Source organism: Ruditapes philippinarum, unplaced genomic scaffold (assembly GCF_026571515.1).
Source record: "Ruditapes philippinarum isolate M1 unplaced genomic scaffold, ASM2657151v2 ctg1584_1_1_1_1, whole genome shotgun sequence".
Taxonomy (NCBI): Eukaryota; Metazoa; Mollusca; class Bivalvia; order Venerida; family Veneridae; genus Ruditapes; species Ruditapes philippinarum.
This window is the reverse complement of record NW_026864517.1, coordinates 193,402-265,490: the sequence shown is the minus strand read 5'-3', so window position 1 is coordinate 265,490 and position 72,089 is coordinate 193,402. Positions and strand designations below refer to the sequence as shown.

At 32.1% G+C, this 72,089-nt stretch overlaps 3 protein-coding genes and 1 long non-coding RNA gene across 4 annotated transcripts in view; 2 read left to right on the top strand and 2 right to left on the bottom strand.

The window, feature by feature from the left end:
* Positions 1–1,615, bottom strand: part of LOC132725880 (uncharacterized) — a 13,273-nt gene extending 11,658 nt beyond the window's left edge. The window contains exons 1-2 of the mRNA XM_060711072.1: positions 924–1,615; positions 82–299 (exon numbers count right to left, since the gene is read on the bottom strand). Of these exons, the coding sequence (XP_060567055.1) occupies positions 82–299; positions 924–1,542 (837 nt within the window). The 5' untranslated portion in view covers positions 1,543–1,615. The remainder of the gene's footprint in view (positions 1–81; positions 300–923) is intronic.
* Positions 1,616–29,555: 27,940 nt separating this feature from the next.
* On the top strand, positions 29,556–33,026 carry LOC132725883 (calmodulin-like protein 4). Its single transcript, XM_060711074.1, has 3 exons — positions 29,556–29,648; positions 31,242–31,331; positions 32,904–33,026. Exons 1-3 carry the CDS (start codon positions 29,591–29,593, stop codon positions 32,996–32,998), a joined length of 243 nt encoding a protein of 80 aa, XP_060567057.1. The 5' UTR covers positions 29,556–29,590; the 3' UTR covers positions 32,999–33,026.
* Positions 33,027–36,188: 3,162 nt separating this feature from the next.
* Positions 36,189–37,491, top strand: LOC132725882 (uncharacterized). The gene is made up of 3 exons (XR_009625123.1): positions 36,189–36,246; positions 37,073–37,154; positions 37,407–37,491. It is a non-coding gene; the product is annotated as an uncharacterized LOC132725882 (long non-coding RNA).
* Positions 37,492–56,753: 19,262 nt separating this feature from the next.
* Positions 56,754–65,387, bottom strand: LOC132725869 (calmodulin-like protein 4). Its single transcript, XM_060711056.1, has 7 exons — positions 65,346–65,387; positions 65,216–65,246; positions 62,215–62,352; positions 61,204–61,296; positions 59,757–59,846; positions 58,926–59,048; positions 56,754–58,683 (listed from the first exon to the last, which is right to left on the bottom strand). Exons 1-6 carry the CDS (start codon positions 65,346–65,348, stop codon positions 58,954–58,956), a joined length of 450 nt encoding a protein of 149 aa, XP_060567039.1. The 5' UTR covers positions 65,349–65,387; the 3' UTR covers positions 56,754–58,683; positions 58,926–58,953.
* Between the last annotated feature and the right edge of the window lie 6,702 nt (positions 65,388–72,089).

Sequence of the window (72,089 nt, the reverse complement as noted above, 5' to 3'; positions counted from 1 at the left end):
CAGAATTCAATACACTGTATAAAAAACAACAGTGGACATTTCTTTATTATTTAAGATCTATTAAATTCATAAGGTATTTACATATGTTTCGAAGGTCGATTCCAAAGCAATGGTGTAAACATCTTTAAAAGTTGTTGCTTCAACTGTCCAAGTGTATTTAACAGCAATACGCGGCAGAAAGATTTCATGGTGTGATTTACTGGGGGAGATAAAAATAACAGCTCCGTAAGACGAATGATTTTCTGCCTCAACAAATATCGTGTACTGGTCTTCATAAACATTCTCAAATATTACAACACCTGAAAAATTATTTTGACAATCATTTAGATGCGCTGCTACGCCTTATTTACCTAAAAAGGTGAACATCTAGAAGGAAAAAAGCGTTCAAGACTCATTTACGCCAACCTTAATCTATTAAACGATCTAATGAAAAAACACTGTTAGACATGTTTAAGTATTTGTAAAAAATGAAGATGTCGTAAGGAAATCTTAATTAGTGGAATGTAAAAACGGAGGAGCTTACTTGTAGTTAATTGTTGTATGGAAATTTGCTCCTGACATACAATTACTGTATTTATAAGTTTTCTTTATCTTAAACGATTAAAAATATTGCAATTGTTTTAAAAATCTATCTTTGTCAGTTTTATGTTCCTCTGAAACACAAGTATGCTTGAAACTTATAATATACAAACCGATGGAACAGAAATACCAACGATAAGATAATAACTGTTTTCACAGTATTAGCGAACTGCTTGCTATTTGTTTTGAATGCGAAAATTTAATCAGACATACATTCAATGCATTACGTAAAATTGTTATCCTTTAATCTTTTTAACAAATTAGCATTGTCACAATCAAGTCAATAATTATCAGCTCGATTTATCACATTATCACACCAATGACTTCAAGATGAAAATATTTACCAGTTTCATTTTCTGTTGTTCTTGCTTCCAAAAATTCTCGTCTTGGATTTGAAAGTGTTATTGTTGCATTTGTTACAAGAGGAGATCCGATAGCGAAGTAAGTGTATTCATCTTTCACAGTAAATGTAACATTCGTTGTCTCCGTAGATGATATATAGACTGTGAAGGGCAGTCGACTTGAAGTTGATAAAGAATTAATATAAATATTTCCTGAAATTTCTCCTAATGAGTCACTTCCTCCAATAACAATGGCAATAGATAACAGCGCAGTGTCCTTTGATAAAATATCTGTATAATTTGAATCTGTTAACTTGTGTTTCTCTACCGTGAAAGACACAAGAGAAAATCTGGAGTCCGTTGGAAGACTTACAGATACATTTCTTGCAGAAACTTCTCCTACATTTGTAATGATAACATCTACTATCTTTATTGAACCTGGCATCACATCTACACGAATCAGATTTGGTTTTAATACGAGGATAGGTTTTTTGATATTGAGATTGATGTTTACTCTCATGCTAGTGTAAGTACCTTGACTTGATGTGAACAAAATATACATATATCCTTGGAAAGGTTTTGCATCCCGAATTACCAAATCAAAGGAGATACTGTCATTCATATTGAACTTTTGTATAGAAAATAATGTATTAATGGAATCTCCAGATTTCCTGACGAATGTTCCAGGAGGCCCATCAACCTAATATTACAGATATATTATTTAATGAGCATAATTAAATGATTACTACAAATATGTTCCAGCAAAAACGACATGAAATAAGGAAGAAACACATATGAATGATACTTTTACCTGAACAGTTTTGTTTTAAACATACACTGGAAAGGTTTGAAACTTTTCAACTCTATTCTAAATAAAAATGTCAGTTTATAAATGTCTTTACACTGTTGGTTATAAAACCACATCATTATGCTGAGATAATAATTTACATTTTTGGGTTTAATCTATAAATTTTAAAATTCTTACCCCCCCAAAAAGGCCAGTTATAAAAATGGTACCAATTTTTTAACCAATGTTTATTTTTTTTTAAATTGATAAAAAAAGTTTCATAGGGAAATATTTTTTTCCCTTTCAAAAAAGGGACTTAAAAAGGGGATTACAAAATCTTTTACCAAAGTTAGGGGGACCAAGTGATATTAAAATTGTCAACCCCTAAAAAACGGGTTCCCGGGTTTGGTCTGGGCCTCTGTCAAAAAAAAGGCCCATATATGTTGATGAAACGCGAAAATATATGATCACAATCAAAACTTACATCTCAAAATTTCTTATATACCAAAAGATTCACATATGAGCTGTAATTAAAGTATAGATGTTATTAGATACATATAAGTTCTGTTTAAATGATACAAATAAATTGCGACCATTTTTACATCCATTGACTGACTTACTGAACAATCCTTTAATAGTAGTTTTTATGTAATATTTCTTATAATGCGATTCAAAAATTGTGCGAGTTGAAACTATATGTATGATTCGTTATATTTAAAAAGTTTTACCACTGAAAATATTCCGGCATCGTCTGGTCTTGGGTTATAAATAGTAGTAAATGTACTCGGAAATAACTCATCTGATTTCACTTTTATAGATGTTTCATGTTTTGTTCTTTGACTAAATACGCTAAAAATCGAAGGAAAGTTAATGGTCAGATGTAAATACATATCTCGTCATAATAAACTCGATACTTGACAAAGAAAGCAATAAAAAAAAACAGCCGAACGATTAAAATTATGTAGGATCAATGAAAAACTGTAATACATGTATTTAAGGAATAGATAGATGTTTGATCGGATTTACAACAATTTATTACTGGTAAATATATCGTTTCTTTTCTCAAATTGTCACAAAAATTAACCAAAAAGACGTCAATACTATATCCAACATATTACATATCCATACATGTATTATATTTTTCTATTTAAATCATATTAATAATGCGAAAAATGGCAGACTTACATAACTTCAACTGGAACCTTTCGTGGTGTATTCTGCTGTCCAAACTGAACCATACCAAAAATCTTAACTGATCGAGGAAACGGCAAAATTCTTTCACTTGGTTCTATACGTTCTACACAGACACTGTGTACGAAAACACTACCATAATAGACGCATTTTGCAGACACTTCACTTATCATATTGGATGCTCTAACTTCTACAATATATGGTTGGGGATTTCGCAACGGTGATTGCCCATTGCCACTAGGCCTGTCTCCTCATCTACTGTCATTCCATGGGGACCACGGTAAAGATACCAACGTACTGGAAGGTCCCCCTTAACAAATTATAATAGTATACGTTTTTGACCACAACAAAGCAAGCAATGATGTATTTTTCATGCATAAATTTTCGGAAATGTATTCATGAAGTACATGTCGCATAGTTCCAGTATGATTTTATTATTCTATTTGTTTTCATTTGCTATCAGACTCTGACATTAGATAGAAAGTTTTGTAATGATTAGAATGAAACAAAATAATGTGCATAAAGGTTTAAAAAAGACACGTGAGGTTAATGAAAAATTTGGTTTATACAGAATTTATTTTAGAATCGATTGTGTAGGAAGCTTATAGACAAACTTTCAAATCTGTTCCTGGTACTAAGCAGTACTGAGCAATAAATGTAAAACTTCTTGCTCACAGAAACAATGACTTGCCCCTGAAGGGGTTTGAACCTACGCTGCTGCAATCCTTAAATCTCTAATCCAATGCGTTAAACCGCTCGGCTATGACGCCACTCCTAATGACAATTTATAATGAAATAGTATTTATATTATAACAAGGTCTTATTGTATCCACCTGTTTTAATTTAAGTTGCTGTGTGTAACTGTCTGATTCGTCTACAGTTTGTACATTCACAACGTCTACTAGAATCAGTGGTAGTATCTCCAAAGTACAGTTATCTCCCTTCCATGGCAAATAGCACGAACATGAATCGAACAAACAATAGCCACGTGAAGGAGTCATGTTACGACCACAGGACTCAGAGGGACAAGTTGAATAGTAATAAAATGTAAGCTGAAATTTCAAAAAAAATCTGATCTGTTACAAACAAAGGCTCATACTTATTTGTATAGTTTGATAATCGTTTTATTTGGAGTCCTTAAACAGTATCTTGCAATTATGTAATGATACCTTCCTAACATTATTAAATCTGTTGCCATGTTCTACATGTACTAGAATAAACAGTTAAACTTTTCTTAATAAGAAACGAACTATTTTCAATGTTCTTTAAAGGTTTATTTTCGTTTAATGGTGCACATTATATGTGTTTGTGTATTTCTGATGTTTAACTAAAAGGATAAACACATAATTAAAGATAGGACATATATTAAAACTCACTTTATCATTTGTAAATTCATTTCCCATCTTTTAAAATTATTTCAAAAAATCACCCCCCCTTCCCGGTTTTTGCGGGGGGGCGAGTCCCTACCACGGGGGATTTTTTGTTAACCAAATTTACCGTCTTTTTCTATATTTCCCCCAAACGAACATTTGAAAGACCTTTAAACCCATTTTTTTTGGAAGTTATGTCCCAATATTTTGCCTGCTATACCCCTTTTCTGGTCCATTTGCGGGGGAAAAATTTAAAAAATTTTTAAACTAAAGGTAAACAGTCTGGCCCCATAAAAGGGAAATCTTTAAACACTATCGCATAAGTACCCGGGCCCAAATTATTTCCCAGGGCATTCAACAAAAACCCCTTAAAATTAAAAAAAAAATAAAATTGAAGATAAAATATGTAGTAAATATTGCTTTCCCCCAATTTTAAACAAAACAAAGGTGCAAAAATTTTCTAAAAAGCTTTTAAAAATATAAATTTAAAAAATTTTTTGTTTTTTTCCTAAATTTTTTTTTATAGGTTTTTAATAAAAAACCCGATATATCAAGGACTTTTACACAACTTCCAAAAAAAAACAACATAAAATAAAAAAAAACGAAAAATAACTGGCATTTTATCAGTAGTTGTTTAGGCTTTTGACTTCAAAGCACTTGCCCCTGACCACTGTGGGTAATTTTCTTCCATGTGAGCTATCCAGCAACTAGTTGTTGCTTTGCTTAAAAAATTATGTCAGGGTGTTTTCTTATGTGTTTTTATTCTTATTTTGTGTTGTAAGTACAGTAATAATTCAGCAGTCTTATAAACACCTACATTGTGTCTCTCACGGACACTAACAATAACTTAAGCCAGAAAACAAGCACGGTACAAATGCAATATACAAATTTCTTTAATAAACTGGTACTTGATTATAGGTCAACTTTTGAAGGCAAGTATCAAATTAGTCACCACGTTCTAAGAAAAACCCGAAAAAAAATAATATCGATAAAACCCGCATCCTGCCATTTGTCATTTAGGGTAGCCAAGTCCAAGTATTTGTTTTCCATTTAAGATGTTACGTCGATTTCCTAAAATTGCCGAGCCCATATTATTCCCCAGGACGTTTTAAAAGTTTAATGAGAAATTAATCCTGCGTTAACACCGGATTGATAAAATAAAAATCATAGTAAGGAAACAATTTTTGCACAGTTGACTATTCCTCCCAAATAATGTTTTTTTCATAATTTTACTTTTAAAATTGACAAAACCTGGGGGAGAATGGAAAAAAGGGGGTTTTTTAAAAGGGGTGGCATTCAAGGGCCCCCAAACCCGGGTTTTAAAACCCTTTTTTTGGGAAAAGGGGGCCCCCCCCAAACCGGGGGGATGAGGGCCCCAACCCCAAGTGTTACCAGTCAACTTCACAGGGGAAACCCCTTAGTGCCAAAACGAAATATATTCGGGTTCGACACATAAGCCATGACCGCTACAATTATTTAACTGACTGAAATTGTTAAATGCGTCATTTCCATTAAATTGCAGAATAATGTCTACTAAAACGGATAGGGATCATCGTGTCTATCAACCTCGGGAAAACGGGAAAATGTGAACTGGTTAAATGGCCTTTTCAAATGATGCATGACATATAACCGTTCACAAAAACACCAGTATCTTACAATGTTACTGGTAAAGGAAACATCGGAAATATTTTTTTAAAAAAAAACCTTGTTTAAACTACTACCTTTATTTGCATAAACAAAGCTAGCAGATCCTTGATGTTTAAAAATGTAAACCGTTAATTGAAAATTGTGTATACAAACCCTTTGTAAAGCTATCAAAAAGAGTAAACATGGTTAAATATAGGATAAAATGATCACGAAAAGGTCAATGAAAAGTACCTTAAAATTAAGACAGCCAAGTAAATGGTGCAAATGAAGTTATTGCTATAGAATTAACTGGTTAAACAAAAAAAGTTTCACAAAGAAAAATTAGCATATGTAATAATCAATTTAAGGTTTCAAGAGTATGTTAACTTATACAAAAGTTTAACACTTTTTCTAGTTTTATGATATTTTGAAAATATAAAAAGATGACTTTAAAACTTCATACAAAATCTACCTGCATGACGCGGAAATGCATCGATTTCCATACCATCCATCATAACATGAACATGTGTTTGGTCCTGTACAGTCGCCGTTTCCATAACAATTGTTTACGTCACCACAACCAAAACTTTGGCACGAGTTTCCTTTCCAGCCTTAAAACAGGACACATAATATTGAATATTAGAAAGTCAATGGTTTTTAGGATCAAATTTTTTGCAAAAAAGATTTGTGGGGGAAATTTTAACACCCCCGTAAAACTTTTGTTAGGGCATGAAGGGATTTTTGTGTTTTCCTTTTAAAAAGGCCGGGGGCAATTTTCAAAATTTTTTGTTCGATTTGGTTTTTCAAAAAAGCCTCCTGTGAAAATTTTCTGGAATTTCTTCTTCCCATTGAACTCAAATTGGGTTGTTTCTGCATTTTAAGAACCTGTTTAGTAAAAGGTTCGGGTTTTAAAACTTATCAAATCGGGTAAAGCGCCCTTTGGGCCCAATATTTCCTTACTCAGCACGTGACTTAAAAATTTTGAATACCCCCCCAATTTTTGGGTTTCAATTTTCAGTACTTTTTTCCCGTAAAAGAAAAAACATAAATGAAACATTAAACCCTTTACAAAAGGTTTTAAAACTCGATAAATATATTTTTTATAAAACCCTTTTTTTTCTTGAGGGAAAATATTTGAAAAAGCATTTTCCTATTTAAAATTCCCCCAGGGGCTGAATTTAAAGTAAACACGTTTGAAAAAAATTTCCGGGAAAATGACTTTCCCAAATGGTGTGCGTTAAATTTTATATCTTTTCAAAGGGGGAAAAGTGAAAACCCAGAAACCCCTTTGGGTTTAAATTAAAATTCTAAATTTTTCTTTTGGTGGAAATCCCTTTTATCATTTTTAACATAAACGATTTTTGCCAAAATGCAAAATTCCTTTTTTGGGTCAAGAGCATTTGGATTATAATTATTGCAAACAATTTTTTAAAAGTTTTATCCCGCCCCAAATAAAAACACCTACCCCTTTCCAATGATTTTTATAAAATCAAAATTTTTGGTCAGCATTATCTATGGGATTTTGAGATATATTGAAATATCTTGTGTCACTTTGAAACCAAAACCATCACTACCCCTTGTTATTTTCTAAACTATGTTATGTATAAAACATGCCTTTGTAAAACAACAAACTGCACCCGTCTTGCATATGTATTATTACATTTTGCGCTTAAAGTTTTCAAAACGATTAGATGATATTATCAATCAATCATATTTGATCAATGTTGAAGTGCCATTTTTGCAAGCACGGTCATGAAAAACATTCGCTGCTAAACCTAAGCACATGGCCATTGTTCAAAAACATTGTCAGCGAAACGAGCGTCAAATTAACATGGTTCGCAATGTCTTTATATTTATAACCACATACGTCCTTGAAATGTATTTAGTTTCAAAATTAGGGAAATTTCCCGGGTTTAGTATTGTTCGCAGTGTTCTTTCTTCGAATTTCACATGAAGAGCTTTGGAAGAAATCCTATTAAAAATATTTCTTATTATACTTACACTACTGTTTGTGTCATAAATTTGAGAAGCCACATAAATACCAACTGTGCAGTTTAAAATTGAACAAGATCGTACTTCTAGTGAGTCTAACACAATATCGGTTTTTATACCAACTGATGTGTCACGGATATCCGCGTTCGCAATGACAACCGCACCAGCACCTTTCTTGTATATACCAACGTCACCACATGATTGAAGAGTAGTACCACCAAAGTCGAGAAAAGTACTTGTTCTTGTTTCAGTCAGAGTAATGCAGCTTGTCATACAGTTAGAAATTTGAGTTCTTTTTTATGTCAACAGTTGGGGTGTATATAACAATACCATAAAGCATGGTTTTGATTCTTGCATCACTAATCTGTACTCTTCCCGGGCCTATATTGAAATTCCCCAAAATTTAAAATTTTCTGATAACAACAACCATAAAGTACATAATTTAAAAAGCAAATTAACCCCTCAATGTTTATTTGTTAGCGGGGACTGAGTAAAATTCATAAAAATGAAAAAGTTAAAGGGGTTTATAAAAATGATTTTCTATTCATTTGCCCATTTTTAAAAAAAGTAACTTTGGGTATTTTTTTTCCCGCCAAATTACCGGGCAGAAGATTTTTGTTTTTTACAACGGGTTTTCCAAAGCCATGGGTAAGTCTCTTCAAGGGTATTTTAATACTGGGGTTTTAAAAATCTTGCCCATTTTTTTGTTTTAAAATGCCTGTTTAAATTAATTTTTTTCAATTTTATTGGTTTTAAAATTTATGTGTTATTTAGATGAAAAGTTTTATATTTTAAAAAATATAACATGTACATATTAAGTACCTTTTGGGGTGAGAATGACAAAGAATGACAGTCATATATAAACGGCATGATAAACATTTATCGTAAACATTCATATCATTCAATTCAAAGAAAAAATATAGAAATTAAAATGCAAATAAATGTTGTATTTTTTGGTAATTAACTCTCTTATATGAAACACATAAATACAAAAAAAAACGATAAATGTTATAAGTCATCGTTTGTACTTCGTTATGCCATCTGCTAAGTCAATTGGTCAATTAAAATTTACCTTTTTGAATACTTACATTTATAGATAATAAAAGGGAAGTGTTCATACCTTGAACGAAGATCCCTCTATTCGGCCAAAATAACAATTTCACACCCGGCCGAATATGAAGGTGTGCTTCTGCCCTGAGATGTAATAAGCTTCAGAATTATTAAGTTAAAATGAGATATCAAGTTATAAATTATTGCTTTTTACAACTTTAAAGGTTTTGTAGACTTTTTTAATCGCAAGATAAACTAGAACTATGTATCCATAGGACACAGGGCCCCAAACTTCACTGTCTACTGACATACAACAGGACATTACGACCAAGGAAGTTCTACATGACTCCAACTTCCCCTGAGTGGTTGGGGCATAAATACATCATCCAATTCTTCCAATACACAATTTTTTCCAACCGCAAATTTACAACTACACATGCAAACATACAGTTATGTAAATTTTCATGATTCCAGGTCAAATACTTTTAGAGCTACGCATCACACAATTTGAAAAAAAATGAAAATTTATACAAAGTCAATTAAACCACATGCAAAACCCAAGGTACACAGCTTCACATGTTTATCAACATTGGTGTAAAGTTTGTTGATTCAAGCTCAAGCCCTTTAAGAGGTACACATGACACAACATTTTGAAACTGTTTTGTCAAGGACATTAACAAATTCCGATAACAAGCAAATCCCAGGCTGCACAACTACAGATGCTGATCTTGAAAGCCTAATGACTCTAAGTTAAATATATTTTGAGCTATGCACAACAGGAAAGTCAAACAAAAGTTGCAAATTTTAACTAGTTAAGTCAGGGGCAATAACAAATAATGAAAAATCCACACATGAAACCCGAAGTGCACAACTTAATATCCTGATTAACATTTCTATAGTTTCATGACTCTAGGTCAAATATTTTTTGGGCTTCGCACGACAGAAGTCAAAGGTAACAACTCTGACAAAACGAGATAAATCCACACGCAACCCCCAGGTCCAGAACTTCAAATGCTGGTCAGCATTCTTGAAAAAGTTTGTTGACCCTAGCTGAAGCTTATTTAGAGGTGCATCCGACACAACATGAGAACGGACGGAAGAAATTACATATCTAAATGTCCCCAAAGTGCGCACAAAATGGTGATTATGAACTTGATATCATTTAAAGTAAAAGCAAAAAAATATCATTCAAATAAATGTGCTGGATTGACTTTTAACACTTTTACCTCCGTTGATATTATCATTAAGTGATTATTCAAAAGAAATAAAAACATACTCATTTACATACTTACCGAACAATTATAGATCTGAAAATTTCAAGTGTTGTGTTGAACTCGTCTCGTGAAATGTGTAGATCTTCTTTTATTTCCCCGCCAAAGGAATCGCCAAGGAAAAGTCCAGAAGAAGATATCAAGGATAACATTTTGTTCTCGTAATAAGGAAACACCAATACTAAACTCTTGCTCATATTTTTTTTCAAACCCACATACCTTTTCAACAACTTCTTTAGCTAAATGTGTTCCCCAATAATTGTGTGTGGCGTTGACATAATAACTAATATGGAAGCCAGGAACACCTAGGGCACAGTTATAAATGTTTGATGACCCAATGATGTTTTCGTGGAGTTCAAATGGAACGTAATCTTGAATATCAATCATGGAGGACGAAAACACATTTTCATCGAATTTATTACCAGTTATAGAGATGTTACCATTTGTATGTCTGTTATAGACAGCTAGAAAAGACCGTGCCTTATTACCGTTCACTAAATTATGCTTCACTTCGAGATTATAAATCCTTTTGCCGTTAAAAGTTATTTGGCTTATATCGTTATTCTCTCGTAATGTATTATTTTCGAATGTATTGTTGTTGAATAACATTTCTATCCGGGACAAATCATGAGAAGAAGCTTTGAACAAAAATGAACGCCTGCTTCCAGAAAAAATATTGTTATCAAAATGAATTTCCAAAAGTCCTAACGAAGACAAATAAAAATCACTTTCAATACAGATCCCTTCTGCAATGTTGTTTTGAAAAAGATTATTTCGAAATAAAACATATCTGTGAGGCACTTTGTACCGCCATGAAAACTTCAACTCAATAAAACAATGAGTGCGTAGGATATCGAAAATGTCATAATGCTCGAAGATATGATTCACAACTTTACACGAGTCCAATATTATTCCAGTTGCAATGCCTCCATTAATTGCATAGTTTTGATTAGAAGAAATAACTGAATTATTTACGTATATCATTTCATTTCGCGTAGATTGGGAAATGTATATGCCACTTTCACCATTTTTGGATATATCACACTTATAGAAAGTAACTCCGGCACCTGAAAACATTTTTATCCCATTCTTCTTGTTCTGTGATATCACACTGTTCTGAATTATCAAAGAGCTAAATATTTGCGATATTTGACTATACCTACCGGAAATAGCTACACCTTTTTTCCCTTTTATTATTTTTTTATTGTTTAAATTTGGGAAAAAATTTATAAGTTTCCGGTTTTTGTCACTTTTGACGTTTTGAGAAAATAATCGCAAATCCAGAAATTCGTTTAAAACGTTTTAGGTTTTAAATTTAAAAGTCAAAAAAAGGTTTTGTAATATTAATTTCCCACTTCAGTTTCATTTAAAAAAGGGGGTTGAAAAATTTCACAACCTGTTAAATGAAAAAAATTTTTTTGTTTTTACTTTCTCAACCCCCCTTTTCTTAACTCCCATATAAAAAGTTTTACAAAAAACAATAGAATAATAAATAAAAAAACAGTTAAGAAAAAGCAAACAGGTCAGGTATGCGCACTTAATAAAAAAACCCCGTACGATAAATGCCCCTTAAAAAACTTGCAGGGTTTTTTAAATTTAAAAAACAAAAGGTCTGGAACACCCGCTTCCCCTTTTTTTTCATTTTCAGTAAGATTTCCCTAATTTTCAAGAAAAATTTCTGTAATTTAAGCAATTCATTCAAAGATGTCAGTATAATAGTCTTTTATTGAGTTTAAAGTGGAAAAAAATATAAGGTAGTTATATAGGATTAATGACACCGTTAAAGTTTTGTTTTGTCTGTCCTTTAGATCTTCCTAGACCTTAAACAATGCGAAGTTAATAGTTTTGAAAAATTAACAAACATATTTATCAAACAACTGGGTTTTCTAATATAAAACAAGTGCTCTGAATTATAAGAATTTTGATAACCCATGCCTGAAATTTACCTTGATTTAACATGAACTCTTTCCCCCTCCATGGAAAGCTCTGGTGTCCTCAGGAATAAACTTGAATTTGAAGTTTCCGGCTGCTCCAAGAACTAGTAACCTTCCCCTATGTAAAATTTTTTTTATAAAACAGGCTTAATACAACTATGATAGATTTTCAGTATTCTAGAAGTTACATTTTAGATTTATTAGCAACACAATGTAATCTTTTTCAAATTTAATAAAAGAAAAGTTCGTGTGAATCGAAGAATATTCTTTAACAAGAATCTTTTAATTTTCTGCAGCGTTATCTAACACTTTTTACATGCTGTAAATCACAAAAAGCGTTCACTTTTATGTCTACATTAACGTACATAAAGACCCTAACAAGCACAAGTAATTATGTTATCAAAAATAATGATACGGGTATAAATGAGTTATTGTTGAAGTTTGTTCAAATGATCTATTTGGTGGTCTTACCTTTAACATAAACACCCGCTCCTTGCCTGATTATAAGAATTACTCCAGCTTCTATTCTAAGTGTGTCTCCTTCTTCGACATTGATATTTGATATCACTAAAAAAAGGACTATCACTTAATTTGAGCGTTACGTTTCCGTCAACCTTTCCGCCAATTTCACCACTTTCGGAAATAAAGCCAATGTCAATATTTTGTACATTGGATGTATTTTTTGATCCCAAATAAGGTCTAAATTTAACATCTAATAACGAACTGTCAAAGTCAAAATCATAAATTCCTTTTGATATAACTCTTGTATCTGTCGTACCCCAATAATTCAGTGTCGCGTCGATACTTCCTTCATTATTTGTTATGTCATCTGGCAGTACCTTCACGTTATAAAATGCGTATCTGTTATCGAAAGTATTATGCTTCAATCTCGTATTTTGCCATCTAAATGAAATCACAGTTCCGTTGTTGTCTTCAAAATAGTTCTCGGTAATGTTACATGTCAAGAGTCCTAATTCATCTGAGCTTATGAGTATTATTCCGCTCTGGTGACTGTTTCTTTACAAATGTATTTCTTTCTATCCTTAGACCATCTTCTAATTTTTCAGTGACATATAAACATAGTTTGTTTGACAGAAAGGTGTTGTTTCTCATTACCATATCTTGTAATGTAGTGTGTATTCCGATGACAACAGTTTCATAATTTTTTAAATAAGTTTGAATCTATTTGTAAGTGTATGAGGACTTCTCCTAAGAATATCGTAATAGTTTACACCTTTTCTTGATTTTAAATGATGGCCATCGAAAGTGTTATTGACAATGTTGATGATGTGTCTCTGTCCGTAAGAAGTTGGATATATATCCAAATCAGTACCGCTGAAACGTGAGGTATTAAAATTGTTTCCTATAACATTAATTTCCCTAGTGTAATTCGCGGATTTGCCATTACATAATGAAAATTTTAATGACACATCAGAATCACCAAACTGGTTATTAATTACAGATATATCCATCGATAAAAAATGGAAAAAAATTAGCCGATCATATTCACTTGTGGACGAAAGAGCTGAGTCTGTTATTACTGATTTAATGTGACTGGAGCAACCTTCAAGAAACATGCCATAAACATAAGATGACATAAAAGAACTTCTTGATATATGAAGATTCATAAGTGTTATATGATTATTTGATGTTGACTTGCTTACATAAATAATTCCTCTCCTGCTTCTGAAACTACACCTTTTTATGGATAATTCCACATTACTGTCCAATGTCGTAATCATTAATAAAGGAATGAAGCTAGAACTAATTACGTTAGTATCTTCAATCAACACGGAAATATTTCCATTTGATATGCGAGCATCTAGAAGACGGTTTATGCTACCATCTACCGAAGAGTAATTGCTTAAAATGATCATTGAATCGGCTCCATTTACTTTCAAAAATGTATCCATTCCATAAATAGTCACGCTGTATATACGTACGACTAAAATATAATCATAAGAAAATAACAGGAAAGCGCAAATATTAGTTAACGTGGTTTTGTAATACATCTCTTTCGATGTTTTTTTAAAGAAAAATGTTTTTATTTTTGATGAATTTTATTAATGATTGCTAAACATATATATTACTTTCAGATATGCATTACTGTAAACAACTTAATTATTTTCAACACTAAACGTGAAATTGTTGATTTCGGGCCTTGTTCAAACAGATACCAATAACTGTTAATACATTGATAAGTAGGTAAGCCTCACCTGCTGATGATAGGTTTATACCATTCCATTTATTGTTATAGCTCATTGTGCCTTCTAACTTCAACACACTGTTTACTTTGTACAGCATTCTGAGTTCCGATTGTTAGGGTAACCTTACCGAAAAAGGGAAAGTTCAAATATAACAATCTAATGTAGTTTGTATTTTTAAGTGTTTCCATGCCCAACTTTCAAAATTATTATATCATTAAACAGATACTTGTTTCCATTCAAGCATTAGTATTTTCGATTGTTTTAAAGAATTCAAACAACAATCACAAATGTCTAAAGAACTAAATAAGACAGAAATATAGTGTATAGTTATCTTTCTTTAAACAGTTCTTTTTTGAAAATCACTTATACCAGCAAGTATATCTTTACTCTTTTGTAAGTATTAAGATATTAAATGCATATTACCATATACTCGGATGCCTCTGTTCCTCTTTATGGTTATACTAACATTGGCTATTTCAACAGTAACCCCTTTGGAAACTAATAAACTTCTGTTCAATACCAATTCAAGACCATTCAAATCGGAGAAATCCATATTGCTGTCTATTACTCCTCCAATATATGTTATATTATTTTCCACATCCATACTAGAACGAAAGGAGTCTAAATAATTAGCTGTGCTGATGATGCCCATCTTTTCATTTATAAAATAGTAATTTAGTTTAGCAATGGCTTTTGAAGAGTCAATAAAGAAATCACAAACTTTAGCTTTGACATCAGCAATATCAGATAATCCCCAGAAATTATTATCAATGTTTAAAGCACTAACACTGTTATATGTTTGGCCTACTGAAATATAACAAGATGTCACAGTTGTATTGAAAGAAAGAATTTAAAACAAAAGGAAAAGTCCTAAGCCCCCTTTGGGGGTGAAAAACAAAATGTAGACAAAAGTAAAAATGGGTCGGGAAAACTATTTTTTAAAAAAATGGGGCAGATATGTTTGTTATAATTTAAAAAAAATATGTCCTGTATTTTCCCATAAAAAGGAAAGTAAAAATTTTTTTTTCCCGCAAAGGGAAAACGTGTCAAAATTTTAGTGTGGCCTTTTCTCGTAGTGGGGAAAAGTGAACGTTTGGAACGGGGGTTTTTTTTTTTCATTTAACCCTAACTTTCCCCTCCATTTAAAAGAAAGTTTTAACATTCCTGAAATTTTAACCAAAATTGGGGTTTTTTTTTCTCTGGGGATATTTAAAACTCCTTTCTGATATCAAGCTCCCGCCAATAAGATCAATTTTCCTGATTATTTTTTTAAAAGGTTTTTCTAAGTATTTAATTTTCCGGGGTTTCTCTGGGGATGCATTTTTTGACGTAAGGGCAGTAAAAAATGAATATTTTGGGTACCAAATTTTAGTTTTCCCAAAAAACTGTGAATCAGATACATTAAATAAATAAAAAATTTTATTTGGTTTTAAAAAGTTCTTGAAAAGACCAAAGCCCAAATTTTTTCTGTAAATTCCGATGTCCCTTTTGCTAATTTTTGGTATTCGTTGATCATAACATCGAAATTTTGAGTTTTTTTTCTGAATAACTGGGTTTTAAAAACAAATTTGGGGAGGAAAAGGTTCCTTCTTTCCCCGGTTTTCCCAGGGTTAAAAACCGTTTATTTTTTTTTAAAATTTTAGTTTCCTATGTAAATGTTTTTAACTGACCTTTGGGCCCAATTTTAAATTGGTCCATTGGGGAAACAAAATGCCCATTTACGTTTTTGTGTTTTAAAATCTGTGCTTTTTCAGAAATCCCCCGGGATAATCGAATACCCAAAAACAAAGAGTATATTTCATCAAATTTTCCTTCGGGCGCGGGAACCCCTTCCCTTGTAGCCTTTAAAAGCTTGGGCGAAATTTCTTTCTTAAGTTTTTTTTCCTTTAAGATTTTACATTGTTAAAAAACATTTTTTTATAAGTAAAATTAAAAATTAAAACTTTTATTTGGGGCCCCAAAAATTTTTTTATTTGGAAAGGGGCGTGGAAAAATTTTAAATATAAAAAATTTTTTTACCTTTATTTTACTTGTGAATCCTTTCCCTTAAAAGGTATACCCCAATATCCCCAAAAATTTTAAAAATATAACGTTTAAAAAAAACCCCTTTTTTTTATACCTTTTTTATTTCCCCAAAAACATTTACCAAAACCCAAAATTTTAATGTAATCCTTATATCCAACAACATTTAAATGTATACCGTATAATATTCACCAACAATTTGTATAACATTAAAATTTCATCAGGGTTATTTTTCAATAACATGCAATTATGACATTTCAAAAATAAAATTAATATGTTGTTTTTATCTTTTTTATTTAAAAGGAACAAGTGTAACCTGTAAAAGACCCTCTAGATATTTTGAAACATTTTCATAAGGAAAGAAAATCATTACCAAAGACGCCTACCTCCATTTTCCTGTATTATACCACTCCACTGTGAGTGAGCAAACAAGACTGGATATCTAGATGTAAATAATACATTAAGTCCAGATATTCCGTTTGAAACAAGTGTACCTAAAAAGAATAGACATTGCCTTCATTTAAGATATGTGATACATGTATTTATATGTAAATGAATAACATAGTTGACATACTGACACTTCCACCACCTCTATTATAATACAACTGTACTACTCTTTATTCCATACATAAGCTTAAGCACAATATTTTACTTTACTATATAGAAATATCAATTAAAAATAGATAAAATAATCTCCTGATGATCATCAAGAAGAAAATTACTATCCATTAATTCACACACATTTTTACATTTAGCAAATATTCGCTTACTTTATTGATAATCTTTGACTAAATTCTATGTAAGTATTGCATATCGACGGATACAAAGTTATCTCAGCGAGACGAAAAGGGGAATTGAAATCCTTTAAGATGGATCTTTATAGAGGCAAGTTGCGAATATCCTTGGCGTATCCCAGAACGTTGTTTCAAGAATGTGAATTTGGAGGCCGAGAACGCTTATTCACTGAAGCTAAAGACCAATTTCTTGTCATTCAAGCTCAGCCACTGATTCTGTAGCACAACAACGTTATGTAACGACTTTCAGGATGCTACCGGTATGCGTATAAGTACACACACCGTTAGAAATCGATAACATAAGACAAGAGTTGGGATCACGACGGCCGACCATCTAATTAACACGGCAGCATATTCAAAACCTTATAGAATGGGCACGAAACAGGTTAGTTGGGTCCAAAATGATTTGGCCCCAAGTTCTTTTCACAGATAAGTTATGGTTCTAAACGGACATGTAGGACTAGGGTTTGGAGAATGCCTAATGAGTGCTTTACATCAGATGGTGTTGCTGAACATGATCGTTTTTGCCGAGGTTTAGTCATGGTATAGTCGGGGATTAGCGCTAAAAGGAAAACGGATCTACCCAACATTGAAAATGGCGCACTAACTGCTGAGAAATACCTCAATGAAATTTTGAATATTTATGTACGAACATATGCAGGTTCTGTTGGTAATGATATCATTTTAATGCATGAATATACCCGTGCACACAGGGCCTGCATCACCAACCAATATCTTGAACACGTTTAAGATATGCTACAGAAAGACTATTCCCGTAAGTTCAGACATGCTCTCAAAGAGGAATAGTTTCCGATCCCGCACCATAAATTTAGAATGTTCATCAGCAGCATGCGGCGGAGATATTAGGCCGTAATAAATGCCCACGGTCACCATACACGCTATTTAAGTAGCTAAAAATCCATAATTTTAGTATGTCGTCTTAAAACGGAAATTTTCATCCCTCGTATTCATTTTAGACTTTAGTAAAGAGTAAAGGTTCAAGATATAAGTAATCATTTACATGTCATATGCGATTAATAACTGATTTTGCAGTATTTATCACAATATTTCTACACTGCGTGACTAACGCAGTAAGGACCTCCAATGCGTTGTTTACCTCTTTCAGTGTTTTACGTGTATCGTCAGTGTCGTTAACAATGTGTAAATTACTTCTTTATTCACTTTACAATAGTTTACTTTTGAATGTAATTTCAAATGTTTCATGAAAATAAGCATGAATCTGGACAGCATGTGGAGGAATGCATGAGAATATCCAAAACATATAAGTTATGGAATGTGACCCTGAGCAAGTTTTGAGTAGTATATAACGATGGTCACAGTTTAAGAGTCCAATGCACGCCTTTGTATAATTAACTAGTACTGGATAGCAATTTTGTTCTTGATGATCAACGGGAGATTATTTTACGATAATTTTATCATTATTGACAAGACAAATGTGCTTAGTACCTGTACTAGTGCTTTACTTTGTTGAGTATAACTTATCAGTGAATGGTCGACTATATGCTCGACATGATTAAGCAAACTAAACAAAGATAAATATAGAACTTTGCCATATAATGTCAGACATCAGACAGAAAATTGAGGTTTGACACCTGGCCAAATCTTTGACATTTTTTTCAGAACTTTCACAAAGTATGTATTGTTATAGATGTGAGCATGAAATAGTTGGTATTTGTGTTGTGGTTTGTAAAGAGTAAGTAGCATGCCTTACCCCAAATTTGGATTCCGGCACTCTTTGAGGTGAATATCACAGATACCCCTGCTTGTACCGTCAATGTTGCTGCCGGATGGACAACAATTGTACTATTTACAAGAATAGGGCTTTGGCTTAGAATCCAAGTTGTGTCAACCTAGCATGTACAGCAAATAAAATTACTTATTGAGATAAGAAAATACTCGGTGAGTCCATTTTCAGACTCGACATGTATTGTCATATTACTTTGAGTGAATTTTAAGATTTCAGAAACGCATTAAACAGGGTTAGATTAAATATAGATTATCAATTAAGCCAAATAATCATCGTGTTGAAATGACTTAATGTGTGTTTCTACCAGTCTATTCTATTCTATAGATGTGAATGGATGATCAGAGTGATATAGATAATTCTTACTTCAATATTCTGTTGTACAGTTGTTGCAAACACAGCTGATACCTTGGCGTGTTGACATCCGTATAATTCTATCAGCAATGAAGGACGTTTATAATACGACACTGGGGTAAACGTCAAATATCGAGCCTACAAATATGGGTCATTCATACTAGCTTAAAAAGTGTATTACAGATAAAATCGTATATAAAATCACAATGGAACATGACGGCTTTTTTATAAAGAAAATCAGAACCCAGAACCATTGATTACAAAAATGATTATTCCTGGGAAGAATGATAGATCTACTCGTCTTCCTAGATTGTTCATATTCAATTTGTGTCATATGACCTGAGCAAATATATCTGGATATAAACTGCAACTGTAGAGCGGCCATCTGTACAGCAATCACCTCTTTACACCAACAATGCCATTCCTTCTCAAAGTAAAGATTTCCACAACATTTTACCTTTCTAGAACAATACATGTACCTCTAAGCAACAACTAAATATTGATCTCGCTATGGGTGTTACTTTGCTGATGTTATTTATACTATAGTATATAAAGAATAATGAACTCAATTTGCCCTTTTCATAGGAATGATATAACCGTGCATAAACTACATAACTTAATTGTCATTCTTCTTCTAGCAGTGTTGCTGGAAAGTTACCCTGACAGCGACAACAAGCAAAACATTAGAACTCTGACTCGTTTCTTTTATTTTCTTTCATTTTTGTAAAATATACAAGTATTATAAATCTTTCATCACTTCATCACCATTTTTGGTAAAAATAGAATGTACATGTACAGAAACAGTCCCGCGCTTATTTATAACATTTTAATAAAATTTGACTATCAAAATATAACTGTCACAAAAACATCGCACAAGAACGTGGTAGGCATGGCTCACGCAATGACATCGTCAGATACCCACGGGCCGAACCATTTATCCGACTATGATTATATTAAAGACTTTTTAAAAATTAAATTGGAAGTTAAATTTGCGAAAATAAATAAAGAATTCACAGTTGATTTCTTACTTTGACATGGAGGTCGGTATGAATAAGTACCTTTAATGAAGGATTAAGCTCCGTTGTTGTTGATCTCTGCTGTCTTTCAAATATGTCTCCAAAAGCTTCGTCAGACAATCGGCTTTTATATGGCATCCACACATATCCATCCATACTGTACGATATCCTGTATTATGTAATAATATGACGTCATTATCAATCACTCTCCCATGAGTTTATGTTGACATATCATTGACGTCAATTTATAGACGTCCATGTTTAAAGCTTGAACAACATCTAATTGCCTGTAATAATATTGGTAACGGTTTAGATGCTAATTAAAAGGTACTCTCCTGGGCATCGGTCGAATGTTTCACTATCTTTCACTGTGTGGAATAACGGTAGCTGAGCTGCAAAGGGGGCGTAATGAAAGGGTTGGGGTGATCATTATTCTTTGCATATAAGTGTTACAAAGTAAGTTACTGGAAGAAAACTGTTATCTAAAGGGCCATGAATAAAGCTCTAGTACGAAGACTAAACTTCTTACCAAAGAAATCCTGAGTTGGCAAACTTTGACGATAGACATAAATTAAAATAACAGTATTTATGTTACAAACATTATGTGATATAGTCTCGACTGAAGCAGTTTTGATCACAGTAAAGATTTCAGTAGAATGACATCAAACTTTAAATTTAAAAATGGGGTGTAGTTTGAGTTACAAATACATTTCACCTTTCATTTAGGACATAATGTATTTTCATCCAATGAAATCACTGGAAAATAATAAATCATCATTGCAACTGTCATGTAGAATTTTTACTTTTTACAGTTTTGCGTATATATGGTCTTAAAAGTTCAACAAAAGTGCTAGAACAGCATATACATATTAGTCAGTATTAACAATAGTACGAATCAAAGCAAGTTATTTTCCTCATAGAAATATCACTTTTATTGAGAAAATCACTTTTATATATTTTTGTTAGCTTTGGTCATTTACATGACATATAAATCTTAGAAATGAAGTGCAAAACATTGTACAACATGTTTGTTTAAAGAGATATAAAATATCTAGATTAAGTAAAATATTTTATTTGCAGATGTATGAATAATCATATTCAATTTAACTAAATGATCTACGAAAAAGTTGTAAAGTTTTCAGAATATATTCATGTCAGAACAAGTACTTCTATACAGAAGAACCTTCCTACAATATACATGTATGCCAAAATAATTTGGGTTTTCACCAAAAGCGCGGAATAAACATTTCCTTTTACCCGAGTGAATATTCCACAATTAATTTTACCATTTATATGACAGTTCAGCCAGATACGGGACACGCTTGTTTCATACTTACTTTATTTTTGTGATTGCGATATAAGTTTAAATGTATTCGTTCATGAATGAAACGTCTACATATCTATTACAATATTGAATTTATAATATGAAGTTATAAGCAAAGTTTTCGTGGACGAATATAACTCAACTAATCCAAACCTCTTGTGGCTTGGTTAAATAATTTATCAAAACAAGCAAAAATAAAATCACACGAGGTGGTGAAAGAGGCAGAGTCCCGTAAATGGAAGGCTTGTAAATATCAAGTATAATTACATGATATTATTACAAACATATTGTCAAGCGCACGTTATATGTATGTTATATATGTTACCATGTATGATTAACATTATTTGGCAATTAAGACTCGTCAGTGATAACGACATTGAAGACAAGCAATTCAAATAAAGATTTTGAGAAAATTAATTTCATTATTTCAAAAACAGATTCTTTGCAAGAAGATACTTGCAATGAAACATACTTCGATTTAGCTGAAGACATGCTACTATTCTTACCCCTTCCATGCAAAAGCGATTGGAACCAAGAAACTATTACACATGCGCTCAAATTAAGTCATATATACAAAACAAATTGTTAAAACATTTTACAGGAATAGTTAAGCTTATATTGTTCCACCAATTGTCATAGAATATTGAATACATGGAATGTCATACTTAAGTGAGATGTTACCCTAGCGGAAAATGATCCAGCCAGGTGATAAATAACATGACATTTCAGAGGATCAATTGGCTGCTCTTTTCATACTGTTGGATAGCAAAACAACTGCACATTTTCAAAATTAAGGTATAATTTGAATTTAAGGGCACATTGACCATGACCTTTTAACACTTTTCCCAAAAACGTGCATAACAGGCTCAAGTCATTAAATAAATCCACATATCGGGTTTCAAAGCCATAGATGAAGTTACTGAGCTTAAAACTAGATAAAAGAAGTGACAAAAGTAATTGTGGCATTGACCTTTGACTTTTTAAATGAATATTGAAGATAGGACTCTTCCAGGTGCATCTACATACCATTTTTGAAGTTTCTCAGAAAAATAATTATCAATGGCAAATTTTCTATTTTGTTACTACCTTTAACCACCTGACCTTAGAACGAGTGTAATATCATAAAAAGAATCTGAAATTTCAAAATGAATGCATTGTGATTTACTGGCTAGTCTTTTCGATATTACAAATCCTAGTGACCATCTTTTAAAACACTTTGACTTGACGTGTAAAACTCCCAGGACAAATTGACTTAGCTTTTCGGCGAGTTCTTTTTATCTTGTTATAACAGTGACCGTGACCCTTTGCAGTTTAGTTTTACAGGACTTATTGACCTTGAAATTTGACCTGAAAATTAGCAGAACTCATAAAGATCAATTCACTTTGCTTTAATTGCCAGTATTTTGTTATTACAGGGTCCAAGTTACCCTGACCTTTTACCTATTGAATGATAGGTAAAATTTCTAAAGTTTCAATAGATTTAATTGATATGTAAGAAAAGAAGTTAATGACCATAAACGAAAAATAAACCGAAAAGGTAAACGAACACCTACGCTGACGAATGAGTATTAACAATACCTCCACGTTTTATCTAAGTTTATATGGAATCCAACTTACCTAAATGTTCGTGTATACCAACCGTCATCGCTATCTTGGAAAGATATTTTTGTTATTTCGAAGATGTCTTCAAAATCAACTTGAAGGTATTGGAATATTTCATCATCACCAATCCACCCACCTACGATATAATCAAAGATTTATGCTGATATTTAACCAGGCATACATGTAATTCTATTTCACTTTATAGTATCCTATTGCAATCGCTACTCTTAATTTACGTTTTCGGGAGTTTCCATATAGACATACAAAGAGTTAGACATACATGTATAGGCAAAATTAAAATTGTCCCTAACGTTCAGCGTTTATGTCTTAAAAGTAACTTTAAAAAAAGATATGTTATGATGTTAAATTAACAAAACTATTTGTAAAAAAGATGTTGTTTAGTGTTAACTCAGTTTTATTGCATGTTGGTCATTTAAGGACGAGCAATAACCCAGTTAACATTTTTAGAAGTTCACTTATCTTTCCGCAAGTCAGCATTCAACTATATAGTCGTCTATAAAATAGTCACAGAAATAAATACGCAGTGCCGAAGGCTTTTTCCTATGCGAATTTGAATACATTACTTCAATATTTTCGTCTCAGCATCTCTAAATTCTTTATACAACGTCGTTTCATATGTATATACAAACCAATATAACAAGACCATGTACATATCATAAAAATATAATATGCATTCATATATTTAAATATTAAAGTTGTATCCCTTTGTTTGTGTTTCTATTTATTACCAATGTATCTGGTCAGATATCGGCGTTTCAAATTACTATTGAAAGTATTTGACTACGGCAAGTTAGACATATATTCAACACAATTGTAATTAAAATAATTTTGAGTGAAATGAAAACGACTTTTATAGTAACTACCCGATTGATTTTTGTTTCGCATGGTTAAACTAACTGTGCTTAACACGTGTTGTATTACATTCAGAAAGTTATATATCTTTAAGGCCCATTATTATAATTCATGTACGACATAATATTTGTCAAAGACATTTAGAAATGATTTGTTTGATTGAAAAAAAAATAGTCAAGTTATGAAATAAGCAATTTGTGCAATATTTTAACTTTAAAACTGCCAAATATCCCCCCAACAAAAAGAAAAAACAAAAACAAAACAAACCCCAAGTCTATGATAATAAGGTGCTAAATCGTTTATTTACATTTGCACTGTCAAATGCATTCACCATGTGCTATGCCCCTCTCATAATTAACTGTTAGAAAAACAGAATATCCTTATACTAGTAACGGGTACTATAAACACTAATCACACTTTCCATGCATTTTTGCCAAATCTCAAATAAATTTATACCAGACAGACGACAATTTTAGATTTTACTGAAAACCGTTTTCTGCTATTTATAAACTGATTGCCACCTGCAAATTTTGAGAAACACACTAAATAACACTAATCATGATTAATGGGTAATATTTCAATTTTGTTTTTACAAAATGGGGCTTTAAAGGCCCATTATGCCTTGGAAATGTTTGTATGTTATAACATTGTAACCTTACCTCCTCCAAATCTCGCTGAACTTGCAATATGGGTAGCATCATATTCAGAAGATGCCGAAAACTGGTCGTCTCGAAGTCCATGTGTCAGAGGGGTATTACAGTCTCCGATTGTTGATTCTGTAAGTTATTAAAATTAATTCTTCAATAGGCATTATATTAATATCAGATACTTGTGATAAGTACGGTATAGTATAGTAAAGTACACAGTGCTGTGCAGTGCAGTACATGGCAGGACAGGATCTGTTATTGTTGTTTAAAAAAGACAGACATAGTAGCTAGCTACAGACAAATCAAGTTATATTACACATATATTTATACACTCAACCATATTTCTAATTGGTGACCTATATCTTTCCACTTTACATTAGCAGTTCATGACAACTTTTAAGTTGGTGTGTGGAGCTTAAAACGCCTTTAAAATCCAAATTAAATGTATATTTGTCAATCCCAGCACATGTACTGATCATATATATATATAAAAAAAAAAACTTAATATAAGTTCTATAATTGTAGACGTTGAAATATGGATTTTTTTCAAAACGGCTTATATTAACTTTTATATATATATATATGATCAGTACATGTGCTGGGATTAAAAAAAACAATTTTATTTGGATTTTAAAGGCGTTTTATGGTCCACACCCCAAGTGTCTGTGTTTTTTCTTTAATATTAACAAATTACGAATGTTAAGAAACTGCAAATGATGTATTTTGAGTTATACATTTTTCGGTGTCATATGACGTTTTTGAAAGCTTTAAATTAACAGTTTATTTACATATTAGATGTTTTCAGTTTTAAGTGTCATATAGGGTCGAAAGGCATAAACACTTAAGTACGACAAATTGGTCACACTGACGTATTTCAGTGTTTTTCTCCGCAAATATACGACATGGCACAAATCTGCCCCAATACAAGTTGGCCTTGGCAAACAGTTACTGTTTTCTATAGTAAATTATTTACTATTATTTAGCTGTATAAGCTTCTCCTCCGCCCATCTCCCAACCGACCCAAAAAGAGAAAATGGAAAATAAAACAACATTAACCCCGAGAGTATGCACCGGGGTATTTGGTGACAATTGTTCTCTGAATATTAATATATGAGAAATATAGGAGTGTCACTCAGAAGAATATATATACATCTTTATTGCCTCAGAATGTTCGAAGATATACATATAACATAAGACAGTCAATGAAAAGAAACAACATTAAGCAAAGAAAAGCATCATAATTATACAAAAAAGAACAATTTCAAAGATGTAAAATTATATATATTACATAAGACAATATTTGAAGAGAAGTGACGTTAATCATATCAGCACATCATATTAGTGCAAGAAGATACAAAACTACATGTAACATATCTTACGCAAAAATAGCACATTCAGCTGCAAACATACATGTATTTAACATTTATTTGCTTTTACCGCTTAACTGTTCAGTAATTGAACTATGAGATGAGCTTATCATTGTTATTTTATATAATAAAAACAAAACAAATAACCCTAGACTACTTGTAGACTATGACGTCATAGTAAATCTTAAAGTTCATTTTTTTTGCCTGTTTAATTTGATTTACAAAAATTGAATAACAAAAGAAGAACATTATTTTTTTGCTGTATCGCTTGAAAATAATAATAATAATTCCGACTAGGGTTTGAAATATTTCACACACTGAACAAATGAATTATTATTTGAAAGTAAATTATAGTAAAAATGTCAGCAACAAAAGGGATGAAAGGATTTAGTTTCGTTATAATATAACAAATAAAGCATGGCCTTTCGGGCAAAGTGCAAGTTTAAGGACTGCTTGGTCAGACCTCTGAAGGTATATGTCCCTCAGCTGCGCTTCGGGCCATATACCTTCCTCAGTCTGACCAACCAGTCCAAAAACTTGCATATTGCCCTCAAGGCCATGTATTATTTGTTAATTAATAAAAACGATATAACACTAGTGTAATAACACTTTGACGTGACGTCATTTGCGCTATATGGAAACATAGCGTTATTAAAGCGCGCTAATGTTAGCGTTACACTATGAGCGCGTCAATGAAAAATTACTCATTTTAACAGTTTACTGTTCTTTTTTACATATGTAATAAATAGAATATTATATTCGTGTAGATTCAATACTATATTTATTGAACTCGTTGAATAAAACAATATTATGCTCGCTAGAGGCTCGCATAATATGATTTTATTCAAATCGTTCAATAAATTTAGTATTAAACTTTAAATATTGTCATTCAATAATCTCTATATATTTATGTTGTATTTACTACATGTATATCTAAGGTATGTCTATGAGACACCGCATCTCTTACATACATTTTAAATTACAGACACTACATTGTCATTCAGTGTTAGTTTAGTAGACGACATTACAACAAAAGCCGCCAATTGTATGACTAGATTGAATTAATAATATCTGTCATATGTTTAAGCCTCGTTACCGCCCAATGGGCGGGTCCCCTCGGGACGAATATTCCGGTCCGAACCGCAAACATATGTCAGATATTTTTTCTTGCATATTCTGCCATATTATTTCATATTTAAAATGGTTTACCTCAATACGATATAATTATGTTCATGGAAATTAAAATCATTTCCTCCATAACTATTTTCTTACAATAGCGTATGAACTTACAACTTAAATTACAACAGTGAAATGACGTCATCATAAGTACATATTTCCCTTCTAAAAAGACGTCATTTTAACGCGGTTCATTCATAAAGTGCGCTAAAATGACGTTGTTGTTTGGCATGCGACTCGTCTGGCACCCCCATGCCAGATGAAATTTCCGGCATGGGTAAAACTCACGGAAACGCCAGTCTGCTATGCAAGAAAAACCGAATACATCAATAATAACCTAAATTGGCCATATCAGATAACAATCTGCACGCAACTGCATTTAAATAAAAGATTACTGAAGTACGGCGTACCATTTAACACACTCACGAAAAAGAGAAAAAATATCGCGGCATAAAAAAAAATGATATAGATTTGGAATAGAATATCATTTAATATACGTTCTTCTAATTTCTGTGACATTTTTTTTTTCAAAAATAAATATAAAAAACATATCTTGCAGATCAAATAAATATCTTCATAACTACATGTATGTCATTATGCCATTATGTTATAATACATAATTATTATGCATGTTAATTTGTTAATTTTGTGTATAAAGAAAGTTGCATAAATGCTATGTTAATATCTAAAAGGAGCGTTTGTCAAAACAATCAAATTATGTTTGTTATAGGACCAAATCTAAATTGACAAATGGAATAGTTGTTATTCTTTGAAGATGTTGTTTTGTTTGTGTATTTTTATACATGTATATTGTTTACAAGGCCACATTTAAAATTTAGATATGTTATTTGTGTTTTACGAGGGTGTATCTTCATGTTTTACCTTCTTTAAATGATAATAAGAATTGTTAGTATCTTCTTATCATTATTATTATTATTATTATTATTATTATTATTATTATAATTATTATTATTATTATTATACAATCCTTTTAATGCTAAAAGCTATAAGAATTGAATATGAATTTAAATCATTTTGTCTTCCCAAATTAACTTATCTAAATTCTTACCTGTCTGACAATGCACTGGTAAAACACGTAACAAGACGAAAATATAAAAGAATACTTGAAATAAACTCTTCCGATACATGATGAGTAAAACTTTTACACAACATATAAACAAACTATACTAATAAAATCACCGAAAACTATGAATCATCGTCTAGAAAACAACATCCTTATGAATATGTCACATTAGCCTTGTCTTTCGAATACTAACGAAACACCCTTAAAGTCACATTTCAAAAGGTATATAGGCTGAAATCAATACCCGGGACAATTATACCACTATCACGTGACTTTAATATACAATGGTAAAGAAATCAGAATTTGGAATTTTGGAACAAAGACATTTATTAAACACGCGTTGTACGAGTAAGATATAACTTGCGAAATAAAGTACATGTACAAATTCTCAAAGCATGTTGTTTCCATTTAATCTCATATAGTCATACATGTATAATGGTATCATTTATAAAGTGCAAACCAATTGTATGGAAACTTTTCATAACAAAATATAAACTATGGTTTGAATATGTTTTGGGTTAATGCATACATCAGCTGCATTAAATAATAACTTTCAATTTTCAAACGTTCTTTGGTATATAATTTATATCGATTATAATGGACATTCCTATTCTTATAACGATAAAATACCACAGACACTTGGGTAGTGGAGCTCAAAACGCCTTTAAAATCCAAATAAAATGCATTTTGTCAATCCCAGCACATGTACTGATCATATATATCAAAAAAAACTTTAAAAAAATCATATTATATAGGACATAACTAGGGTGTAGTTTTGATGTGAATATTGTGACCGTATATTTATTATGCCTTACTTTAGCACAATGTAACCAAGGTTTTGATAAGTTAAGACTATGATAACATAAGATTTCAGGATAAAATTCAGGATTTAACTCACTACAATGATTGAGCAGTACCTCTAGATGCTTGCAAAAAATCATCTTCAAAAAGTAGATAAGTATCTTTTTTTTGCTGATTCATACATTTTTTTATTCATTTTAGTATACATGTATATAAATTGATGTGAAGAGATGAAATAGACATCTTATGAACATTTCAGCATGTGGAAAGGGAAGATTTAAGCATTTAATCATTCAAGCGCTTTGTCTGCTATATACCAGTATTTAGTGTGGTGCTTCAACACTATTTATAGTCTCATTCTTTTTTTCATGTATATTTACAGATGGGAAGGTAGATTTTGCTTCGTTTTTGGAAGTCATGCATGAGCACAACGCAAAGGAGAATGCAATAAGGGAGATAACAAATGCTTTTAGAGGTAAAATTTAATAAGTTACTTTAATTGTGACATTTATCTTATGAAAGGGACTTTACTAAAGGCTTTTAACACAACGGAACTAGAAATATGTTTTAACCAGATTTGATGTAGGTCTTGTGCAGTAACTTGTGCACAAAATTTTCATTCCCTCATCAAGTTTTTCCAGAATTATCATGTTTTAGTCTGCAAAATGACCTAAAAATGAAAAGATTTTCACATGAATCAGGCTATGAATTGAACACAAAATTGAAAGTGAATTTATTTCTTAGTATATTTACTGATTATACTGTGTGGATTTTTCCATTTTTAGGGGTTTACTTGATCTATGTTAAAATTTAAAATTTGTGTATTCAGGCTTTTTGAGCTCGGTGGAGTTCCTTTAAAGCCACACTCCCATACATAACAGGTCTAAGAACATCAACATATTTTCTTACATTTATAAAACACAAATTAAAGTAAAATTTGCAGTTTTCATAAGTGCAACCAGTAACAGTTGTTATGCCTCACTTGAGGTAGATAATAGATAATACTGCTGTTTATCACAAACTGGTTTAACAAGATATATTTTTCTTTTATGTCACTTTTTTAGACATAAAGTTCTATTATATACTAGTAGTGTATAGCAATCAATTGCAGGATGAAAAACTCACTCTAGGCACCAACTGTTCTACTTGCAACCAGTGAATTGGTGTGTAAACTGTGTTTGAATTCTAAATTAAGTCAATGTTACAAAATATAAAATATAATTAGAGCAGGATGAAAGGGCAAATACTTGTACTTTACTAAAAATTTTATTCATCAGGCAAGACATGTATTAAATATTTATTCCATATAAATGGAATGTGGTGAAATTTTGTTGACATTTTATTTCAAAATTTCTGAAACCATTATGTGCAATAGTACCTCTAAAGGGTATTAACTGCTTCTGCTTTCTCAAAAAGAGAAGTTGATTCATAATTCTTTTTAAAGGAAATAGATTGCTTTCTTTATGTATGGAATTTTTCTTTGAAAGATAAGTTAATTACTTTCTTTCTGTGTTTAATTCTTCATTAAAAGATAGGTTAATTAATTTACTTTCTTTATGTATTAAACTTTTCTTTGAAAGATAAGTAACTTACTTCCTTATGTGTTACAGTTTTGTATTTTTCCAATGAAGGAAAAGGTAATCAGACATTAAGGAATTGTTAATATTTCTTTGTTCAAACTGGAGATGAGTAAATTAAAAAATGCATTGAAAAAGAGGATTTTTATGTCTGTGTATATTTTCTGCCATATCTATACTTTTATTGTAAATGTTAGCTGTCCTTTTAACTTTCAACACATGACACTAAGGATCACTGATTGTTACTATTTTTTACTTTCAGCACATGACACTGAGGATCACTATTTGTTACTATTTTTAACCCTCAGCACATGACACTGAGATCACTGATTGTTACTATTTTCAACTTTCAGCACGTAACACTGAGGATCACTAATTGTTACTATTTTTAACTTTCATCACATGACACTGAGGATCACTGATTGTTACTATTTTTAACTTTAAGCACATGACACCGAGGATCACTGATTGTTACTATTTTTAACTTTCAGCACATGACACAGAGGGCAAAGGTTATGTACAGGTTAATGAAGTGAAGAATATTTTGTTGAATCTTGGAGAGAGGGTGTCACGCAGAGAATGTAAGACATTATTGTCAGTTAAAGCTTCATACATTCAGATCAGTAAACAGATAAAAAATGATAATTGACTAGGGGAAAAGTTTAGAAATATATATATGAATGTTCACAGTCTTTATCAGGCATAGCATGTTTGATACAAAATGTGATTAAATTAAATTGTTATCATCAATTCATACTTCTACATTATATCATACAAAGTCAGCGTTATATTTAGCCTTTCTGTGCACAAAGTGCTCAAAAGTTTGCTTTTGTGATTGCAATGTGTACCTTCTTTGTCATTGCTAAACAACATATTTTTCTAAACAAGATCTCCTCTTAAATTTTAAGGTTGATTTTGACCAAACTTTACAGAAATGATCCTTAGGTGACTCTCTTCAAACTTTATAAGAATGGTTCCAATATGATTCTTAAGTAGGTCAAAAGAGCTAAAGATAGACTTCAAAAATGTAAAAATGTAAGTATCTGCTCCTCAGGATCCAATAGCTCAGATATTTGGCCTGTGACATAAATTTGTGGTCCTTTACAAAAATTACATAAATCATGCCCATGAGGCAAAGATTTGTCCCACACTAGGGGTCACTTGGTTCATAAACACATATAAATGAAAACATATTTAAAGTCCTTTTGTGTGGACCTGTGATGCCAGTGATGCCAAGTACTAAGATATTGGTCGTGAAGCATTGTGTAGTAAACCACTTTAAAGTTGTGTAAATCTTGCTCCTTGGGTACAAAAGTAACCCTGTCCTGGGGTCACTTATGCTACAAAGAATATAAAAATAGTAATCATGTCATAAATATTTTAGAATCTTAAGTGTAAAGAGCTTATACGTGTATATGTGACATGTAGCATCATTTTGTGTTTTTGTACAAAAGTTACATAAGTAAGGGTCCAAGGGTGTAAAAGGGAGTAAAAGTCCATCCCAAAAAGCCAGTTGCACTACAGAGCAGAGAATTAGCCTGTCTTAAGTTTTACATTCAAACACACAAAGAAAACAACAACATAAATTTAAATTAGCCAAGTTTTATAAACCTTCTAGCTGTTCCCACACTGCTGGGTCACTGTTGGGGTTCCAGTTTAGCACCAGCATAGTGCTTAATGTTAAAAGGAGATTTCACCATCTGACAGCGCGAACAAAGATCAACCTATACCAGAGATTTTATCATATGTTCAAACTGACCTGACTCATTATTGACTAATTATTTCTCATGTTGAACTCAATCAAAGTAACAGCAGTGTCTGCATGATGTAAAACCCCTTATAACTATTATTGAGAGGTACAAGCTTAAATTAAGCAACTACTAGGGCAATAAGAGGGGAGCAGTGGCCGAGTGGTTAAAAACTTAAGGTGGCTGCATCTCAACCCAGGAATCATGAGCCCTACTATGGTCACGATCAATGATTCCTTATGCCACTAGTACTGGTTCGTTCCAGGTAGTGGACTTGAAAGTGATTAATATAAGTTGTAAAACCTTGTTTCGCAATTGAGCTATAATAAATATGTTTAAAACAAAAAAGACTAGTATGTCAATTGTTGTATAGAATATTTTATCAGACTTTTGTTATATTTTCAGTGGAAGCATTGTTTAGAGATGGTGGTGTTACTGGTGGTCAGATAAGATACAGTGAATTTATAGATAATATAGCCCAGCCAGTACCAGATTATTGATATGTTATCATTCCAAATATTCATCATACACAATGTATAATATATTCACCTAGATGTGAAACTATACTTTATCATATGTTCCTATTTATAGCATATATACAGTGACAATAGTTTATTGGTTAAAGCAGCATGCCTCCAGATTTATGCTTATTTTCATGATTTTTTTAAAATGAATAAGAAAGTAAAATATTGTCATGTGAACAAAGAAAGTAATTTAAACATCACAAATAGCACATAAAAATCTACGAAATTTACCAAAAAAATAGGTCAAAACATGCAGAAATAGCCCTTACTGCATTAGTCTCCAAACTTTTTTGTACATGACCTTAAGAAGTTTTGTCCAGCTTTTACTTGGTCTTTCTGTGTATAATGAATAATACCACACATCGATGTTTATGTGTCAGAACATAAAAGGTTAAAACACGAAATACATAGGAGCAGTAGTCCAGTGGTAGGACGCGCGCTTAGGGATCGAGTGGTCCCGGGTTCGAACCACACCAGGGGCACTGCTAATTTCCTTAAGCAAGAAATTTACCTGCGATTGCTTCACTTCACCTAGGTGTAAATGGGTACCTGCGAGGGTGGTATAATTTACAATTGTGTTATATTTATGATTCCTTTTACATACATGGTACTGAATCAAATATTACAGAAAGAAAATCAGCGTTGTAGGAGTATGATGAGTTTATTTTTCGGAAAAAGTTGCCAATTTTAAATTATTAAATATGGTATAAATTGCGAAAGGGGTTTTTAAATTTAAAAGGGAAAATTGGGCATTTACAGGAAACGATTATTTTTAAAATTTAGTCACATGTAAATTTTTCAAAAATAGGGCCGCATTCGGTGTTTCCGAGCTTGTAAATTGTAAACTGTACAATGCTGAGTGCCTCTGCATTAAATAGTTAAGTAGTGTCAAATTTTTATTTATCCTTTTATTGAGATATAATAGTGTACTGCATCAAAATAACGGCTTTATTGACTTTAAAGAGGAGCCAAATCAGTATTTCCACATTCTAAAAATCGAATACTTTTAAACTTTATAGAAAAAAATAAAGGTAAATAAAACCTTCTGGATAACTCGTTCCGGACATTAAAACTATTGTTTACTTTCGTTACCGGTAAATTTAACATATTATGGAAGTTACTAGAGCAAATTTGTTCAACACTTGTCATGCATTTTCTTACTTATGTCAATTTAAATAAATCCCAGCAACTGTTGATTACAGCCTAAATGCTGATAATCTTTAGTTTGTGAGTTTAATAAAACTGACTAGTTTAAGTAACGAAGAAAGTTTTAATTTAAATATATAATGTAAGCTAAGTTACAACAAATTTGATTCTAATGATGAAAAATACGAAATAATAAAGGCATTAATTTAACTTTTATATTGCGCTGGATTTTAGACTTTTATTTCGCTTTTTTCAGTATTCATATTCTTTCAAATCTTTATGTTATTTGGAAACTATGTGAATAATACAATATTTATTCATTGAATGTAATTATACTAATAAAAACATTTTATCTATATACATCATATTCTATACATGATAACTGATTTGACAATGCCTTCTGTTCAATACACACTACTTATGTGTGCATTGTTTTTTAATTCGCATGAAATTTGTTCATCAACCAGTATAAAATTGTATCAGGAAAACTCTCGCGTAACGGATGTTACATTTATAAAGACGGTACGCACGTTACTGGAATGTACAGTGCTATATAGGAATGACGTTGGCAGTTTGTCTTTTAATTATAAGCCGGGTAGCAAGCTTTGTGAACTTGGTAATAAATACCCAGAATATTCTACTATTCTGCCGGAAATAGGTTCGCTAGTTTACTCGGAAATAGGTAAGATTTGAAACAATTTTATGCTATTCCAGATATTCCAAAATATTCTTTATAATAATGACATACAATTAAATTACAATAGCTCTATGAGTGACTTTTATTAAACGTTGTTCTAACTTCTATATAATCCTTGAGAAACTAGGGCTGTCATCTTTTGAGAAAAACAATACGACGTACAGTGCACTCCGGATACAACGAGATCGTCGGGACTTCGGATGATTCCTCGTTATAACAGGGTCTCGTTATAACCGGGACAGAAGAAATTGAGAAATCCGACACCGTATATTAATTATTCAAATCGTGTAAAGTAGATCGGTTATGAAATTATATCAACTTGAAAAATGTCTGTTGATTTTTTTGTATCTTTAGTATACATTATGACTAAACGAAGCAAAAATAACATATGCAGAATTTCATCACTACTTGTATAATTATTATTCAGAGAAAAAAGGCCTTACAAATGTAAAAGAAAAATGGTGAGACAAAAAATATTATAACATGCCCTAAACAGTTCCATGTTAAAGTCTTTCAAAATGTAGCATCATCTGTAGAATAAAGGGTTTGTGCAATTACCATTATTATTAAAGCATTGAAAATGTTTTTGATCCCCCAGAGTTTATGACTTTACGATATACAGGCAAATAATGTTCATTAATAAACACAAAGTGTTTTGGAAAGTTTTGATTTCACTTTATATTCATTATGAAAATAATTTTTGATTCCTACTTTCTTAATCAAGTGGACGGTTCGTGGTCAGCTTGGTCACACTGGGGCTCATGTTCAGTCACTTGTGGTGATGGCATAAGAACAAGGACTAGATCCTGCACGAGTCCACCAGCAAGTAACGGGGGGAAGCCATGTCCTGGTCAAGATTATGAGCATATTGTATGTATTACACAGGCGTGTCTAGGTAAGGCAAATAATTCAATTTTTAACATTACGAACTTTTTGGTCAAGGTTTTGAACACTTTGTTTATTGTTCATTTTATTCAGTCTTGGTAATATAATAAATAAATTAAAAAATCGAATCCCCCCACGGAAAAAGAAACCACATCAATGAATACCAATGAAAATAAGCTATTTAACATCGCTAAATTAATTTTAATAAATGACCCATTTTATATTTAGAAATAATATATGTAAGTATTTTAATAATGGTCATATAAAGATTTGACAATTGTCTGTTAAATGTGTACTAATAAATTACCATACCTTTGTATTACTTGTAAAACAACCTCTCCACGAGGCGCCTTTAAAGCAAGATTCCAAGAATTATAGATCGACAATAGAATAAGAGAAAATTATTACACTATATTATAATCTAATTAACATTTTTTTTCCAGATGCCTCTGACTATTTCATCAGCACTACTAAGGTCACGTGGTTTGATGCAAAGGTAATTACTTATTTATATATTCTTTCGTAAACTTAACAATCATTCATGTTTTTAGTCTTCTTTAATAACCAGCAATACAAAATGTAACCGAGAGGAAATTATCACCTTGTTGTTCAACAATAAAATTCTGGAAAATTTCAGATACGCGTTTGGATAAAAGGTCTATAACTTTACAACACAGGGATAAATGCACACGGGAATTTCCGAATATCTAACGACATGTATTTCTTCTTCTTTAATTAATAAAATCGGGTCGACTTCTTGGCAGGATAAGGATAAAATTCATAGACGCCATTCACATGATTTAAACACATACATATTATAATTTATTAGCTGTTTCTAAACAAGAATTATCTTCAAAACTTCATTAAATGTCGTTTTATTGTTAAAATAACATTTCTACAACATTAAAATTTTGGCCGCCAGGCCGCTGGGCCGCCAACTTCACGCCGCCAGGCCGCTGGGTCGCCAACTTCACACTCCTGTATCAGATAACATAATGGTACACCAGTTAGAAAATGAAAATACCTATGCTGGAAAGCATTCTGAAATCATAATAATTGAGCCGTGTCATGACAAAACCAACATAATGAATTTGCGACCAGCATGGCTCCAGACCAGCCTGTGCATCCGCACAGTCTGATCAGGATCCATGCTGTTCGCTATCAGTTCCTCTACTTGTAATAGAGTTGGTAAGCGAACAGCATGGATCCTGATCAGACTGCGCGGGTGCGCAGGCTGGTCTGAATCCATGCTGGTCGCAAACCCATTATGTTGGTTTTGTCGTGACACGGCTCATATGTGTTTGTTTGTTTTTACTCACCAGTCAGCATGTGATGGGATGTCGGGACATCTGTTGATAGTTGACAATCAGGCTGAACATGACTTTATCCAAACAATTGCAGGAAGTATGTTATTAATAGAAAATGAAACAATACAAATGTCTGTCTTTGTGCGTTAGTTTATATCAAGGATGGTCATATTAGGTATTTTAGGATTATACGCATTAAAGATTTTGCATATATATTTCTTAACCCGAGATGAATGTTTTCATTTTCAAATTCTTGAATACCATCCTTTGTAACCCACCTCTTTTTGAGTATTGATAGTGAAGCAAAATTAAAAGAAATCAATATGAATATTATTTAAATTTGGTTTAGCTTTAGAACACTGGATAGGCATGCGGTGTTACAATGTAAAGAATTGTATATGGGTAGATGGTAGAAGTATAGACGGAGGTTACACTGTGAGTACTGTATATTAATATTTTAATATAAAGAAATATATGTGAATATTTTACATATACGTGGCTTCTTTATAGCCAAATTTCCAAATAGGTGACATGCTTAATTTTTTCTCTTGAAATTGTATGTAACTACGTTGTGATAAGTTCTGTGTAAGCTGGGACTTATACATTGTTTTAAGTCCAAGTTTTAAGCTAATATACCTAAATTGCCATAACTATTTTTTTTGCCAAGGACATATCTAAGACCGAAGTTTGATGATTAATCATTGGATTACCGTGATGCTTATATAGTTTCTCTTATTAGGGAGACTAAAAATGGATTGGAGCATCACACACAATACCATATTTCGGCATATACCGGACAAGGGGCTTGAATGATTAAATGCTAAAATCTCGCAATTTTTCACGCAAAGGAATGAACTTAAAAACGTCTTATTCATTTCTTCGCACCGATTTATATACAATAATGAATGAAAAATGTAAGAATTTGCGGAAACACACACACACACACATGCACGCACGCACATCTTTTAAGGTTTACATCTTACCTACAGTATGTTGTCAAATTTCAAGTTCCTTATTGTGCCCATTAGGGTGGTCGCATACAGCCAAAACGTATGCAATCAATAATTACTAAATGTTTGTGTTTGTGTGGCTTGTTTGTTGTTAATTTTACAGTATAGTATGAAATATTCAATCTAGAATTATCATTAGTTAGTAATTCATTAGTTTGATGTTTTAACCGGTCAGATATTTATAACTTTTAATTTACATTACAGAGATAAACTGTAATATAAGACTTTGATATTTTCAGAACTGGGCTCCTGGTGAGCCACATTACAGAGATTGTGTCTGGCTTGGCTACTACAACAAATGGGACGATCAGTACTGTTCTTATCTATATAAATATATATGTGAACTCTAACATCAAATGTTTTACTAAAATTACTTAACAATAACCCATCACAGAGACAGACATTAGATCCCTCTACGGATGTTTTGTTTTTGTTTTGTTTATTTTCTTCATTTTATCTGTTCTATAGTGGGATTAATATGGATTAATATATGGGATAACATTCTTTAACAATATCTGCACTTGATATATATATATATATATATATTCTCTTGTTTAATTTGTTTAACAGATAGATGGATTAAGTTACACTGTATACATTTTTCCTAATTTCCTGTAAAGGAATAAAACACGATTGTTCAATTTGCTGTAAAAAGTGAAATGCCACTGTACATACTATTAAAAACAGTAAAACAGTTTCTATCAATGAAAATTATTCACATTATATTATTTAGAATGTTCTATAGCATTTAAATATAATTATCAGTAAAGTGACTTGAGTAATATGAAAAAAAAATGTGTGTCATCGTACTAATAAATCTTTTATGAAACATTTATAAATAGAGTTCTTAAATTACTTCATTGTTTCAGAATATGTGATATTAAGCAGTATATAGTATATAGGAGATATAAGAGTAAACAGTAATTTTACTCGTCTATTGTATTCGAAATATTTCATTCCACTCGATATTTTCGTCCACATTTTGGGTTCAGTTCAATAGATATCTAAGTATCATTTTTCACAAAATTTCTATTTACACATTAAAAAGTAATTTTATTTGAGGCATGGGTAAAAATTATTCAAAGAGTACGTATTTACTTTAAAACAATCAAACAATGTTTGTGATGCTGTAACTATGCAACAATTCAATACAGCGTCTCTTGATTACAAGCTCATTTGTACATAAGCTTTCATATGAATTTCATTTGTCAGTGAAATATACCGAATAATAGAATTCATATATATGCCTAAGATTTATAATTTTAATTTTCTGTGAAAAGAAATACAATAAGGGCTAGTTTTCCGTCATTTTTAATCACATGATCAACTATGATTCCTGCGAAACACATAGCATTTTTCTGCATGTGTTTAATACGTTTGTATTTCTTTTGCTCATCAACCAGTATAAAATTGTATCAGGAAAACTCTCGCGTAACGGATGTTACATTTATAAAGACGGTGCGCACGTTACTGGAGTGTACAGTGTTATATAGAAATGACGTTGGCAGTTTGTCTTTTAATTATAAACCGGGGATGAAGCTTTGTGAACTCAGCAATAAATACCCAGAATATTCTACTATTCTGCCGGAAATAGGTTCGCTGGTTTACTCGGAAATAGGTAATATTTGAAACAATTCTGTATATATTTACTACAGTTATTTTCTTATTTATAATTATTTTTAGGTTGTTTTCAGTTAAATAAAACAAATACCATACCTCATTGTGACAATAGTTCATATTGTACATGTACATTAACATTACGGCATTTTTGTTAGTAAAACAGTGAAACAACAAGAAAAGCATTGATGCAAAGCATCAAAGGGCGACGCCAAAAGAATTTGATCCAGGTTTGCAGCTAAATACTTAACAAAAGATGTGTACTTCATAGCAGTACCATTATATGTTACCTGGAGGCTAGGCCCAGTTTAACTTGAAACTTAAACCAAAAAAGAATAAACTCTGTCTTGCCAAGATGCAAAGACAATTTATAGTCAATTAACCAATCTTATAAGACTCATGCTATAAGAAAGAATTTCTTCAGATTTATTTTACCAGATACAAGGATACCTGAGTCATCAGCAAATAATCACAGGCACGAGTATCGGACCTGGGAAGAAAAAATATGACCAGATTGATAAAAGAAAGTGTTTTCATCTTAAAAGTGTCAAAAACCAAAGAAAAAAATGTAAATAACGACCCCCTTTTAAAATATACTATTAACTTAAAGCATATTTTTAAAGGGGTCATTATATACATTTGTTTTTGGTTTTTGACACTTTTAAGATAAACACAGGTTTTTTATCAATCTGGTCATATGTTTTCTTTCCATGGATGATACTCGTGCCTGTGCATATAATAAAAGCTTATTGCTTAGGATTGCAGACATGTCATTGACATATATTAGACATAAAAGAGGACCTAAAATGAACATCGGGGGAACACCATAGGTACTCAGAGCAGTAGTAGAATATACCAGCCATATCCACTAGCTGCGGTCTATCAGAGATAAGACTTAAACAATGTAAGAATGTCATTACATATGGCAGATGCTGAAGTAGAAATGTGCAGTATGGTGTGATCAACTGTATCAAATGCCTTTTGTAGATCTAAAAGTATCATGCAATACTTGCTTTGTCCATTTCAAATTTAATGCAATCTGTTAAATGAATCAAACATGTGTCAGTTGAAAAACCACTTTTAAACCCTGACTGAAACTGCCTGACCATGACTCGAACCCATGACTTTCAGACCAACTGAGCTCTCCGGCCGGCTACACATTTTCTCTTTAATAATGAAACAGTTCTAAACCACAACATATTTCCCCACTATATTGATTTGTGTCCTGGAATTTCTGATGTTTACAGAGCATAGTGAATTAAACTCATGGTTATATGCAGTCAAAGGATGAGAAAAACTTTAAGCTTGACCAGAACTCGAACCTGTGACCCACAGAATAATGTATCGCGGCTGTAGCGATTGGGCTATCTGGCCGCTTACACATTTTCTACCCTAAATAGTGAACAGTTCTAAACCGTGACAGATACTTTTAGATTTTTAAATTAACAGATAATTAATTCTTAATTAATAAATAAGGAAAAAAAATGGATATAATGTGCATTTCTGTATTTAAAGACTTACAGTTATGATGGATGAGACTTGCATTTAAATTTATAAATGATAATACATGTATTGATCAGTCTACATGTTATAGTATTAACATTGGTGTTTGGATGGAATTCATAATCTTGTAGAAAGAAAACTATAATGTACATGCTATTGTATAGTATAAAAGTTAAAAAAAACTCAAAAAGTCTATATCATATAATAAAGATTGAGTTGTGTGAGTGTCTAAACATTAAATGCATATCTCTAACAGTAACAAATACTGTCCCTCGTTTAACCTTCCATTAGACTTTACTTAGTCTATATAACTAACTGACCGCCTCCGTGGTCGAGGGGTTAGAGTCGATGACTTCTAATCCAGTTACCTCTCTGGCGTGGGTTCGATCCCCGGGAGATGCTTTGGTAGTTTAGGGCGGAGGAAGGTAGTCTAGTACTGGTGTAACTCTCTAGGAACGATGGTTAGGAAACTACCCGCCTATATGACTGAAATACTGTTGAAAAAGGTGTAAAATGAAACAAACAAACAAACAAAATATAACTAACTGCATATATATATATCAAGTGTTTAAAATGAGCACCTATATGTATAGCTTTAATATTCTACCTTTCATTTTTACCAAAGGTTATTCTATTAACAATTTATATACAAACACATAGAAAATAATAATTAGTTTCACATATTGATTAGAATATTCCTCTAGCAGATTACCTGTAGGTATGTACTAACTGAACAAACTTCTAAGGTATAAAAAGCCAGTATAAAAATCTATCAATATTCACTCATCAGGGACTCTATGCTTTTGATGACCTTACAACTGTTTTACAAAATTTTATACAACAAAAATAGTAAGTAATACCTAAGATAGACAGAAAAGAACAAATAATTAAGTAAACATGAGTTACTTCCCCTTAAAATAGAGAAAACCTGAAACCCAAAAGAACACCATAAACAGCAAAATTATGAAATGTTGCAGGCTCAGTTTTATTAAGCCATGCAAATTAATGGTAAAGTATTCATAAAAAATAGATGGCCATGTGACAGCAGTAATTGCAGAAAATCGGATAGCTTTCAACATCCGGATATTGGTACACTTTGTAAAAACAACCATTCTGTGCAACAGATAAACGTAATATGGATAAAATTAATAGGATAATCGTTTACAACAGTTCATTACCTATCCTAATACTCATTTGCAGGTAAACTTTCTTCTTGTAAGAAAATTTTGAAAATATATAAATGAATGAATGAATGGATACGGCATCAAAGTAAACCACAACGATATTCGAAATCCGGGCTTTAGTATTGTCAATAAAACTAAGGGACAAGCTGTTAAACTGAGCCTGCAATTTCGTGAAAATAATATCACAATGCACATGCTTTTTACATAAAGTTATTAAATACAAATATTACAACATATTTGTTTACTTGATTTTTACAAATCAAAATAAATCTAATTAACACAACATGACATTAACTGCTAATAATAACAGCTCCTTCCATAGGCCAAAATAAAAAGCATTCCATAAGAGACGACGCCGCTCACCGGCGTCGCCAATAAAATTAAGATCCCTTCCAATCATTTTACTTCATAGACAAAAATAAATAAATACATAAAAACTGAACAGCATTGTTTTGTGTTTTATCAAGCGAAGCTTATTCTTATATTACAACAGTAATACATGTATTTCACATGTCATGTAAACATGACAAAAAGTCTTTTGGGCGAAACTGGTGAAAGAATTGAGCGGAGATGTTTTGGTAATAAAACTCTAAAATCACTGATTTGATTGAACTGAAAATTGGAATATAAGTGCACGAATACCATCACTTCAAGACTTTAAAATAATATGTTCTGAATTCGAGGGATAGTGGAGTTATATTTGAAAAACAAAAGACAATTATAGTGATGTATGCCTTCGGGCGTATTCAAGCCGACTAAAATAGTTTAGGCAAATGCAGTAATAGAGGAACTATATCGTTAAATGTTTTATTCACAATCATTAATTTAATAAAGGAATTAAAATGTAAACTTGGATTGTTAGATTGTGAAGCTGTGAGTAAATTTTACACTTTGAAATATACACACATATATATATTCATATAAAGGACCATGTTTTGAAATAAACGCTCAGTAAATGTGACCACGCCAATTAATATACTGGGACGCCTCAGGCAATATTATAAACTTGATAACAATTCAACATGTCTGATTACGATATCAACTCTGATTTGAACCATGATCTGTTTGAACTGACTCCAGTGATGTCTATTAACAATACAACGGTGAAAGTACCGTTTAGCTCCGCCAATTCTGCCCCTTTGAACTTTGACCATACCGAATCAAGCACGTGTGTCACGATAGACACATTTACACCGTGTTCTCCGCCCCTTGATAATGAGGGAAATATCAAGTGCGGACAGCCCGACAACTTGGTAAATAGCACCGACATTATCTGTACGGATGACATTGTATTCGATAGGCTTGACTTAGAAACGCACGAGCTTCCAAGAGACATGTACATTCACAACTTGTTGGACATTACTAATCAGTCCGAAGAAACTTTAGGAAGTTATCGTATTGAGCTGTCAAAAAGGGCGAAACGTGCCAATGTAGCAAATACCCCAACTGGAGTGTTAAAAGACCGGCGTAAATCTACGAAAACATCCCTTGCCGAAAAATATGCAATTGATTGTTATCATCTACAGCAATTTTTACAAGGGAATATTTCTGAAATTGATGATCTATACCGTGTACCTCCATCGACGCCATCACAATCATCAAAGATAATACAAGATCTAGACGCAAATGACCGCAAATGCTTTAAAGAAATGATTTCTTCACTAAAATCTGATCTTCTGTCAATGAAATTAGAACTGAAAGAAAAAAATAATGATACGGAATCTTTGCGTAACGAGTTAAAGGAACTTAAAGGCGAATTTAAAGAATGCTCCAAAATCATCTTTGAGAAGCTTAAAATCAGTCCTACTGGTGAAAATTTCAAACTGTCGGAAGGACTTAAAATACTAACTCAAAAAGTCGCACGACTAGAAAATTTTAAAACATCAATCGAAAATGAAATGCAAACATTTCGTACCTCGGTTAGAGATAACAGTATGAATATTGAAAACATTAAAGATAGTGAGTATGCTGACAAAAGTACATGTAAACGTAATATCAAAGACTTGAAAGACATAGTAGAAGAAGAAATCGCAAAAATCAAGTCTACCATGGTAACCAAAACTGACCTTGAAAATAGTGTGAAATCATTAAACTCAAAAGTAAGGTCTGAATGCAAAACTCCTGCAGATAGCACTAACACAACTGTTGAAAAATCGCTTCGATTGTTTTCTTGCGAATTGAGCGAGAAAATTCAGGCCTTGAGTAACTCTATACAAGCCTCAATCAATGGTATCTCTCTTGAAACGAAGATCCTGCTTTCAAAACTCGAATCATCTAATAGTAGAGCCGAGACTTCATGTGCAGTTGTAAACAAAGTTCCGGATATGTCGAACGCTTCAAAGATACACCACGACAACAGTCCTTTTCATAATGTGTCACCATGCATATATCTTGACGATCAGAGTGACAAAGACTGTGACCAATTTCGCGACGCAGTTAGTGTTAATACTCTCAATCAACCTCGAGACGCTCCTCGTGCAGCTTCTCGTGCATTTAAAATCTCGGATACTTCGAACTCAGCAGTGTTTACACGTGGAAAGAGATTTTCTAGCGATTTGCCTAGTGACACATATCGTGACTTACCGGTTTCACAACATAACAAATCTCATGGCGATCATGGAGACTCTTCTAGTGATAAATCGCACGACTCTCGCGGATCATCAAGAGAAAAAGACTGTATTACACCACGTGTTGTAGAACGAGGACAACCATGTGACGACTCGCGTGACATATCGCGTGACAATATACCAAAACCAAGCAACCAGAACGAACAGCGAAGAGACGATCCGATTGTCATAGACGCGACCACTCGTGAAAGCACACGTTCACCTAGTCGCTTCTTGGGTGTTTTAAGAAAGCGAGCGAAAACATACATCGTGACTGGGATCTCACTCGACAGCAATGAGGAGGGCTTGCACGACTTTCTAACAAGCCTTGATATTGTATTTTCTTCAGCAAAATTTATATACTCAAAGCGGAACGACTGTCAGGTTGCAAAGATCGTAGTTGACGAAAACCAGTCAGAGATCGTAGAAGATTCGTATACATGGCCTGAGGGTATATATTGTCGTCCATGGCTAAACTTCAATGACTATAAAGCGAGACAGGAATACTACAAGACCAAGTAATCTGAAGTATCTTTTGCATTTGTTTCTTGGACTTATCTATTTCTTGACTTCATGGATCTGAACTTTTTTTCATGGAACGCTACCGGAATTATGACTGGAATTCCTTACTTAGCTCGTGAATTAAATGATAAAAATGTATCCGTCTGCGGAATATCTGAACATTGGCTAATGCCACACAATTCATACGTAATTGAACGCATTGACCAGAATTATAATGCACACACGGTTACTTGCGACAACCCAAGCTCATTAAACGGTCATTTAATCGGGAAAGGAGGGGTTTCAATTCTTTGGAAAAAATCTCTTGATAGATTCGTCGAAACAGTTGATATTAACAGTGACAGACTTGTTGCTATTAAACTTGTCTTTCCACAAATATCTATAATGGTGCTTCAAGTATACTTACCTTCAGTTAATCACGGTATAAATGTCTTCAAAGAAACAGTAGATAAAATGGTAGACTTTTGTGCTGTGCACTCCAACACCTGTAATATGGTCATAATGGGTGACTTTAACGCCCGTTTTGATGGATATTTGAGATCACGGGACATATATGCACTGAATTTTGCTAGCAGACACAGTTTGATACCGATCACAATCAATGACATGTGTAGCGGACCAAACTATACCTTTATACCGTACAACGATTCCAACCCATCAAAAATCGACCATTTTCTTGTCGACGAGCAACTATTCAATGCAGTGAAAGACTGTCGCGTAATACACGATGCGCCTCTGAATATATCAAGACACTTACCGTTGTTTGTATGTCTAAGACTTGAATTTACACCGCATAATAATGTAACGTCGGAAGAATTTTTGAAATTAAAATACATTTGGACCAAACCAAAAGAATGCAATCAATACAGAACAGTTTTAAAAGCAAACATTGATGGCGCTGAAATTGACTTTGCAAACATTGATGAAGCATATGGCACCATTATCTCAGCAATGGCTTCGGCTGCTGAACAAACTCTTTCTACCCGGTTGTTTCGGCCAATGCTGAAACCTTATTGGTCGTGTACCCTGCGTGACCTACATAAAACGTTACGACTGCTACACTTTTCTTGGACCACTCATGGCAAACCGCGAGTAGGCGAAAGTTATAAACAGTATAAAAATGCAAAACGTGAGTTCCGTAAAAGCCTCCGAAAAGCAGCGAGGCAGTTTGAACGCGAAGAATTTGAGAGAATCGATAAGTTATATGAACTCGATCAACAAGGCTTTTGGAAAGTTTTAAACTCCAACAAGTCTCTTAAGGATAAAAAGAAAGGCTGTGAAATAGTGTTCAATGGTAAAAGCGAGACAACTCTTGATGGTATTCTAAACGGATGGAGTCAATATTTTTCAAGCCTGTATTCGTACTCAGACGACCCAAGTTTTGATAACGCATTTAAGCATTTAATAGAAAACTCAGTCGCGAACAGTATATCAAACTCAGCAGACAATACTGAAAATATAAATTACACAAACTTTCACGAGGTAACGTTCCGAGAGATTTCTGAAGTTATTAATGCTCTTCCTAACAACAAAAGTGCCTCCATTGATAATGTGACGTATGAACACTTGAAGTATGGCGGTGAAACATTAATCAACGCATTATTACAGCTTTTTAATAAGATCATAGAAAGAGAATACTTACCTGTGAAATTTAAAACTGGTCTCACTGTAACTTTGCATAAAGGAAAAGGGAAATCCTTTAAAGACCCTAAAAACTACAGAGCAATATCATTACTTCCGGTTGTGTCAAAAGTATTTGAAAAGATTATTTTGAATAGAATAGACTGTTTAGACATTAAATTAAATAACATGCAACACGGGTTTCAAAAAGGCAAAAGTTGTAAAATGGTCTCGTTTCTTCTACAAGAGTCACGTGATTATTGCATTGAACGTGGTAGCCCATTGCAAGTATGTTTCCTTGACGCGAAATCTGCTTTTGACATGGTTTGGATATCGGGTTTAATATATAAACTTAACGAAATGGGCGTTCATGGAAAACTACTACGTATAATCAATTGCTCCCTTCGCGGCTCAAACAGCAAGGTTTTCCTAAATGGACACTTATCTGATACATTCCATATCATGCAAGGAACCAGGCAGGGAAGTATATGTGCACCATTTTACTACACCGTTTTTATAAACGAACTATTAAACGAATTACAAAACTCACAAAGCGGTTTCCGTATGAGTGAACTACCTCTTTCCGCTCCAACTCAGGCCGACGATATTGTCTTGCTTTCAACAAGTAGAGTTGATCTTCAAATCCTGTTAGATATAAGTCGAACATACGCAAATAAATGGCGGTATTCTTATAATCCCGACAAGTGTGCTACTATGACAATGAATAGAAAGAAATCACGTGTTTTGGCGCCAATAAAACTTTTATATGGTAGCTCGATTATATCAGATGTACCCAATTATACACATCTCGGCATTGTGCAGTCATCGAATGGTAACTACCCCTTCGATATCGACGATGTTCGACATTCCATGAGAAGTACTTATTTCTCTTTGAAAAACTCAATCAGTGGCTGTGATGGTGTAAATCCACATATTATCGCAAGGTTGTTTCCAACCTGTATCCTTCCTAGATCATTATTTGCATGCGAACTTTGGAATCCTCTAAAGCAGTCAGACATACAAAAACTCGAATGCACGTTCCATTTATGTCTGAAAAATGCGCAGGGTTTTCCACATCTCACTAGATCTGATATGGTAACGGGTATGCTAGGTCTCACCTCACTCGAGGCCTACATCGACCTCCAGAAACTCCTATTCTTAGGTACTTTGTGTAGGTTAAAATCAAGCGAAATGATTAGTAAAGTGTTCATAACAAGACTTATGCATGCTAAAACAAAAGTGACGATATCCTCATTAGGCTTTATTCCAGATGTCTTGAAATTATTGGACAAGTATAAACTGACTAATTATATTGAAAAGTTTATAGAAAGTGGTTTATTCCCGACAAAAGTAAAATGGAAAAAGTGTGTTAAATCAACAATACTACCGTACGAGCAAAATCAATGGAAAGTACGCGTACAGAGAAACAATGACTTTCAACACTTTAGAGAGATTAATAGTGAATTGACTATGTCCAATGTATGGAGAGTAGCACAAGAAAGACCAGACTTACTGACTCTTATGCGATTTGTTGCGCAACTTAATTGTAAAGTTAAGCATGATCAAACTATAATTTGTCAAAAGTGTTTTAATGAATGTACACATGAACTCTACCATCTGATGTTTTACTGTGAGGTGAACAAAGAACTAAAGAAAATGGCAACATTCTTTGATTGCCTAGAAAATCAGTTCAATAGCACTCTTAGTAGTTTTTTGCAGGCAATTCCTACAGAGATATTTATTACAAACACATTAGGATATGTAAATATCAATCTTATTAACGTATTATCCGCTGATAAGTACCCAGATTTCATGGCCATATGTGCAAAGTTCTTGTTATCATTATTTAAATAAAGTAATTATTTGAATGAATTTATTACATAGACAAGAAAGAAATGTAAAAGGAATGTTAAGAAAGTCACTATTTCATTTATATTTGTTAAAATTTCGATTTCGCATTTAACAATGTTTAAAAAATGTTAAATAATGTCTTGCAAAAGCTGAAGGAACTACTGACATTTTATGCATTTTTAACCTTTCTATATGTAAGGTTTGCTTTCAATGTCTATTAGATTCCGTCTTCTTCATTGTATGGTCCAAACGTTATGTACATGATAACTTAAAAAACGAAAAAAGCAAATAAATGTTAAATACATGTATGTATGCAGCTGAATGTGCTATTTTTGCGTAAGATGTTACATGTAGTTTTGTATCTTTTTGCACTAATATGATGTGCTGATACATGATTAACGTCACTTATCTTCAAATATTGTCTTATGTAATACATATATATAATTTTACATCTTTGAAATTGTTCTTTTTTGTATAATTATGATGCTTTTCTTTGCTTAATGTTGTTTCTTTTCATTGACTGTGTTATGTAATATGTATATCTTCGAACATTCGGAGGCAATAAAGATGTATATATTGTTTTGTGTTTTATCAAGCGAAGCTTATTCTTATATTACAACAGTAATACATGTATTTCACATGTCATGTAAACATGACAAAAAGTCTTTTGGGCGAAACTGGTGAAAGAATTCTCATTTTGACTGTTTTTTAAACAATCTGGACACATAAATACACACAATAAATTGATAGATACAATTTAAGATTTTTCTCAAATCACATTTTAAAAAGCTTCTTCTGATACGTCATTTCTACAAAATAGTCCCTAATCCTTCTTAGGATTATCAACAAAACGTATAGGAACATGGCAGTTTAAAATGGAAAGTTAGGAACAGTGACAATATTTTAAGTTTATATATATATGATAAAATCTATTCTAAATCAATGAAAAAACCAATGCTAAATTAACTACACGATATGAGAAAGGATTGTAAGGTTTGACTTTAAAGAAACTCAACTGCCATTCAAAGAGTAAAAACATAAAGTTTTAGTTTCTTGGATAGATTAACAGGGGATTTAAAACAGAGAGATATACAACAGATAATTAAGAAATATACTCAAAAATAGATCGAAAATTGTATTTTTGTCCTATCCTTTGCAAGATTTTAACAATTAATAAATAATTTAATAAATATTAATTTCTAAAACATATCTCCAGTCCCGTTATGTCTAAAAGAATTTGAGTGGAGTTTCTTTAAATGCACGTACATGTATTTGTAAGTATGAAATATTATAATATGGAATCAAATGTTATAAACATTACTTTGGTCATATTTGACAAAGTGTCTGAAACATTTAACGTGTACGCCATCAAATACAAGAACTTGATATTTAAACAACTTTAAATTGTTTCCATTTATAAATTAAAATTCATTATACCATGCAATTTTGCTTTCTTACTAAAGTGAACGGTTCATGGTCAGCTTGGTCATATTGGAGTTCATGTTCGGTCACTTGTGGTGGTGGAACAAGAACAAGGAGTAGATCATGCACGAGCCCGCCAGCAAGTAATGGAGGAAAACCATGTCCTGGTCAAGATTATGAATATATGATGTGTAATACACAGAAATGTTTAGGTGAGAGCATTATAGTTTATTATGATTTGAGCCGTGTCATGACAAAACCAATATAATGGGTTTGCGATCAGCATGGATCCAGACAAGCCTGCGCATCCGCGCAGTCTGATCAAGATCCATGCTGTTCGCTATCAGTTTCTCTACTTGTTATAGAGTTTGTAAGCGAACAGCATGGATCCTGATCAGACTGCGCGGATGCGCAGGCTGGTCTGGATCCATGCTGGTCGCAAACACATTATGTTGGTTTTGCGGCTCATTTTATGATTTTGAATGATTACAAAATTATGGAAACAATCCAATATTCTAAGGCTGGCTTTTGTAAGTCATTTTTATTACATTTATAGACTCTAAAATCGCTTAATCACAATACACGAAACGAAATACATCTTATATGTATCTTAATGGCTATTTTATTACTTAAACATTTACCTTAATTAACGGAAAGTTAAAGTAGGAACACAAAAAAAAAAACACGAAAAGATCTTACTCAAAGGTAATGATAAGATTAATATATGTGCTGAAACTTACTCCTGGAAATGAAGTGTAAACAAAGTTATTGTTTATATTTAATACATTTATATGCATCCTTCGATATGGCTAATACATTGTATTCGTCTGCGTAAATGTTTGTCCGAAAAAGTCATGTTTAAATCTGATCATTCCAGTTCGTGTATATATCCATTTTAGTAACCACTCAGTTAGTAAATACAAATATAACTTTTTATACCACTAAGTTTTATCAACCTCCATCGTTTTGAGTGGTTAAACCCCTTATTATAAAGGAGTTAACTGTTTGTGTTTTTAATCATTTATTCAATTAATCCACTTTTTTTAATTACACTAAGTTATTTACAAATCAATGCAGTTTTCCTGTCTTGAGAATTAAAAAAAACAACAGCAAACTCCTTGATAAAGAGGGGTATTGACCCTTGTATAGAATAAGGTTGATAAACTTTGTGAAATAGATAGTTATATATCTATTTTAAATTTGTTTATGTATATTGTATACTGTCACAAGAGACAAGTGTTGTCATGTTCTCAAAAACTAATTGGCATTTTTTTTAAAATTTAATTCTAGAAGCGAGCAATTATTATATCAGCTACGGACAGTTAACATGGAACGATGCTAAGGTAAGCAACAACATTTATGTATGTATGCTTTTTGTGTTTTCTCTTCTTTCTTAAATAAATTAAAAACCGCTGTTTTACAAATAAGGAAAATAATAATGAAATAAATACTTAAGAAATTAAAAACGAAGTGAAAATCATTTTTAAAAGGTACTGTACTAATTTTACTATGATAACAGCTACAAGTTGATGGAGGTTTTTTACAATTTATTTTAGTAACAACATGACATCGTTCATTGTACCTGCATTTAATGCCTTCCATATATTTACAATAAGATAATAAATGCCTACTACGAATGACGTAATTTGTAAAGGATCACAAAGAGGAGCTGAACATGTCAAGTGTGTAATGCAATGCCTATATCAAAATTTAGATAATTTCACCACATAAATAGAAAAAAAAGAAGAAAAAAAAATCAGAATGGAGACAAAAAAGTGAAGAACAGGGGGGGGGGGTCACTGTAATATAATGGAAAGTGTAGGTCATATTTAAGAAAATTACAAGAATTAAATCTTTAAATTTACCAAGTATTGACACTTTAAATGTTTTCTTTATAAGTATTACAGTAATGTGTTTCCTTGTGACAATTATATGCTATAATTATTATAGCATATAATAAGGAAATACATAAAACAAAGACTATGAAAGCAAGATAAGGGTAACTCTTACGAAACGAAATTAAGAGTATAATACTTGTAAATTTATTACAAAGTATCTTATAGACATACAAGATATTCCAAATTCAAGAGTAATATAGTCTATTCAATTAACATTTCAAGTTCATTTGTATGCTTTGTGAAAGCGTCTACATGCATAATCCAGTACAGAATTGTTACCATAATGAAAGAATATTATTTTGCATAAAATAGAATTCAGATCGGTTCTACGTTGGTTAAATGGTGCTATTTGTATGACAATGCTTGATCAACCTCGATTTTTATTACAGACAAATTGCGAGGCGATGTCAGCACATCTGTTAATAATTGACAATCAAGCGGAACAAGAATTCATCGAATCAATCGCAGGAAGTAAGAGTTTGATTGAAGAAAGTTTATAGTAATAGCTAGTGAAGTTTTCATTTTTATGAGATAAAAGAAATAATATCCAGCTAGGTTACTATAATTATAAAGTTTTCAGTGAGTCACTTTATTGAAAGTACTTTTTACATCTTGCAAACAGCTTTGTTCAATTCAGTTTTAAATATAGTCCAATCAGGTAAATATTATATAAACGTACCTGGTCCAATACAAATTTATTAAAATATCAAAATATGTCGTCTTTTTCCCCCTTTCGTGGTAATTTGTCATGCATTTACATGTTTAAAGTAAGTAGAATACGTAATTAAACTGATATTTGGTTTAGGTTTAGGACACTGGATAGGCATGCGTTGTTATAATGTGAAAAATTGTATATGGGTAGATGGTAGAAGTATAGGCGGAGGTTACACTGTAAGTACGGATGTAAAAGTATCTTTTATTCAGATTTAATTTTCATTTTTTATTTTTGTAATTTCAAATCTTATGTATCAAAAAGAACAAACATAATATCCTGCATAACGATATGTAATAATAACAAAGAAAGACAATCTTTTCATTTACATCAACTGTATCTTGACTATGACATTATATTATAATATTCATTAAACATGTATAACTGTTGTGTAAATAGTAATAACCAATTGTATACCTGTAATTTATGATTTAAAACGGAGTGTTTCTCTTAGAATTAGTGCCACATCGGTGTTGCTTTTATAAACGGTGCCTTAATAAAAACAGAACAAAAGTTTCCACTATCTGTAATATGTAGGTAGTCGTGCAGGCCAAATATTGCACGTACATATCCGTTCAGATTGTGGCTCCTTGAACTTTGGCCTTCATAGACAGTCCATTACCAAATCTACATTATGTTCATGTGGCGGGAAAATGGCAGCGCAACTCTTTTCCTATCATGTCACTGACACTTTATAATCTCTTCTACGGATACGACCGCCTGAGCCTAAACCTGAACGAAAAAAAATTACTCTAAAAGTTCAACAGTTTATCTTAGATTCCAAACGTTTAACAGCTAACAACCACTTTTAAGCTTACCTGAGCTAGCTTAGGGTGAGCTTTTAAGATCTTTGAATGTCCGTCATCCGTCCACGTTTAATTGTAAACACTCTAATGCTCACATTTTTGCCTCAATCTTTATGAAACTTTGTCAGGATGCTTATCTAGGTAATTGGTCGGATGATTTTGAACATGGGTAATCTCTGATAAAAAAAAACTAGTCACAGGAGCTAAAAATAAAAAAAAAACCTTGTTAACACTCTTTGTGCCAACGTAAGTTGCTACTGTTTTTTATCCAAATATTTTGAAAATTGGTTCTAAAGTTTGTTTTGATGATTTGAATATGGGTCACCTTGGGTCAATAACTAGGTCACATGGCCCAAATATGGAAAAACTTTGTTAACACTCAAGTGGTCACATTTTTGACGCAATTGTCATCAAACTGACTAAAATGTAATTTCTGATGCCGAATTGAATTTGGTATCAACCGACCTACTTTCAATATTAATGATATAGTTTGATCTAGTATTTTGCTTTTTGAAGTAGACTTGAAATAAAGACCATGGGTGTAATTTTGATGCCAAATTTAATTTTGATGTCAGCTGGCCTACTTTTGATATTATTGATATCGTTTGACTACCTTTCTTGCTTTTTGACATACAGACATGGAATTTGGACCAAGGGTGTAATTTCTGATGCACAGTTGTATCTTGATATTATCTGACCTACTTTTGATATTTTTGATATCATTTGATCTACTTTCTTGTTTTATGACATACAGATTTGAAATTTGCCAGGGGTGCAAGTTTTGATGCGGAATTGAATTTTGATATCGGTTGACCTACTTCTGATATTTTAATATCGCTTGACCTACAATAAAAAGATTGAATGAAATGATGGATCAGGTGAGCGATCTAGGGCCACGTTGGCCCTTTTGTTTCTGTCCATCATTTCCGGATAGACTTATCTATGCTATTCTTTATCTTAACTCTAAAATTAATGTAAGTATTTTTTGCTTTGATTTTCTTCGAAACATTCTATGTCAAACCGTCTGTGCAATTAATGAACGTCAATTTGGTAGGTATATATATATATATCGAATATCCATCTACCAACTACCTACCAAATTGACATAACATGAATTAATGCACTAGTTAACATGAGCACGTGGGTACAATAAACTATAGTATACTATGCAGATGACAACTTAAGACGTAAAAATTAATGTTCTCTTTCGTGAATAAATCGTTACTTTTTGATGAATTAGTCTTTAATTAAAGTACAAGTATTTATCATCAATACAATAGATATTTGTCTTTTTTCAGAATTGGGCTCCTGGAGAACCAAAAGACAGAGATTGTATTTGGCTTGGTTACTTTGGCAACAAGTGGGACGACGATTATTGTGATATTAGATATAATTATATATGTGAATATTATTGATAAAACCCTTCGTCAGGTCATTAATTGTGATCTATAAATGAGACTTGTATGACAAAAATAATTATATTTTCAACGTTCTAACATGATGCATTGTGTGATGTTGATGTTTGAACAGTGAAGGTACAAAAAGTTCAGGATATTTAAGATAAGCTTGTAACGATAGTAGTGACTGATAAGATTGCATTTCCGGCTATATGTTAAAAGATTGAAACCTTTGGAATGCTACGCTGCTTACCGCACATTTGTATTCCTCGATCGCTACGCTCTCTCGGTCTTCAAATCGCCACCAGGGTCTGTAAATACAATGCATACCTATTCCTCGTACGTAACTATTACTAAATATATCTATGTATGTATGTAAACTGTTGTATGCAATATTACTATGGGTTGGCGACTGTGTGTTTGCGTTTTGAGTTCATTTACACTCGCCACTGGTTGCCAATATGGGCAGGTCCTCCAGAAGAGTATTAGTCATTTTAAATATTGAAGGATAGTGCAAGATATAGAAAGATGCCACAAATCCAGAAGCTTCTCTAGTTGGTTCTTAGCGTGCCAAGTGTTAAAGCACTCATACACGAGACCTCGATTTCAAGTCACACCCGAAAGACTGATTAGTAATTTTAGTTGGCCAGTCCGGGAATTGAACCCACAATGTCGAGAGCTCTAAGACTAACCCACTGAGTTATGCGGACCTTTATCTGGGTTAATTGAGCTTACGACCGTCTATACATAAAATTATATAAACAAAATATTCCATCTATATACTTGTTACTATTTGCTGTTAAATTTTAGATATATAACAATAGCTACATAAAAAGGTAATAATTCTTGTTTGACATTTCAATAATAAATGACATGATTTTATTATATTTCTGTTAGCCTACTTTAGTTATTTTTTGTTCGTCAACTGTCACTGAAACCTTGTTTAATCCGGGGCTTCACGACGCATGCGATTGAAATATTAAAATTATAATGTGTTGCAAATATTTACCTTCTAAAACTTTTAATCGGTTTCTAAATTCGATGGTATAATTGAGTACCTCTAACCTAAATTTGGATCGTTTTATAGGTGTATTCAGCGCAATGTTGAATTAATTATAGTCCATATTTGGTTCATGCAACAACTTTAAGGTTTAACCAGAGACGGCTTTTTTTCCATTATTTCCTCACCATTCTTATGAAGATTAATCGATTGAATAGCGATTTTGTATGCCATTTGAAACTATACGAAAAGCTGTGACAATTTCTATATGCATATCTAACTTTCAAATATATAACATTTTGTTCAACTAGTACAATATTATATTTACTCCTATATGTAATTTCACCTCCATACCAGTATGTATATAATATTTGTATCCATTCAAAAATGGGTTTTGTACAGATTTTATCTACAGGGTTTTGCAAAGATTTTATCTACATGGTTTTGTAGATTTTATCTGCATGGTTACCGTTTTGTTGAGATTTTACCAGACGGTTTATAGAGATTTTATCTTACAGGTATTGGCGCAAAAAAAGAACTGAAGTGAGTCAGACATTAAAGTATATTCTTTCATCAAAAGTATGATATACATAATATTCAAACAACAAAAATAACTACAAAAGAAATCATTAAAATTTTAAAAAAGTGTCTTTCAACACAAACTGGAATGTTGAGAGTTTTCTGATTAAAGTTTTTGCAGATTTAAGAGTTAGAAGGAAATGAAATATAAACAACCATGAACAACCGTATAGAGCAGGTGTGCCTGCACATCTATGCAAAAATAACAACAGTACAGTACAAACTTGATAGCCTCCAAATTGAAATTATGCAAGAGTTCATTCAAGAAATCAAAAAAAAAAAAGAAAAAAAGATTATCAATTCATAAATAAAATTTTATAATATATATATTAGCTACTCATTTAATCCAAACCTGATGATAAAATATTGTTAAATGAAGCGTATCTTGACCTGAAATTTGTATTTGACTCAAGTCAATTTTACTATGACCTGATCTCATGAAGCTCGGAAACGCCGAATGCGATCTATTCTTGTAAAATACATGTGAGCTAAATCTTAAAATGATCGATCCAGATAAACTGATAATGTTGCTTTTATTATAAACCTTCGCAAATTTATACCATATTTAATAATAACTTATTGGCAACGTCTTTCCGTATCAAACTCTATCATACTCCTATAAGTATAACACATATTTTCTTTCTGTAATATTTGATTCAGTACAATGTATGTAAAATGTATCATAAATATAGCAAAATTTGTACAGGTTTATGTAATAAATTATTTTACTTTAACTTGGGAATGTGAAAAAGTCAATTCAACATAGTCAATCAAAATAATGAAAACGACAATGCATGTTAACAATCCCCTTAACACATGATACATGTATTTACTGCTCATTTAAAACATAAACTATAGAAACTGGTGCAGATTTCACGTAGTTCAGTGATCAGACATAATGTAAATTCAAATTTTTTGTCGTGATATGACCTTTAACCCTTCTTGTTCTAACACATTAACAAAAATGTGTGGTATTATTCATTATACACAGAGAGAGATAGTAAAAGCTGGACAAAACTTCTTAAGAAAAGTTTGCCTTCAGAATATGGTGACATGCTTAATCTGTATACATAGAAAACAAAAATGGGTGTTGTGAAAACAATCATGATTGCAGTAGTTATTTTACAAAATATTCAAGAATTCTCAAACTAATTTGCATACAAGTGGCAAGTTGCATAATAAAATCGAAGCAAAAATTTGGATTTTGTTTTAAATGTAATTATAAACACAACTGGCATAATACTAGTAAACCTTTTTTAAGAAATATCCAAAAATATTCTGCAATTCAAAATACATTTAGTCCAATGTAACTTAATAACGGAATTTCCTTTCAAAGTAGTCTATTAATACATATGTATAATATTGAACAATATAATTTCTTTTTAAAAAGTTATGTATAATTTTATCACAGCTTAATTTGCAATACAGATTTTGTGTCATTCAGTTTTCATCAAAATTTGCTCTGATTTACAAACAAGTAAAATAATTTCTGTACAAATGTTTCATAACATCTTAAAGCTGCATGAATCCAGATGAGCCAAATATTTCAAGAAAAAAAAAATGAAATTGTACTAAGATTTTAAGGAAAATTCAATAAATAATTTATATGTTAGAAAACAATTTACATACATTTTTAGTATTATCATGACTAATGCAGTAAGGGCTATTTTTGCATGTTGCCATTTGCGATGTTTAAATTACTTCTTTGTTCACATGACAATATTTTACTTTCTTATACATGTACATTAAAAAAATTCATGAAAATAAGCATAAATCTGGAGGCATGCTGCTTTAACCAATAATCTATTGTTACTGCATATATGCTATAAATAGAAAACATATGATACAGTATAGTACATATGATAAAGTATAGTTTCACATCTAGGTGAATATATTATAATTGAGCCGTACCATGACAAAACCAAATAACAGGTTTGCGACCAGCATGGATCCAGACCAGCCTGCGCATCCGCGTAGTCCGATCAGGATCCATGCTGTTCGCTTACCAACCCTATTACAAGTAGAAAAACTGATAGCGAACAGCATGGATCCTGATCAGACTGTGCCGATGCCCAGGCTGGTCTGGATCTATGCTGGTCACAAACGCACAATGTTGGTTTTGGCGTGACGCAGCTCAATTATGATGAATATTTGGAATGATGTAACATATCAATAATCTGGTACTGGCTGGGCTATATTATCTATAAATTCACTATATCTGATCTGACCACCAGTAACACCACCATCTCTAAACAATGCTTCCACTGAAAATATAACAAAAGTCTGATAAAATATTTTATACAACAATTGACATACTAGTTTTTTTTGTTTTAAACATATTTATTTTACTTCGATTGCGAAACAATTAAAGTTCTTACAACTTAAATTAATCACTTTCAAGTCCACTACCTGGAACCAACCAGTACTAGTGTCATAATGATATGAGGAATCATTGATCGTGACCCTAGAAGGGCTCAAACCCATGATTCCTGGGTTGAGAGGCAGGCTCCTTAACCACTCGGCCACCGCTCCCCATTGATTGCCCTAGTAGTTGTTTAATTTAAGCTTGTACCTCTCATTAAAAGTTTTCTGGAGTTTAACATCATGCAGACACTGCTGTTTGTTTGATAGATTTCAACATGAGAAATAATTAGTCAGCTATATTGAGTCAGGTCAGTTTGAGTTTGAACATATGATAAAAATTCTGGTATAGGTTGATCTTTGTTCACACTGTCAGATGGTGAAATCTCCATTTAACACTAAGTACTATGCTGGGGCCAAAGTGGAACCCCAACAGTGACCCAGCAGTGTTGGAACAGCTAAATTTTAGCCTAAAAGGTTTATAATACTTGCCTAATAAAGACTGTGGACATAAATATATATTTTTAAAATTTTTCCCCTAGTCTATTATCTTTTTTTATCTGTTTACTGATCTTAATGTATGAAGCTTTAACTAACAATAAATTTCTTACATTCTCTGCGTGACACCCTCTCTCCAAGATTTAACAAAATATTCTTCACTTCATTAACCTGTACATAACCTTTACCCTCTGTGTCATGTGCTGAAAGATAAAAATAGTAACAATCAGTGATGCTCGGTGTCATGTGCTTAAACTTAAAATAGTAACAATCAGTGACTTTCAGTGTCATGTGCTGAAAGTTAAAAATAGTAACAATCAGTGATGCTCGGTGTCATGTGCTTAAACTTAAAATAGTAACAATCAGTGACTTTCAGTGTCATGTGCTGAAAGTTAAAAGAACAGCTAACATTTTCAATAAAAGTGTAGATATGGCAGAAAATATTCACAGACATAAAAATTATCTTTTTCAACATTTTTTTCTTTATTTATTCATCTCGAGTTTGAACAAAGAAAGATTAACAATTCCTGAAAGTCTGATTAGCTTCCCTTTACAGGAAAAATACAAAACTGTAACACATAAAGAAAGTAATTTACTGATCTTTTACAGAAAAATTCCATACATAAAGAAAGCAATCTATTTCCTTTGAAAAGAATTATGTACAACATTAAGAAATCAACTTCCCTTTTTGAGAAATCAGTAGCCCCCCTTAGAGGTACTATTGCACACATAATGGTTTCAGAGTTTTTGAAAAAAAATGTCAACAAAACAAATCTTGCCTGACAAATAACATTCTTAGTAAAGTACATGTATTTGCACTTTGATCCTGCTCTTTCATTTTTTTTAACATTGACTTAATTTAGAATACACACCAGTTAACTGGTTGCAAGTAGAACAGTTGGTAGCTGGTAGAACAGTTGTGCCCTAAGTAAGTTTTCTTTTACCCTGCAATCGATTGCTATACACTATATCATAGAAGTTTATGTCTACAAAAGTGACATAAAAGAAGAATATATCTTGTTAAACCAGTTTGTGATAAACAGCAGTGTTAGTATCTATCTCAAGTGAGGCATAAACAACTGTTACTGGTTACTGCAAATTTTACTTTTGATTTGTATTTAAAAAACTGTTAAACAAATATGTTGATGTTCATAGACCTGTTATGTATGGGAGTGTGGCTTTAAAGGAACTCCACTGAGCTAAAAAAAGCCTGAATACCAAATTTGAATTTAACATAATCAAGTAAACCACTTAAAATGGAAAAATTTACACAGTATAATCAGTAAATATACTAAGAAATAAATTCACTTTCAATTTTGTGTTCAATTCATAGCCTGATTCATGTGAAAATCTTTCCATTTTTAGGTCATTTTGCAGACTAAAACATGATAATTCTGGAAAAACTTGATGAGGGAATGAAAATTTTGTGCACAAGTTACTGCACAAGACCTACATCAAATCTGGTTAAAACATATTTCTAGTTCCGTCATGTAAAAAACCCTCAGTCGAGTCACTTTAATAAGATAAATGTCACAATTAAGGAAACTTATTAAATTTTACCTCTAAAAGCATTTGTAATTTCCCTCATTGCATTCTCCTTTGTGTTGTGCTCATGCATGACTTCCAAAAACGAAGCAAAATCTACCTTCCCATCTGAAAATATACATGAAAAAAAGGAGTGAGACTATAAATAGTGTCGAAGCACCACACTAAATACTGGTATATAACCGACAAAGCGCTTGAATGATTAAATGCTAAAATCTTCCCTTTTCACTTGCTGAAATGCTCATAAGACGTCTTATTCATCTCTTCACATCAATTTATATACATGTATACAAAAATTAATAAAAAAAATGTATGAATCAGGGAAAAAATGATACTTTTCTACTTTGTGAAGATGATTTTTGCAAGCATCTAGAGGTACTGCTCAATCACTGTAGTGAGTTAAATCCTGAATTTTATCCTGAAATCCTATGTTATCATAGTCTGAACTTATCAAAACCTCAATTAATTTGGAATAATTAGACATTGTGGTCAAGTAAGGCATAATAGATATATGGTCACAATAATGAAAACTAGAAGCCTGGTACTTTCTAGTGTACTTTCATACTATGAGCAGATGTCCATCCCTTTTGTCAAGACAAAATTACATAAACAAAATTTTACTAACTGTAACAGTTACAGTATGATTAATGTGAATGAAGTGTTACACCAAAAACCTGCTATCAAGGATAGCCCCACTGTCTATCAATAGTCAAGGATACTACACGCTTGTTATGTTGCCTTTAATTGGATAATCGTGATAGATTTATATACAAGGATGCTGTCAATTTATGTAGAAATCTCACTTTTTTTCTTTAAACAAAAGATGCTTGTTATATTATAAATTTGTTATGAAAATTTCTGATAGGTTATATGGCCATATATAAATAGTTGTCTGCAATATAACACTTGCCTAGCAGCTTTGGTTATATTTCAAAACAACAGTTTATATAGGTTCATATAACCTGTCAAAAAAATCTTTATAAGTAATAATATAGGCAGTGTTCAATGACATTGATTTATAAATACCTTTGACATATTTCTGGTAGTAGTTGTGAATTTCTTCCTCTGTAGGACTGTAAGATAGAGATCTCATTATAACTCCCATCTCATCCTCGTTTGTTGTGTACCCTCGCTTCGCGATAAAGAAAAAACACTCCTTAAACACTGAAACAGAAACATTAACTCCATTAAAAATACATTTAAGAAGCATACTTTCTAAAAATTTTGATAACCAATCTTAATGCAGAAAATTTTGTCAACTGTACATATAAAATGTTTTATGCTAGCCAATATATCCTATCATTTACTATTTCTTAGATAGAGACAATATCAAGGTATTGTTGATATTCTTCTGTTGATCAATAATCGATTAAACATTTGCAAAAACTTTTATTTTGATAAATTATTTAAAGGTCTATAAATTATGAAAATTCACTAAAACATATACAAAAGCAGCTGGCCATGTCTAACACTAATCTGCTGTTACATAATGGACACATTTAACAGCAGTGATGACAAAATACATATTTGCATGACCAGAACATTTATTTTACTGAAATCACTGAAACAGGCATAAAAAAGTATTAAATACAAGATTTGTCATCAGATATTGGTATATCGCCAAATAGTCAAAACATATTGACGTGCCAAAGCTTGATTCTGAGATATTTTCGTTCTGGGCCAGAATCTCGCTTACTCTGATATTTCTAAGAATGCTCTGACAATAACGAATAAGTTGTGCATCTGCTCCCATAAAATAATATTTTCATGATTATTAATTTTTGCATAAATAATGTCTTAAATATAACATAAAACTTGATATTTTACAATGAGTGTTTTGTCATTTCTCTGTAACGCAGTACCGCATATATGCCAGTGTAATTATCAACAGTGTATTTCTCATGTAACAATAGCTGTGATGTCGTTATTTTGATGGTACATAATTGTGTTTATTTTTGTATCAAAATCGTTATGTATTTCACCACAGAAAAGGTACTTATTATGTTGTACTTAGAGGGGAGATATTGTGACCAGACACAAAATAGCACAATATCTCGTCATGCAGTACAATCGTTAAAATGCTTTGCACTGAAGCTCTACTACATGTATTTCTACAGATACCAAATTAAGTAAGAAATTGTCAAGAAACTGCTCTTACACTATTTGTATCAGGCTAGAATTATCATAGAATCAGTAGCAAATTTTGTATAAAGTATGGGACTTATGAATTTTCATACATTTCTTATCCTCTTGATATATTTTTCTCAAATTAAGTAAAATGTATAGTCTTTTTTAATCGTATGGAAGTAACAGTTCTAAAGAACAGAGGCTTTGGTCTATATCATGAATGGTAAATGAGAGCGTTAACTTTTCATGTTAGCACAAGCTGCAATCAGTGATCACATGTGTTGCTGCCCTATATAAAAATAAAACGAAAACATGAATTGCTATTCAAAATTGTATTTGTTTTAAATATCAATGATTTTTATTTGACCCAAATTTGATTTAATAGGGGTGACTTTTAATAGTTTATGTACGGCGCACAAACATGCCAAATTCTGGTAGCCTTTGCAAATAGGATTTGACCCATAACATATTACTTCGCAACGGTCCAAAAATAAAAAGTCGAATATAAAAAAGTTATTGGAAACTTATGCGCGTTATTAATTGCTTATTTGTGAAGGTCAAGAATATAATCGATATATGACATGCTACTTTTGTAGAGAAATATACTACTCATGCTGAATAAGCCTACACTATACTCAATATTTCGTCTGCAAGACTAACCACAGGGGGCCCACACAGTGTTTGGATGGTATATACTGCTTGATAGTGACCTTAAAATGAGATTTTAGTCATAACCTTATAATATGTATATAAATATAGACAAGGGGCATTACTCGCTAAATAGAGAATTTTTGATTGCCCTCAAATTCATGCGAGATTTTCCACTAACTAAATAAAAAAATTCCAAAAACTATACTGCGTTGCATAGCTTATTCAATCAACAATTGATAAACACTAACTCTATTCTGATTCCCTTAGCCCATTTTAAGAAATTTATTCAAAACCGTTCACTTCTGTCACAAAATTGCATAGTCGTACGAGATGTCGCAACACCAAATTCCACGGGTAAAATATCAATTTTAAAAGGGTAAGGTACAAATAAACGCATGCAAACAATAACACAACATAGTTTCTATTACCTACCTGGGCAAATAGTCGTGAAGCGCTCTATATTCGTCTGTTTCGAACGAAATCTTCAAATCAGAGCAGAAATCTACTTCGACGTAGACATCTTGGGGAAACCCTGTCACGTGACCAGCCGGTGTATCGAGACCTTTCATTGGTTCGGTAGGAACTTTGTTTATAACGACAACCAATGAAAGGTTTCCATACACCATGACCAGAATTTCCAACATGTATTCGCCGGAGCAGATTTCTGCACTGATTCGAAACAGACGAATATAGAGCGCTTCACGACTATTTGCGCAGGTAGGTAATAGAAACTATGTTGTGCTATTGTTTGCATGCGTTTATTTGTACCTACCCCTTTTAAAATTGATATTTTACCCGTGGAATTTGGTGTTGCGACATCTCGTACGACTAAGCAATTTTGTGACAGAAGTGAACGGTTTTGAATAAATTTCTTAAAATGGGCTAAGGGAATCAGAATAGAGTTAGTGTTTATCAATTGTTGATTGAATAAGCTATGCAACGCAGTATAGTTTTTGGAATTTTTTTATTTAGTTAGTGGAAAATCTCGCATGAATTTGAGGGCGATCGAAAATTCTCTATTTAGCGAGTAATGCCCCTTGTCTATATTTATATACATATTATAAGGTTATGACTAAAATCTCATTTTAAGGTCACTATCAAGCAGTATATACCATCCAAACACTGTGTGGGCCCCCGGTGAGACTAACAAGCATCCAAAATGGGTGTGGCCGTTTAACAGGTTTACATTTACCTGTTTACAGGTGCGACAGGTGTGAAAACAAAGATAAAATACGTTTCTTATACTTACAATCGATATCATTCTGGCTGAAATACTTTGCCTGAAAAGAAAAAAAATAACAAAAAAATCATAAAATCTCGATTTATCATAATATTCTAATAGATAAAATGAGATTTAAACATGACAAACAAAAACAAACCATCTTTCTAATCTAATTATCCTGGAGTAGCTTCCCTTTTTCCACGGATGCATAAAAACCTTACCTGAAACCGGACTTTTTTTCTGGAGCCCACTAATCGACGGTCTCCGGTCTTCGACAGTCGACTATGCCATGTGCAGGTCAAAATAATGCCCCCAAGTCGATTTTTACTAGAAGTTTTGTAGCAATTAGTAAAGAATGAATAAAAAAAGGTTCATTATCTGTTTAACTCATAATACATGTATAACATAGCGGAATAATAATCAATATACACCTACATATACTTATATCATACCAATTTTTTAAAATCGTCATGGAGATTTATCTAACAAAAATAATAACAGTGTCTGCAATCACTTTACACAAAGAATTGCTTAAAGTATACTGCATAAAGCTGTTTCTAATGAAATATTTTCATAAAATTTAGGAAGGTAAAATTATGTTGTGTCCATATTATATGGTCGATTCTCGAAAGAATTGTAATATAGAATATTTCTTTTATGAATGTTTCTACACGTGAAAACTGTATATAAACATAATAAAATATTCCAGAAAATATTTACAGAAGAAAGTATTATGTTGCTTTTTAAATATTTTTGTTTTACTGCAATGATTTTGCGTATTTGCCGAACGCTCAAAAGGAAATATACCAACAGATTTCTCAGGCATTTTGGAATTATTATATTTAAAAACTCAAACAAATTTTGTAAAGTGCAACACGAATTTTAATTGAAGTCCGTGACTGCAGGCAGCTGATGTATAGCTTTACTCACTGTACAATAAAACAGACAGTGTTCAATTATTCAGTATTTTAAATGTAACGACTTTTTATCAGAACGTTACAAACATTAAAGAACAGTCCATGAATGGTACAAAACATATGTTACAATACAACACATACATGTATATATGATGCAAATTAGATTAAATTAAAGATTTGATTATATTGAAGTTTGAAATACTCTATATAAGTATTTTTAATTTTTCAATTATTCACACATAAAGAAACTAGATCTATATGGAATACAAAGGAATTGTGAGCAAAATCGTCAGCAAAATATCAGCTTCCTTGATTGCATACGAATCGATTTTTGTCGATTGATTTTTCAACAGAATTGACTTTAAAATATAAAAAGAAGAAAACGCGATATTTAACAAAACTAATATGATAAAAGGGCTGAAGTGCCTTGAAAAAAGGGATTGATTCGTCTTGGGATTGATTTGGTTTGGGACCGAAAAGTCTTGTTTGCGTCACATCGGTCTCAAGAAAACTTGATCCCAAAATCTTGTGATGTACTGTGTACTGAAGAATGGTTAGCAAAAACATAATGTTGTAAATTTAAGAAATATTTCATGTTTTCCCGCTAGAGAACAGTCAGTTTATATGTATGTTTGCAGGTTTCTTGCTTGTAATCATCGTAAATATTTCCTATCACCAAACCAGCCAGCTATCTCTTTACTGTTCATTTTTTAGTAAAATTTGCGTACCTATTAAATATTCGTGCACAGTCTGCGATATGATAAATAACAAGCAAAAACATTCATGTCGTACAAGAAGAAAGGAAGTGACACCCTACAGTTACAGCTAGATACAGGGTAAAAGAAGAAAAGACTGTTGTAGACATGGGAGAAGCATTATGCTCATCTACAAGGGCAACTAGTTACAGCAACACAGTTTAAGAGAATTAGTGTACAATTCTAGAAGGTGATACAGTTTATTTATGTGTTCTTCTTAAAAGGAATGTACACTTGGAGTGATATTGATGTGCCTCATGTCAACAATATTTTGATTTTAAAAGTCACTGTTTTTATCGTATACATGTATTTTATCGTTATAAGGATAGGAATGCCCATTATAATCGGTGTAAATTATATACAAAAGAACGTTCGAAATTGAAAGTTATTATTCAATGCAACTGATGTATGCCTATAATCCCAAAACATATTCAAACAAAAGTTTATATTTTGTTATGAAAAGTTTTCATACAACTGGTTTGCACTTAATATTAAAATGATACCCTCATATGACTATAAGACTAAATTGAAACAACATGCTTTTATAATTCGTGCATGTACTTTATACTTTATTTCGCAAGCTATATGTTACGGCATACAACGCGTGTTTAATAAATGTCCTTGTTCAAAAATTACAAATTCTGATCTTTTTACCATTGCATATTAAAGTCACCTGATAAGGGTATAATTGTCTCGGAGTTAGTAATGGATAAAAAGTTGGGGTATTGATTTCAGCCATGTATACCTTTTGAAATGTGACTTTAAGGGTGTTTCATTAGTTTCATTAGCGAAAGACAAGGCTAATGTGACATAAATCATAAGGATGTTTTCTAGACAATGATTAATAGTTTTCAGTGATTTTATCAGAAGTTTGTTTATATGTTGTGTAAAATTTTACTCATCATGTATCGGAAGAATTTATTTCAAGTATTCTTTAATGTTTTCGTCATGTTACGTGTTTTACCGGTGCATTGTCAGACAGGTAAGAATTTAGATAAGTTAATTTTGATATTCTTTGTTATTATGTGAAAAAAAATTACTGGAAAGACAAAATGATTTAAATTCATATTCAATTATTATAGCATTAAAATGAGTATATAATAATAATAATAATAATAATAATAATAATAATTCTTATTATTATTTAAAGTGACATTATGCTCATATATTCATTGTCAAGTTGAGCTGAATGGACTTTATATTTCACAAGATTGACTTTTAAAATGGTGTCTGACCTACAGTTGATATTGGAAGATGTTAAGTATATAATTATTAATCTGCCTAAAATGTAAAAAGACTGCAAAAACACTCTTTTAATAAACTGTGCATTATAGGTAAATTCTAATGGATCTTTACAGAAATTTTGTTTGGATCTGTGCATTATTTTTTGTTTATGGGAAGTAAATTATTAAATTTAAAGGTATTATGGCAAAATGAAAACTTATTTTGATATTCACCTGTTCACTCACTATATACCCTTGGATGGGCATAATGTCACTTTAAAGAAGGTAAAACATGAAGATACACCCTCGTAAAACACAAATAACATATCTAAATTTTAAATGTGGCCTTGTAAACAATATATAAAAATTAAAAATTCACACACAAAACATCTTCAAAGAATAACTATTCCATTTGTCAATTAAGATTTGGTCCTATAACAAACATATTTGATTGTTTTGACAAACGCTTCTTTTAGATATTAAAATAACATTTAAGCAACTTTCTTTATACACATAATTAACAAATAAACATGCATAATATGTATTATAACATAATGACATAATGAAATAGTTATGAAGATATTTATTTGATCTGAAGATATGTTTTTTATATTTATTTTTGAAAAAAAAATGTCAGAGAAATGAGAAGAACGTATATATCAAACGGTATTCTATTCAAAATCTATATCATTACTTTTTTGCCGCGATATTTTTTTTCTCTTTTTTGTGAGTGTGTTAAATGATACGCCGTACTGCAGTAATCTTTTATTTAAATGTAGTTGCGTGCAGATCGTAATCCGATATGGCTTTTTAAGGTTATACTGTATTCGGTTTATACAATCTAATCATACAATCATACAATTGGCGGCCTTTATTGTTATGTAGTCTGCTAAACTAATACTGAATGACATTGTAGTGTCTGGCATGTATTTAGTTTATGACCAAAACAGAACGATTCTTTATTTTTACTTAATTACAATTATACATCGTCATACAAATATAAACATTTTACAATACATACTAACATAGATCACAAGACCAGATCTAACCACGTTCATTTCAAATCAATAATTAATGTATTATATAATTATGTTGTATCTACTACATATATATCTAAGGTATGTCTATGAGACATCGCATCTGTTACATACAAGTATACTTCTATTGTCTGATTGAAGCATATCAATGAATTTAAGCATAATAAATCTGATGTAACGCGAGCCAGTTGTTTTTCCTAACAAGGGTGAGCTAGGGTTATTTATTTTGTTTTTATTATATAAAAAAAACAATGATAAGCTCAGAGATTAATTACTTAACAGTCAAGCGGTATATTCATTTATCCAATTTTAACAAGGTTCTCTGAAAGAATCATGACACTTTGTTATTAATATATGATATGAAGAAACACGTACATTCTTCTGAGTGACACTCCTATATTTCTCATATATTAATATTCATAGAACAAATGTCACCAAATATCCCGGTGCATACTCTCGGGATTAATGTTGTTTTATTTTCCTTTTTTTTCTTTTTGGAGCGGTTGGGAGACGGGCGAAAGGGAAGCTTTTATAGCTTAATACATGTAATAGTAAATAATTTACTATAGAAAACAGTAACTGTTTGCCAAGGCCAATTTGTATTGTGGCTGATTTGTGCCATGTCGTATATTTCCGGAGAAAAACACTGAAATACGTCAAAGTGACCAATTTGCCGTACTATAGTATTTTTGCCTTTCGACCCTATATGACAAAACTGAAAACATCTAATACCTTATTGTAAACTGTAACTTTAAAACTTAAAACAAACAACGTCACATGACACTGAAAAATGTAGAACTCAAGAGCTGAACATTCGTAATTTGACAATGTTAAAGTAAGACAAACTCAAAAAATTGTCATGAATAAGAGACTGTCAATGTAAAGCGGAAAGATGTAGGTCACCAATTAGAAATATAGTTGAGTGTATAAATGTTTGTGTAATATAACTTGATTTGTCTGAAGATACTATGTCTTTTCAAACACCAATAACAGATCCTGACCTGCCATGTACTGCACTGCACTGCACTGCACTGCACTGTGTACTTTACTGTACTATACCGTACTTATCACAAATATCTGATATTAATATAATGCCTATTGACGAATTAATTTTAATAACTTTCAGAATCAACAATCGGAGATTGTAATACCCCTCTGACACATGGACTTCGTGACGACCAGTTCTCGGCATCTTCTGAATATGATGCTACCCATAATGCAAGTTCGGCGAGATCTGGAGGAGGTAAGGTTACAAGGTTATAACATACAAATATTTCCAAGGCATTATGGGCCCTTAAAGCCCAATTTTGTAAAAACAAAATTGATATATGTCCCATTGATCACGATTAGTTTCATTTAGTGTGAAATTAAGTTTGTTTCTCAAAATTTGCATCTGAATATTGAGGTGGCAATCAGTTTATAAATAGCAGAAAACGGTTTTCAGTAAAATCTTAAAATCGTCTGCCTACAGTGAAAGTAGAGGTATGAATTTATAAATTTATTTGAGATTTGGGCAAAAATGCATGGAAAGTGTGATTAGTGTTTATAGTACCCTTTACTAGTATAAGGATATTTTGTTTTTCTAACAGTTAATCATGAGAGAGGCATAGCACAGGGTGGATGCATTTGACATGCAAATGTAAATAAACGTTATAGCACCTTGATTATCATAGACTTGGTTTTTTCTGTGGGGGGGACCTATTTGGCAGTTTCAAAGTTAAAATATTACACACATTGCTTTTTTCATAACTTCACTAATTGTTTAAACCAAACGAATCATTTCTAAATGTCTTTGACGAATATTATGTCGTACATAAATTATAATAATGGGCCTTAAAGAAATGAGCCGCGTCACGACAAAACCAACATAATGGGTTTGCGACCAGCATGGATCCAGACCAGCCTGCGCATCCGTGCAGTCTGATCAGGATCCATGCTGTTCGCTATCAGTTTCTCTACTTGTTATAGAGTTGGATTCTGATCATACTGTGCGGATGCGCAGGCTGGTCTAGATCGATGCTGGTCGCAAACCCATTATGTTGGTTTTGTCGTGACGCGGCTCATATATTTTTCTGAAGGTAATACAACGTGTGTTAAGCACAATTAGTTTAACCACGCGAAACAAAAATCAATCGGGTAGTTGCTTTTAAAGTGGCTTTCATTTCTCTCAAAATTATTTTTATTACAATTGTGTTGAATATTTGTCTAACTTGCCGTAGTGAAATAGTTTCAATAGTAATTTGAAACGTCGATATCTGACAAAATACATTCGTAATAAATAGAAACACAAACAAAGGGATACAACTTTAATATTTAAAGCTACATTTTAACCGTTTAACTTCACGGATCACTAGGCATGAGGTTCAGTAAAAAGTAATCATCTCATAAAAAAAGATTAAATTTGTATGAAAACATCCGTTACAATGCGGAAATATACCGTTAAATTAGAACTGCTACTTATAGTCATATTTGTTGATTTAATATTGATGTACGGATGTTCTGAAGGCGGAGTTTCTCATGCAATTGTACTTCCGATTTCGCCACAATGAGGTTGCCCATTTTTTATGCTTATAAAACTCATTTTGGTTGTCTGGACACCAAAATAAGATATGGAGTCGATATAAAACCCAATTTATTAATGAAATGTCGCTATTTCTGTTTTTATGAAATTTATTAAATGTAACTTAAATATATGCATATTATATTTTATATTTTTTATGATATGTACATGGTCTTGTTATATTGGTTTGTATATACATGTACATATATAAAGAATTTAGAGATGCTGAGACGAAAATATTGAAGTAATGTATTAAAACTTGCATAGGAAAAAGCCTTCGGCATGGCGTATTCATTTCCTTGACCATTTTATAGGCGACTATATAAGTGACTGCTGACTTGCGGAAAGATAAGTGAACTTCTAAAAATGTTAACTGGGTTATTGCTCGTCCTTATATGATCAAAATACA

Coding starts and splice junctions, on each gene's coding strand:
- LOC132725883 (XM_060711074.1), top strand. CDS start 29,591: ATGCATGAGCACAACGCAAAGGAGAATGCAATAAGGGAGATAACAAAT. Junction 29,649..31,241: donor GATAACAAATGCTTTTAGAG/GTAAAATTTAAT, acceptor TTTAACTTTCAG/CACATGACACAGAGGGCAAA. Junction 31,332..32,903: donor GAGGGTGTCACGCAGAGAAT/GTAAGACATTAT, acceptor TTATATTTTCAG/TGGAAGCATTGTTTAGAGAT.
- LOC132725869 (XM_060711056.1), bottom strand. Junction 61,297..62,214: donor CTACCAGAAATATGTCAAAG/GTATTTATAAAT, acceptor GTATATTTTCAG/ATGGGAAGGTAGATTTTGCT. Junction 59,049..59,756: donor GAGGGTGTCACGCAGAGAAT/GTAAGAAATTTA, acceptor TTATATTTTCAG/TGGAAGCATTGTTTAGAGAT.